A 72,089-nucleotide genomic window follows, 5' to 3' on the forward strand; every position below is an offset into this window, starting at 1 on the left:
GTAGGATAGCGTTAATGTGCGTGGGCTCGGTGGGCCAATGGGCCTGTTTCCTGTTTGCTGCATCTCTGAACTAAGATGTAATCACCCAAACCACAAAAAACATTTAGGAATTCCCACACGCAACAAGCCACAGGACTGGGATCCCCTGCCAAGCTTAAAAAGAGCCCCTTGACATATGATCTACTCTCTGAGCATTATTGTGTAGGAAAATAACTGCAGATGCTGGTACAAATCGAAGGTATCACAAAATGCTGGAGTAACTCAGCGGGTCAGGCAGCATCTCTGGAGAGAAGGAATGGGTGACGTTTTGGGTCGAGTCCCTTCTTCAGACTGATCATTATTAGAGCTTTTTTAAAAAGTAAAAAACAGGAAATACTCACCAACAACATACCTGGTGACAGTGTCTCCAACCGAAGGCCAGCGTTGAGATCCCACAGACGTTCTCGACAATGTCCTCTCACTCATCAAAGCATGCACGTGGAGATTGCTACACGCCAAGATTCAGTCATTAAACCATGCTGTAGCTTCTCCACTGCCTTTTTACACTCAACGCACCAGGTAGTCAACTGAAATTAATTGTCTGTATCTTGGCTCCGTCCAGACCTTCCAATTCATCCATTTAAATGAAAGAACATAGAACAGTACAGCACAGGAACGGGCCACAATGATGGCGCCAAATATGATGCCAAGTTTTTTAGTTCAGAAATACAGGCCCATCAGCCTACCCCAATCCCCCTACGCACGAGGGACAATTTACAATCTTTGCCGAAGCCAATTAACCCACAAACCTGCTCGTCTTTGGGGTGCGGTAGGAAACCGCAGCACCCGGGGAAAACCCATTGGGTCACGGGGAGAACGTACAAACTCCATGCAGAGAACTCCCATAGAACCCGGGTCTCTGATGCTGTAAGGCCGCAACTCAACCACTGCGCCTCCATGCAGCCCTGTTAAACTACCTCATCTCAAGTTAGACTAATCTCATCTGCCTGTACATGATCCAAATCTCTCTATTCCCTGCACTTCCACCTGCCTATCCAAAAGCCTCTTAAATTGTTTAATGATTCTTGCCTCCACAACTCTCTGGGGCAGTTAAGCTCAAAAATACACCACCCTCCAAAATCCTCATCTGTGTTTTAAATAAGCAATTTCTTATCCTGAAACTGTGCCCCAGCCAAATACCAGACTCCCTCCTCACCCAAACAGGGGGAAAACACCCTTCAATAATTCACCAGTCAAGATCAGTCAGAATCTTTTAGGTTTTAACAAAATCATTCTTTGAAAGGCCTTTGAATGTCCAATGTTTCTTCTGATAATAACCCCACATTCACCTCAAATATCAACCTAAGGAACATCTATTTGCAGTTGGAACACCAGTTAGTGATAGCAATGGACTGGGCTGCAATCCCCCAGCGCTATAACACTGCCCCCCTTCAGTGCAAGCGGTTTAGAGATACATGTAAAGAGGCCCTTCGGCCAACGGAGTTCATGTCGACCATTGACCACCCGTTCACACTTGTTCTGTTATCCCACTTTCTCATCCACTCCCTGCACATTAGGGGCAATTTTCAGAGGCCAATTAACCTACAAACCTGCACTTCTTTGGGCTGTAGGAGGAAACATACGGTCACAGGAAGAATGTGCAAACTCCACGCAGACAGCGCCTGGGGTGAGGATCGAACCCAGGTTTCTAGCGCTGAGAGGCAACGGCTCTACTAACTTGGCCACTGTGCTGCCCAGTGACTTCAGCTAGGCCTCAATTATCATATCATATCATATATATACAGCCGGAAACAGGCCTTTTCGGCCCATCAAGTCCGTGCGGCCCAGCGATCCCCGCACATTAACACTATCCTACACCCACTAGGGACAATTTTTACATTTACCCAGCCAATTAACCTACATACCTGTACGTCTTTGGAGTGTGGGAGGAAACCGAAGATCTCGGAGAAAACCCACGCAGGTCACGGGGAGAACGTACAAACTCCTTACAGTGCAGCACCCGTAGTCAGGATCGAACCTGAGTCTCCGGCGCTGCATTCGCTGTAAAGCAGCAACTCTACCGCTGAGCTACCGTGCAGTTTAAGGCAACAAGTAGAAATAAACAGCCCCCAAAAACTTTTAAAACCACACCCCACAAACACCAATCCCAGCTACTGATGGTCCTAACACTCAAAACCAGTCACAAAAATTGTATATAAAAAAGGATTTATTGAAACTGTTGAATGACAAAAAAAAAACAGACACAAAACTAAAAGTTTGGCTTCGCTGAGAAAAAAACAAAACTGCGGCAATCTTTTGTACAGATGAAATATTGACTAGGAATATAGTCACCCCGGATATGAAAGTAAAAGTCTGTACATTCACTGGCATTTCTTTTTCCCACCCCTAGTCAACTTCACTGACTTCACCAAGATAAGAAAATACAATTCTGCATTAATATTATGCCCTCAAATGTATGAAAACATGCCCATTCAACACTACATGCTATAATTATTCCTGCATAAGGATGCTTGTAAAAAAATTCATCAAAGGGTACAGCACAAGGGGGGAAAAATAAATTGCAGAGTTTCTTCTCTACGGAATTCAGATTATATATTACAGACCAAAAAGTAGCACAGGGTGCTGGAAAACCAGGGTTCAAACGTAGTTTTGTTTTATTACAACGTGTATTACACTACCAACCGATCAATTAGGACTACAAGTTAAATGGGTGCCATTTTCAGAAGTGCAGGCTGTAAACAGGGAAGGAAGTCGGGGTAATGAACGTGAGCTTTGGTCACTATTTACAGAAAACATCTCTCACAGCTACAAGAGCCAGGGGGAAATGACGGCTGGGGAAGGATGATTGGGATAGTTTTAAAAAAAAAGTTGAGCATCACTTTCCAAAATTGGCAACCATTTTCTGCACAATACAAACTTTTTTTTTTGTTTCTAATTATGCCATTTGGTATTTGTTGCTGTGGATATGATTTGTGATATAGTTTAAAACGGCTGCTTGGGCCGAACATAATAACAAAACAAAAAAAAAAAGAGACAATATTATTTAAGATTTGGGGCCTTACCCATATTTGCATGAGGGGCATATCGACCAAATTCACAACACCCAGTGGGGAACCAGAACAGGAGATTTTCAGAGCAGAAGGAATGGGAGCTTTCCTCCCACAATCATCATTCCCACAGCAACAATAGGACGAGGTTCGGAAAAGGGAGAAAACAGGTAAAACGGAGGTTAACGCTGGAAATTTAATCTTCTTCCTCGCCTTCATCTTCAGGTTCTCGTTTCCTCTTCTGGCCTTTGACTTCTTTGGGGGGGGGGGGGGGGGGGGGGGATTCAAAGGGAAAAGGAACGTTAGAGTAAAGAATGGCAAAAGTCACACATTAAAAACAGCCCAGAATTGCTATAACTTCTGAACCGTCTGAAGTACTGAGCAGCCTGCTGGTTCTTAAAAGCAATTCTCAGTCTATGTGTTTCCTCTCAGGAAATAAAAAGGTTTAATCTATGGAAGGTACAGCACGGGAAGCCACCATTCAAATGCTCACTGTCAAGCCAAGCCCCTGCTCCCCCACACAAACAACACTGCCAGGATTGATCCCATTCTGCATCAATTGATCCCACTCTGATCCCACCTGTGCTACCAGCTCTCAGCTAACATTTTCATTTGACACCCCCAAACTCTAAACATCTTCCATCTCCTGGTAGAGGAACACACCAAATTTCCACCAACCTCTGCATATTGTCTCCCACGATGGTTTTGACTCAAGCTTTATTATTTTTGCCTGTTTGGCTCCATGACAAATGCTGTTTCGTTCTTTTGTCAGGCTCTTAAAGGTGGGGCAATGTGTTTAAACTTGGGATCTTTACCTGGGTTTACTTTCCTCAAAAGTCAAAATCAAATCTAATATGTTTCCATATTCCTCCATGTTCTTGATGTCCTACCAAAGAACAGTTCTTTCTGACTGCAGTTATCAACTTCTCATCACATTAAAGGCTTCAGTTACACCAACCCAACAATCATCATCTTTCATAGAGTAGAAACGTTTTCCAACGTGCAGGACAATTTCTGGGCTATTGCATCCCCTTGGGATTCCTGTAAGCCCTTGCCAAATATACTTAACAGAATGCAACCCTTTTGCACATCCGTTTTAAGCAAAATTTTAATCAGCAAAAAGGTTGTTGTGATCAACTCATTGCATTCTGGCACAGTGAATTTTTACGGGCAGAGAGCGTGTACTATTCGTAAAGCAAACACCTGATTCTTAATCAAGAGCACATGGTGTTAGAACTAAATGTTTGAATATTTGAAAACTTGGAATGCTTGCAAAGAGAGGAATACTATGGATTCCTTCAGTTGTTAACTACCCTGTTCTGTATTTCCTATGTATATATCACCTGAAGTACCAAGTTCTCCTCAACCCCTTTGCCTCCTACTCTATTCTGCCAAGCTTTTGTCGAAACTGCAGTGGGGACAGCCATTTGGACGACTTAACCAAACGGGATTTTTGAGGATTGGTGTTAAACTTGGTGTGCTGAAGTGTCCGTTTCTTTGCTTTTTATGACTCTACGTCAATTCTTGGTCTAGAGATGCTGCCGTTGGGAAGCCCAGATAGAGGCCCTGTACGCACCTGTTTGTTCTTCCTCTTCCTCCTCTTCATCTAATTCACTTTCGTTGAAGTCCTCTTCGTCCTCGTCCTACAAATGTCAGAAGAAAGCTTACCTGTTAGCACTAAATAAATCTCAACCCGAATCAATGTCAAGTGAAATTCTCATCTTCAAGACACAGCTTTAAGACACTACATTTCTGGCCACTACCCAATAACTTAGCAAATATCCCAAGGTGATTCACACGAGTGTTGCCAAACAAAATTTACCATTGTATGGGATAGGCAAGGAAAAGGCTGATCAGAGGCAGGGTAATAAATGACCATCTTAAAGGGAGGAACACAGACTGGAAGGTCTATGTTCCTGAGAAAGTCCAATACCCAACAGCCAAGCACATATCCAACAATGCCGACCTTGGCAAAAGGAACTGGTCTCTATTAGGAATTCATCTGCCTGCTTCAACAGTTCAGGCAGACACCAGGATATCTAGTGCACCAGTTAAAGCAGCAAACACACCCACACACAAGGCAGGCCTAGATAGTGGATGTGGGGAGGATGTTTCCAGTATTGCCTCAGAATAAAAGGACATACCTTGAGAGCTGAGATGTCGAGGAATTTATTTAGCCTGAGGGGGGTGAATCATTGCCACTGACGGCTGTGGAGACCAAGTCCTTGGATATTTTTAAAGTGAAGATTGATGGGTTCTTCATTGGTAGAGGTGTCAAAGGTTATGGGGAGAAGGCAGGAGAACGGAGTTGAGGGGAAAATTAAATCAGCCACGATTGAATGTCAGAGCTGACTCGATCAGCCAAAAAGGCCTAACTTTGCGTCTATGTGTCTTGACACTCCTGCCTACATACAAAATTGCAATGACGATGGATTAGTTCATTGCACCCGAGCAATTTTGAGATGTTTGAAAGATATATTAAGAAAATATAAATACTAGTACTTTTCCATGGGACTCCCGAGAACCATTATAACTGTTCAAAGAAATAATTTGAAGGATTCCTTCAAATCACAGAAGACCCTACAGGGCATATTCCTAACCACAAAGGAGTTGCTTTGCAGTTGTACCTGATCTGGCCAGGACTTGTACACCCCCAGTGGAGACTACTCCTGCATTGGTGGCTGTACCTTCGGGTGCCCTGAACTTTGGCATTGCCTCCACTGAACGTCTCTCTTCAAACTTATCTCTCCTTGTACTATTAGCCCCAAAGTTTCCTTGCAGTTCAGCATTCAATTTATTTGATAATGTTCCTCTGAAGATCGTTGGTGTATCTTGTGATTAAAGTGCTTCATAAACAAAGCTCATAACATGGAGAATGTACACACTTAGCAGGCACAATCACATCAGCTGCGCTAGGTTTGAAAAGTCAATGTCTCATTCCACCACTTTCATTAAATTAAATGCCCACTTGTATAGAGAAAACAGAGAAAACAGAGAAAAGTCATTCATCTCTCCGCTGGCCCTGAAGTATAATCCGACAGCCTCAAGCATTGCTAGTCCAAGATTCACACTATCCAAAAAGAGATAATCTGATGCGTGGCATGCATTTAGAATAAACCATCAAACAAATATATTTGACACACTGTGGCGCAGTGGAGTTGCTGCTGTCTCAATGCTAGAGACCTGGGTTGTTTGATCCTGACTACGGATGGCGTCTGTGTGGAGTTTGTGCGTTCTCTGTGACCGAGTGGGTTTTCTCCAGGTGCTCCGGTTTCCACTCACACTCCAAAGATGTGCAGCTTTGTCGGTTAATTGGCTGATGTAAATTGTCCCTAGCGTGCAGGATAGAACTCGTGTATGGGGGATCGCTGGTTGGCGAGGACTTGGTGGGTCAATGGGCCTGTTTCCACGCTGTATCTCTAAACTAAACCAAAATGTCGCAACTTAGCGTGTGATATTTGATCTTTTTTGCAGCCTCTCCACATGGGGTTCAGCAACTGAGTGCACCTTTCACAGCGTGACAAAGCACAAGCTACTTCAAAAAGAGACCACGAGAGAAAAAAAAACAAAGGATGGGATGAAGCATGACAGCCTAGTTGAAAAGACTTGGTTTGGGTCAAAATCACAACTGAATTTGAATGGGACAGGTAACATAGTGAAAAATTGCAGCTTTAATGGAGTAATAACGTTTCAAGTAAAAAATGCTTTGCCTTCCTAACCTGCTCATAGTCCGTGCAGAGAAATGCACTGTCATTTTATGTGAATCGTTTCACAGGGTCAGGTCTTAAAAACCATTTAATCTGGGATCTTGCCTGCCAGCTTGATTGACTGGTCGAAATCCCTCAGCACCGAGGCTATTCAATGACATGGTGCTAAGGGATTGTCTCCAGTCAATCAAGGAGGCAGGCAAGATCCCAGTTTAAATGCCTTATCTACACAGGCAACATGCACTCAGTACTGCCCTGTACATAAAATTATAAGGGGATAGATAGGGTAGACAGTCAGAACCTTCTCCCAGGATGGAAATATCCAACACAAGGCATAGATAAAAGGTGAAAGGGAGAGTTTAATGGAGATGTGTGGGGCTTTCATTTTTACAGAGAGTGGTGGGTGCCCGGAACACACTGCTAAGGGTGGTGGTGGAGGCAGACAGGATAGTGGCATTTAAGAGGCTTTTAGATAGTCCATGAAAGTACAGGGAAGAGAAGGATATGAATCATATACAGAGTCTCATGCCCAGAGTAGGTGAATCGAGGACCAGAGGACATAGGTTCAAGGTGAAGGGGAAAAGATTTAATATGAATCTGAGGGGTAACTTTTTCCACACAAAGGGTGGTGGGTGTATGGAATAAGCTGCCAGAGGAGGTAGTTGAGGCTGGGACTATCCAAACATTTAAGAAACAGTTAGATAGGTATATGAATAGGGCAGGTTTGGAGGGATGTGGACCAAACGCAGGCAGGTGGGACTAGTGTAGTTGGAACATGTTGGGCCTAAGGGCCTGTTTCCTCACTGTATCACCATAATTCTATGACTATGAGATGAGACTTAACTTGGTATCATGTTGGGCACAAATATAGTTCCTGTGCTGCACTAACACTATATTTGTGCCCAACATAATCCAAGTTAAGTCTCATCTCATAGAGTCATAGAATTATGGTGATACAGTGTGGAAACAAGCCCTTAGGCCCAACTTGCCCACACCTTAGGCCCAACATGTCCCAGCTACACTGTTCTACAGAATGTACCAAGAACTTTGGAACGGTCTTTTCTCGTGAATTAGGCAGGTATTAGTGGCTCTGCTGTAAACCATACCTCATCCTCTACGCTGACAACTTCCTCCTCCTCTTCATCCTCTTCCTCCTCCTCATCCTCCTCCTCCTCCTCCTCCTCCTCCTCCCCTTCTTCATCTTCGTCCTCTTCACACTGAACTGCCTCAGCCTTCTCTTCCTCGTCAACATCTGCACAGCAAAAGTAAAAAACAAAACAAAATGGCAATTCAATTAATGCAATGCAAGAAAAGGAAACCCATGGCATCGAAATTATGACGTTGATGAAATGGTCACAATGGCATCCAAATGCCCTGAGAGCTTGGACAAGGGGGCAGTGTGGTGCGGCGGTAGAACTGCTGCCTATCTGCGCCAGAGACTGGGCTTATTCTTGACTGCGGGTGCTGTCAGTGTGGAATTTGTACGTTCTCCCTGTTACCTCATAGAGTCATAGAGATAGTGTGGAAACAGGCCCTTCGGCCCAACTTGCCCACACCGGCAAACATGTCCCAGATACACTAGTCCCACCTGCCTGCGTTTGTCCATATCCCTCCAAACCTGTCCTATCCATGTACCTGTCTAACTGTTTCTTAAATGTTGGGAGTGACCCAGCCTCAACTACCTCCTCTGGCAGCTTGTTTCATGCACCCACCACCATTTGTGTGAAAAAGTTACCCTTCAGATTCCTATTAAATCTGTTCCCCTTCATCTTAAACCTATGTTTTCTGGCCCTTGATTCACCAACTCTGGGCAAGAGACTGTGCATCTATCCCAAAATGCTGGAGTAACTCAGCAGGTCAGGCAGCATCTAGGAGAGAGGGAATGGCGTGGGTTTTCTCCGGTTTCCTCCCATATCAGGGCGGCACGGTAGCGCAGCGGTAGAGTTGCTGCTTTACAGCGAATGCAGCGCCGGAGACTCAGGTTCGATCCTGACTACGGGTGCTGCACTGTAATGAGTTTGTACGTTCTCCCCGTGACCTGCGTGGGTTTTCTCCGAGATCTTCGGTTTCCTCCCACACTCCAAAGACGTACAGGTATGTAGGTTAATTGGCTGGGTAAATGTAAAAATTGTCCCTAGTGGGTGTAGGATAGTGTTAATGTACGGGGATCGCTGGGCGGCACGGACTTGGAGGGCCGAAAAGGCCTGTTTCCGGCTGTATATATATGATGATATGATGATGATCCCAAAGACGCATAGGTTTGTAGGTTAATTGGACTCTGTAAATCACCCCTAGAGTGCATTTTGCGGGTGGGATATAACATGGAACTAGTGCGCAGGAGATGAATGGACAGCATGGACTCAGTGGGCCGAAGTGCCCGTTTCCACACGGCATCTCTGAATCAAACTAAATGTAAATCAGACAGATGAACCATTCAGTGATCGTAAGGCACTGGGGTGTACTACATTCTTAAATCTAGGTCAAACAGCTGCCTCTCCAGACTCTGTAATGTCACAATGAATTATGGATAAAGGCCCCAAAGAAAATGGCTGAAAAGAGGCAGGATAGAAGGCAGGCAAACTAAAACCACCTTATTATGTGACGGTTCTCTTTCCCATCTCCCCTCCCCCAAAATGTCACCATCGCTTAAACCACGTAGGCATCAGAATGCAACTGAAACACTTAGACAATGTGACAGTGCAGAAGGCAGAGCAAGCTCGTACACCCCCCCTCCCCCCTTTTCCACTAAGCAACATTTGAGGTAAATTACAAACCCTGCAAAAGACAAATGTTGTAGGAATATATTTGCAACAAATGTCCAGAGGCCCGCTTAATTCATCATGAAATTTTAATTGACGATCTGGAGCAGCACCTTCCCCAACCCAACCACAAACCCACCCGTTACATCAATGTACTGGTACGAACAATTGTTAAAGACTGCCGTTTGTGGGTTGTTTGCTTCCGTTGGTATTACTTGCTATAAGTCGCAATATGACTGAAGACCGAAGGATGAATTTGTGTATGAAACTGCATCCTGCAATCCAGTCTCTCCTGGCAGCTTCCACCAGGTACAGAGCTGCCAGAGGAGGTAGTTGAGGCAGGGACTATCAGTGTTTAAAAAACTATTTGGACAGCTAAATGTTCAGAAGGACAGGGGCCAAACACAGGGATCACGTGGGTGCATATTGGTCGGCATGGGTGAGTTGGGCCAAAGGGCCTGTTTCCATGCTGTACGAGATAGCCCTGGACTGGACTGCTGTTTCCACTTTAACTGAACTAAAATCTTGCTGGATCAATATCCTGGACATCTCCATCCCAATGGGCAACACAGCATAGTTCATAGAGCCGCTATCTCACAACACCCGTGACCTGGGTTCAATCCTGACCCCTGCTGCTACCCGTGTGGAGTTTGCATGGGACTCCTCCTCCTGTTTCTTATGGGTGCTCTGGCCTGGTTTCCCCCGACATCTCAAGGGATGTGCGGGTTTGTAGGTTCATTGGGAATTGCCTCTCATGTGTCTGGAAGGAGTTGAGGTGAATATAGGGAGAATAAAGTGGGGAAGAGTACAACATGAATGTGAATGATTCTCAGCAGGGACTCAGTTGACAGAAAAGCTGTCTTGATGATGCCTGACTCGATGGTGCACAAAAAGGCTTCACACCAGTTCAAGCCCTCCACAACATTGAAGGAAATAAATGCTGCTGCTGCCAATTGTGGCTTCTTCCCATGGATGAATGAATAAATAGAAGCAAAGAAAAAAATAGCAATAAAAATAAATAGCAATAAAAATAGCATGTATTAACAACGAATGCAGATTAATTGTAAAGTGCATTTGTACTCTCTGAAAAACTTGAGCAAGGCTTTGCCAATATTGTACAACGACTGGTCTTGCAGCTAAATATTTTAGGGACAATTTTTTTTTTTTAAACAATCAAAGCCAGAATTTTCTGACAGTCAAACTAATTAGTGCTTAGTTTGGGAAATATCTGTCCAGTTTTCACATAGCTACACTGATACTATCCCCCACAGCCATCGACCAATTCAAAAGATATCTTAAGAGCTTGCAGAGCAGAATATATAAACTGTAGATACCCACAGTCTTGCCACTGGTCCAGTGATCAATTCACAGGCTCAGGGAACTGTGTAAGAGCATGACAGACCACTGCATCTCAACAACTGTAAGAACCACTCCCAGTCTGACCTGTGCCTCCTCCAGTGCCATAGTGAGGCCCACCGGAAATTGGAGGAATAGCACCTCATATTTCGCCTGGGCAGCTTGCAGCCCAGCGGTATGAACATTGACTTCTCCAACTTTAGATAGTTCCTCTGTCCCCCTCCCCCTTCCCAGTTCTCACTCTATCTTCCCATCTCCATCTATATCCTTCCTTTGTCCCGCCCCCCCTGACATCAGTCTGAAGAAGGGTCTCGACCCGAAACGTCACCCATGCCTTCTATCCTGAGATGCTGCCTGACCTGCTGAGTTACGCCAGCATTTTGTGAATAAACACCTTCGATTTGTACCAGCATCTTTAGTTATTTTCCTACACTGTAAATTTAACGATCACCTAGTTTTGTGTATGTTTTTCTAGGTTACTAAGATCACAATAAAACAAGTATTGAAAACACATCTGATCTGGAAGTAATTAAAAAGTCATATGCTCATTCTTTCTTCAAAGTCTAGAAATAAACACTACAAACACCTAGAAAAAAAAACTTTTTCTAAAAGCGACACAGAGTACTTTGATCAAGTGGGTTCTGATGTGGTTACATGCCAGACCACACACATAATCCTCGATATTATAAACCCAGGACAATTACATTTTTATGAATAAGACGTACAGCGCTGGCAGCGCCTGAGACCCGGGTTTGACCCTGACTACGGGTGCTGTCTGTATGGAGTTTGTACGTTCACCCCGTGGGGTTTCTCAGAAATCGTTTTCCTCCCACACTTCAAAGATGTATGGTTATGTAGGTATATTCACAAAATGCTGGAGTAACTCAGCAGGTCAGGCAGCAACTCGGGAGAGAAGGAATGGGTGACGTTTCGGGTTGAGACCCTTCTTCAGACTGAAGACCTGCTGAGTTACTCCAGCATTTTGTGATTAAATCGATTTGTACCAGCATCTGCAGTTATTTTCGTATACTGGTTATGTAGGTAAATTGGCTTGGTAAATGTAAAAATTGTCCCCAGTGTGTGTAGGATAGTGTCAATGTGTGGGGATCGCTGGTCGGCGTAGACCCAGTGGGCAGTAGGGCCTGTTTCCACGCTGTATCTAAACTAGACAGCAATATTCTTGTTTTACAGAATTGCGATTACATGCACATAAAGTGAAGATGCAAACTTGTATATGGGGTGAACACTTTATAGAAGAGGCAGGCAAGCATCCTAAATACAAACTAAACCAGCTGGCCCAGGGGAGAATGCATACGAAAGTCAGTTCTACATAGCTACAAAGCAAAGTCTGAAGAAGGGTCTCGACCCGAAACGTCACCCATTCCTTCTCTCCTGAGATGCTGCCTGACCTGCTGAGTTACTCCAGCATTTTGTGAATAAATACATAGCTAACGTGCTCTGCTGCGCCAAAGAATAGGAGGGACGAGGTGTGGGACAGACAGGCTGCAGTAAACTGTCCTGCACAAGTACTGACTGGCCTCATGAAGGTCGGTGGGTTACGTGGCCGGTTACTCTGACTGTTTGTGCATCTTTAACACCAAAGCACAATTGTCCAGTATTTCCCTAAAAAGGATTCAAACGCAGAACAGAGCAACACGGGAACAGGCCCGACAGTCCAAAGTGTCTGTGCCGAATGTGACACATATCAAAGGTTTTTTTCCACCTGTCCCTGGAGGTGCAGCTGCCGTTGGTCAGGGAAGGGGCTGAGGTGCACGGAGCAGGTGTCCGTCTCACTAAAAGCGCTGCCCGTCTCACTAAAAGCGCCGCCAAGGACAAATCAAATAGCAAGTCTATACCGTCAGGAAGAAACCTGGGGCAAATTTGCAAAGTAACAGATCCGAAAAGGGATGTTGGGAAAATAAAAATCACAACAGTACCATCATCATCCTCTTCCTCGTCGTCTATCCCTTCCAAATAGGCCTCGGTGTCCGAGTCGGGAGCCTCCTTATCCTCACGGTCGTATCCATCGAGGTAAGTCAGCTGCGGGAGAAACCTGAAGACGTTTTCTCTGTAGTCGTTTAGATTTGTTACTTCGCAATTGAAAAGGTCTAGACTCCGGAGGCTATCCAACTTTTTCTGCAACAGAAGTGGGGTGAAAAAATACAAAGCCTGAGGGTTAAATGTGGATCAGACACAATACAAATGCTCCAAAACTCACTCCACAATCAGCATTGCCAAAATCGTTTTAGATGCACCTCATAAACCCCGCTATTTTCATGTCCCATTATCACAATCTATGCAAGGGAAATGGATATATTTTTTTAAACTGCTGGAGGAACTCAGCAAATCAGGCAGCACCTGAGGAAGGAAATGGCCAGATGATATTTTGGGTCACAACTCTGCTTCAGTCTTGTCCATCTCTCTTCATAGATGTTGCCTAACCCAATGAAGTACCTCCAGCAGTTTTTTCCCCTTTTCACACAGAGGGTGGTGGGTGTATGGAACGAGCTGCCGGAGGAGGTAGTTGAGGCAGGTACCATTGCAACTTTCAAGAAACATTTAGACAGGTACCTGGATTGGACCGGGTTAAAGAGTTATGGGCCAAACGCAGGCTGGTGGGACTAGTGTAAATGGGACATGTTGGCCGGTGTGAACAAGTTGAGCCTGTTTCCACTCTAAGATTCCAGCATCTGCAGTCTCTTGAAATGGAAAGATAGTTGGAAGCATTAGGAGATTTATTATAGGATCAATTTGTTAACCCTGTTGTGGAAGTTTCTCCAGTGCCTTGAGATTCCAAGCACTACCATTGCACAAGTTGGCCTGTCCACAAGTGAACCTCTGGGCTACACAAAGGTAACACATCTGCCTCTCAGTTGTGGCACAATAGATCAACAATACAGCGAAATAATAAGACAAAAAGATAGATGCCAAAATGTCCATATATAAAGAAAATTACTAATGACATTTTAGCAGGTTTATTTGATTTTCATGAAAAGGACTCACATTTTTTAAACATACAATACCTCTGGGAAATGTTCTTTAACCTTTCCAAAGCAAGCATTTATTAAGACTCTAATCAAAGGAGATTAAGTTTCCTCCTTTCCCTCTTTTGTGTTGGCAAAAACTTGTCATTATATACCATTTGATTAAAAACTTGCCCAATAATTTTAAATAAACCATTAAAAAGGTGGAACTTTACACACCATGTTCTCCTTAGAGAAGCAACAGTAAGGATGAGAGACTGGAAACAAAACAGTCTTTACCAGGTGAGGGTTTATTGTGAAGGAGCTTCCACACATACAACAGAACATGCAAAAAGCGAGCTTCAGATTTAGGGCTACTCACCAGAGGTTCTATTGTGCCGAGATCTTTTATTTTGTTTCCGCTGAGGTTGAGATGTGTGAGATTCGGACATTTTTCTGCCAACACTTCTAGACCTCCCGAGATTCTGTTATCGCTTAGTTCGAGCTAGGCACAGAACAGGAACAGCGAACCATTAATTCAAACCAGAATCTAATGAAGCAAAACTGAGTGCCTGGAGTAAAGGGAATGCAGCCCATGGATCTCACTTGAGGGACAATGGATTTCAAGAATTCAACGCAAACTCTCCATTGCATCGCTCCATGCATGGGAGACAGAACAGACCATTCATTGCCAAAACAATAGACAATAGGTGCAGGAGGAGGCCATTCGCCCCTTCAAGCCAGCACCACCATTCAATGTGATCATGGCTGACCATTCTCAATGATCCCGTACCCCGTTCCTGCCTTCTCCTCATATCCCGACTCCGCTATCCTTAAGAGCTCTATCTAGCTCTCTCTTGAATGCATTCAGAGAATTGGCCTCCACTGCCTTCTGAAGCAGAGAATTCCACAGATTCACAACTCTTTGACTGAAAAAGTTTTTCCTCATCTCCGTTCTAAATGGCCTACCTCTTATTCTTAAACTGTGGCCCCTTGTTCTGGACACCCCCAACATTGGGAACATGTTTCCTGCCTCTAACGTGTCCAACCCCTTAATAATCTTATACGTTTCGATAAGATCCCCTCTCATCCTTCTAAAACAAAGTCCAATTCAGCATTACAGAGACTAAATGGAGGTGGAGAGAAACAAGACTACAATTATGACACCTGCTGTATTTAAAGAAATACAATGCGTTCGAAGAAGGGTCTTGACCCAAAACGCCACCCATTCCTTCTATCCAGAGATGCAGTGTCCCGCCCGCTAAGTTACTGCAGGACCCAAGTGTTGGGGGAACTTGGGAGCTTTGAGATAAGTGAAAAATGAAACCAGTTTACACTGTAGGAAGTGGACAGATTCTACCTTATGGAAAACAATAGTTGAAATGCACCGCGGCTGATACATCTCTAAAGAGCCAGCAAGAACTTCAGGCCATATGCCTCCTACACCAATAAGACAATGCAGTGCTTTAATGGGCACAAATCAATATTGGTCACCATCATTTTTCGGCAAGTGACAATTTAAAGCTAAAGAATCACTTCTAAAGAATTCAAGTCTGCGTGTGAAGAGAGCTTCAAGGACAGTGATGAGACGACAAGGGGATATTTTACACAGGAAAATTGCAGAGAAGTTTATTTGTAAAGTGCAAAGTGCGATGTCAAGGTGGCTCTTACTTTAAATTTGGTTCCCCTAGCACCACCCGTGGAGTTGCATACTTTATTCAGACACCAGCCAATTGAAACGTGTAACCCAGGGGTCCCAGAAGCAGCCAGCAGCATTTTACCCACCTTCTTTAGTTTGTTTAACTTTGGTAGGTTTGCGACCGACAATAATCCTACGTTGATCGTGCTAAGGAATTCCAATTCTTCAAACTCATCCGAGAGGCCCTCGATTCTGCCTTCAATCGAACGACAGTTGTCGAGAACGAGCTCTTTCACCTGGGGAGGCAGATGCGAAACAAAGTTAGGCTGGGGAACGGGTCCTGCACGCAGGTGCCGGTACAGCGCAGCGCAAGAGGCAGGGCGTGGCTGTGAGCGTTCCCCTGAGTGGACATCTTCACACAGCACACAACTCAAGAGACCAGCAACCACACTTTTCCAGACCTCTTGTAAACCCCACGGGTCACAGAGACACCAGAAGATTTCAATAATGGGATACTTGTTTACTTGTGCCACAATAAACTTTGACTTAATTGAAAGATGATATAACCATGATCCAAGTCAGAGGAGACAGACCAATTAGGAGAGTAATGCACCTTGAAGCCTTATACACAAAACATCCAGGTTCAGGTAACACAGCAGAGGTAAGCAGTAGGAAGTACTACAGATTCAGCCACTCATTGTCCCCACTCTCAGCGATGCAAATAGTTTTAATCCAAGACCATCAGAAGGCAGGAGACTGAGACTAAAGACAAATTCAAAAAGTGAATTATAAATGTGGGCACAAGATGCTGGTTTACAAAACAAAGGCAAAGTGCTGGAGTAACCCGGCAGGTCATGCAGCATCTCTGGAGAACATGGGACAGGCAACGTTTCGGGACAAGACTCTTCTTCAGACTGATTATGGTGGATCCCAAACAGAAACATCACCTATCCACGTTCCTCCAGAGATGCTGCCTGACCCGCTGAGTTGCTCCAGCGACGTGTCCTTTTTTATTGTGGAGGATGAGATGGGCATAATTGACAATTCTTTGCTGAATCTGAAGATGCAATCGACAGCATCTAAACTGACAGCAGCATCTCAGCACCCTTTTCTCATTGCCAGTCAAAATCCCCAAATTCCACCAATTCTGCAAAGTCCCACGACCATCAGCTGATGAACCCCACCCAGTGCCACACACAGACCAGAGGCTCACTCACCCTGAACCAGACTGAACACAAAAACAAAGTGCTGGAAATGCACAGCAGGTCAGGCAGCACCTGGGGAGCTGGAACTGAGATTGAAGAAACCTGTATTTACCGCATTTTCTCTCTCTCCAGATTTCCAGGTTTTGATACAGAAGGCATTTATTATTTATTAAGCTCTTGTAAAGAAAATCATAACACAAAAACTCAGATTTACACCCACAGAAGCCCTTTGAACACCAACAACTACAAACCCAAGCAATTTCTAAACTTCAGTGCTACTTTTACATCAAAAGCAGCCACAACAATGGCACCTAAACCCACGGATGTTAAGCTCTCCAAAATCCAGTTCAACAATAAATAATCCATTCACTCAGTCCATGGATCAATAACTTAAGTTGCATTTGAAGGGACGCTGATGATTTGCTCAATATTTGTTTGTTAGTGACATGGAGGTTAACAGCACTGTCCAAGGGGTGGTGAAGGGAGGTACTCTCAATAATTAAAGCATCAGATAAGCACTGGAATTTCTAAGTCATTGAAGACTATGGAACAAGTGCCAAAATAAAATGGGATTAGTTAGTATACGTGGGTTCTGGATGGTTGGCATGGGATGGATGGATGCTGTGTTACTCCATTATCCAACATGGGAGACCAGTCTAGACGTGTACATGGGGGGGGGGGGGGGGGGGGGGGGAAGAGAAACGGGTGTGGAGAGATCTCAACACAGGGGCAAGGGGGAGTGGGGAAGAGAAGTAGCAGAAAGCACAGAACAGTGTGGTCATTGAAAGAATTGGCAAGAGCACAAGGACTGGTCAAAGAGAGTCCAGAGGGAGAGAAGAGGACTTTGCAATAAGCAAAGCTATGCGGAGAATGGGAAACCTAGTAATGTTGCGTGGGGGAGAAAGCAAAAAGCAGCATCAAAAATATTGTTTGTAAGGAGAACATCACAGGTATGCTGAGGTCAGGTGCCCATGTTTGCAACCAATCCATACAGTTTGGTGCCAAAACTGGGGTGGAAGCAGCCAGACTTGGAGGGCCGAAAAGGCCTGTTTCCGGCTGTATATATATGATATGATATGATATGATATTAGAAGAAGCGGTGTACAGAGAGGGGAGATCTCTTTGACAGGGGAGGGGGGGTAAAGAGAAGGGATAAGAGTGCACACAAGAACAGCCAGGCAAAAATTAGGAAAAGCACAAGGCTAGGCCCAAAGCGTGCCAATTCTCTTTTTTTTTGTGTTTCGTAGCTGAGTTTTGCACTGCCTTGCGTGATGTGGATTGATTGTACATCGAATAAACTGCAGCCACTGATGGCACACAACCATAAACAACTGCATTTTATTAGGTCACTTTCTATTGCAAACAGGGTTTGTGCATGGAAATCTTTACTCCACTTTACATAGTCTATAAAAGAGCTAATGACCCCAATCAGTGTGTCCATTCTCTCTGCTCCTTTGTATTTAAAAATGAGAAAACCCACAATACTTATGTTCACCTCGAAGGTATTAACTAGATTTCAAGCCAGAGACTTCAACAGTATGAATATGATCAGTCCGAAGAAGGGCCTCGACCTGAATCGTCACCCATTCCTTCTCTCCAGAGACGTTGCCGGTCCCACTAGGTTACTCCAGCATTTTGTGTCCATCTCCGGTATGAATATTGATGTCTAATTTCAGGTAACCCTTGGATTCCCTCTCTCTTCCCCCCCTCCCCCCCATCCTGCTAGTTTCACTGTTCATATCCCTTCGTTATCACCTCTTCCACAGCCAACAATGGACCATTGCGGGCTGCACCTTTCCTGGGTCATTTGTTCTGTACCTCTTCACCCCTCTGGTTTACCTCTCCCCGACTCTCAGTCTGTAGTTGGTCTTGACCCCAAAAGTTGCCGGTTCCTTTTCTCCCGAGATGCTGCATGACCTGCTGCGTTACTCCAGCATTCTGTATCTATCTTTGGCGTAAACCACCATCCACAGTTCTTTCCTACAAACGTTGGAAATTCATCACCTTGTAAAACTCACCAGTTCCCAAGACAAGTTCAGCTTCAGGTCAGACCAGGAGGAAGCCGAACTTCAGTGCCAGGGCACGCAAGAGAAACAGTCTTACTCATCAAGGTGGAATTTCTGGCCAAACTTGCAAAGTCTTCAAAAACACGGCCATAATTATTAAAGCAACAATTGCGCTTTGCTCTTTTTTAAATGTCACTTCAACCCGCATCCTTTTCTTTCGAAGTTTTGGAAGCCAGGGCTGCATTTCATGGTGCCCTTCACTTTGCTTTTAGGACACACCATGAGTACCACAAAACACCTTTGAAGCAGACACAGCAACCAGCTTATATAGAGCCGTGGCAGTATAAGATCATTGGAGCCACAGGCAGCTGTGGAGGCCCAAGTCAATAGATATCTTTAAGGCAGAGATTGATAGGTACTTGATTAGTATGGGTGTCAAAGGTTATGGGGAGAAGGCAGGAGAATGGGGTTGAGGGAAAGATAGATCAGCCATGATTGAACGGCAGAGTAGACTTGATGGGCCGAGTGGCCTAATTCTGCTCCTAGAGCTTATGAAGTGTGGGGGGGGGGGGGGGGTGAGAGAAGAGGCAGGTACATATGTAACGCTTACTACAGACGGTGCCAATAAATAGAATTAGTCTCACCGGATACTTGATGGTAAACATGGTGATAGTGGGCCGAATAGCCCGTTATTCCAATGTACAACTCCTAATCTGTTCTAGCGACGCGAGGTAAAAATTAAAAAGACCACTAGGAATTCGACTGGGCTTGGATATTTGTGAGCCATATCTCCAAGAGTATAAGAATTGGCAGGATATTCAACCATGAGGGCATCACAAGCTGAACCTTATCCAACATATGTCGTGAAGTGACTGGCCATGGCGTGTCTCCCATTCCCAACCATAATGTCAAATGCAGATTTGACCATCAGGAGATGTGGGACTTGGACCTCAAACTTGATGTCGGTCTGTGCCAAGCAGTGATCAACTGCACCTAATACATACATCCTCTTCTAATACAATTGGTGTAATTTCTATTGCAACAGTCTGTTCGAAACTTCTACTATCGGGCAGACGATACAAGGCCTTCTACGCCCGCACCTCCAGACTCAGGAACAGCTTCATCCCCAGGGCCATAGCTGCTATGAACCGGTCCTGCTGAGCCGGATGGTCACATCGCACAGTGAACCGGCACAGATCTACTTGCATTTTATTCTGTTTTAAAACTGTTCTAATTCGTTTCATTGTGTTGTTTCAATTAATACTGATTAGCTAATTGATTTATTGCATCGTATGGGAGGCGCGTTCCCAATCTCGTTGTACCCTGTACAATGACAACAAAGATATATTGTATTGTGTTGTATACACTATTTCAACTATTCCCAAAAGACATTACCGCCAGCACCCAAATCAACTAGCGAAAGATCAGCTGGGAGTCGGAATTACAGCCTCAATCACAAATGGCAATCGATCCAATGGCTCTGGAAAATACCTCAAAGTCATTGTCCATGTATTCAAACCCTAACAACCTTCAATAATAAGTGAAACACAAAGTGCAGGAGGAACTCAGCGGGTCAGGCAGCATCTGTGGAGGGAATGGACGGACAGGTGATATTTCGGGTCAAGACCCCTTTTCAGACTCAAGCACTGTGTTTTGCTCACGATCACAGTACGTGCAGTTCCTGGTGTCACCCTTCAATAACGCGTAAGTTGTTCTTGCAATTCCGCCACGTTTTCTTTCACTCATCCACCATTGAGCAGCTATGACTTCTGGGAATATCTTTCCAAAGGCTCTCTGTCGTGCTTATTCTTTGCAGACCACCCATATCTAAACTATTTGCCATCCGGCCTTTATGGAGGCCGAGCAATAATTTTATTTGACACATTCTAAAGGTGTGTCATAGTCAGAGCTTGGAAACAGGTCTATCAACCGAAACTGTCCATGCCATCCAAGATACCCCATCTAAGTATGTCCCACTTGGCTGACATCCAGACCCCTCTAAGCCTTTCCAATCCAACATGTACCTTTGAATAGTTTCAATAGGTTGGAAATGCACTTAAAACCTTTGCTATTCTGAAATTATTCATTAATCCTGTCACGTTTCGTCAGTTGAGAGCTCTGTAACTTGGTTAACCAGCGTTGAGATTTTAACCAGAGCAGTCTGGGTCAAGATGACATGCTCAAGCTTTTAGACGTAAAACAATGGTTAAAATACTTCTTCCTCCAGAGCAAATTATATGGCCCTAATTGAAGACTCACACCACAGGCAAACTTTGGGGCTGCAGGGAGAATGGCTCCCTGGAGATAGATTAAAGAACAGGGTTAACAGACCTCATACCCTTAACCCCGTTAGCAGCTGCAGCCAATGGAAATTCAGTCATCGACATCTACAAGTCAACTCTCCGCCAACGGTGCCCACTTGAATGGTCAAGAGGATTATCAAGTTACGCACAGCCATCTCCTGAAAATTCAATGCAGACATTTGCCTTTAACATTGCAGCAAAACAGGCCCTTCCTACCCCAACACAAATATTCACAATTCAAGCTTCTGCCTTCCTCTCCTGCAGTTTACAGGAAGCCTCCATCCAATGGCCGAGACAAGGAGCCCTACTATCTCACACACAATCAAGTGACTGAAGGTGGTTCAAACACAAGCAAGTCAATGGTGCCGGGAATCCGAGCATCCGTGTACACTGGACAGACCACATAGTCAAAATAGATGCCTGGCCCAGTTAACCTGTCTTCCTCCTTTACAGTCTAGTCCAAAATAAAGGTTGACAAAGACAAGACCCCATAATTGCTGGAGTAACTCAGCGGGCTAGGCGGCAGTACTATCTGTCAGTACTGATGAGAGGATGTTGCAGTCAAATGCTGCGGCTGCACTTTGCTGCAGCTCGGCTTCCCCCGTCTTCACCCATCAGCGCTTCTCAGGCTCTCTCCCGGCGCTCCGAGCGTCCCGTCACCTCTCCCCGTTCCTGCGCTCCTCGCTCCTCCAGGCTCGCCGCCCCTGCTCCGCGCCTCGCTTCCTGCAGTTCTTCGGCCCTTCGCCGCTCCTGCTGGCCCTCCAGCCCTTCTCCCCGCTCGCCACCTCCGTCAGCCGGGCTCCGTGTCCACTTGACACCTCGAGGCCTGGGCCGCCGAGCAGAGCCGTGGCCTGGTCCTCCGCCTCGGCTCCCAGCCCAGCTCTCGGTGCTGCTCGGCCTACGCTATTGATCGGCCTCTTCCTCCTCCTCTTCGGGCTCGACACTCCGCTGCTCCTCCTCCTCCACTTCCAAGGCCGTCGAGCCCTTCCTACCTGGGCCCTTCGACCTCACTGCTTCTGCCCCAGCAGACCTCCAGGCCCCTCGGCTTGGGTTCTTCGCCCCGCTCCTCTCCCAGCTCGCTCAACCCCGTCCTTTCCTCCTCCTCTTCTCCCCCAGCCGGCTGCCTCTCTGCCTCCCTTCCCGGCCAAGTTACCCCTTCTCCTGCCGGCTGGCCAGGCAACTTCCCAGCTGCTTCTTGTGCCCGTGGGAGTGGCAGCCCTTCTCCAGGTTCCTCTTCCCCTACAGCACAAAAGTGTGCCTTTTGTGGCGTAAGAACGTACGTGTTGCATGTGTTACTAGTGTATGCCGGAAGATGCCATGTCCTCCAGAAGGCATGAGCGACTCCGGGGGGCCATGCACTTTGACCTTGCATGCAATCCCCCTATAGGCAGATCGTTGGAGAAAGGTCAGAGATGAAGATAGGTGTAAGTCCAAAAGTATAAAGAGTTGCCAATTGTGAAGCCCGTAGATAGAAACGTTGCCAATTGTGAGACCAGAACAAATCCAGGTGGAAAACTGATGCAAGGTCAGACAGGGGTCAGGGGAGGGGGTCGAGGGGCTGTTTATGGGTTAGTTACTTATAATTGGAGAATTCAATGTTCAAACTGTTAGGTTGCAGGCCACCCAAGCAGAACGAGGTGCCGTTCCTCCAGTTTGCATGTGGCCTCACTCTGGCAGTGGAGGCGGCCCCAGGACACAAATATGTCAGCATGGGAATGAGAGCGCAAAATGCTGGAGTAACTCAGCGTAGCAGGCAGCTTCTCCACAAAATGCTGGAGTAATAAAGGCTGGCATGTTGCTCGTGTTCTGAGGCTGAGCACTCAAGGGTAAGTAGCAGCAGGATATCCCAATGGGACGTTGAAGGAGAAGACAATGGGCACAGTGGCGTAAAAACTAAAGTGCTGGAAATGCGCAGCAGGACTCCTGATCCAACCAGGTTTTTGGTCCACTCCCAAATACTCTGCAATGGGCTGAAGCAAGCCACCGACTGGGTGGATGTTGGCCTTAAGAATTGGGCTGAATGGCAATGTAGAAACAAAACATTCACACGTGACACTTCAGGGAACGTACTGCTTACATTCATCAACCAGAGAGTGATCTCAACCTATGACAACTGGCAAATTCCCTGCAGTTCTGCAGAAGGCACCACTCACTGGCCAATGCGTGGATGGAGGTGGTATTGAAACATACTGTCATGGCTTGACAGGGTAAATGCAAGGAGAATGTTTCCCCTCATGCAGATCAGGACCAGAGGTCAAAGTTCTTTTATTGTCACGTGTACCAATTAAGGTAGCGATATTCATATTACCACACAGCCACACTTTAAAAAAACACAACAAGACACACAACTCCATAAAAGTTAACATGAATATCCACCACAGCGGATTCCCCACGTTCCTCAGTGATGGAAGGCAATAAAGTCTAATCTTCTTTCATTTTTCTCTTGCAATTTGGTCATGACCCCAAAAAAGGGGGGGTGCTCTTTAAGAGCAAGATTAGGAAGAATTTCTTCACCCGGAGGGCCAAATGGCCTGTGGAATTCCTTACTCCACAAAGCTGTGATCAAATCCAGGAATACGTTCAAAGCTGAGCGATTTATCAATCAGCGGGGGAATTAGTGCAAGTGTAGAGCAGGGAAACAAATGAGAAAAGATGCATCAGCTATGATCTTGTTGAATGATAGAGCAGCTTGCAGGACCAGAGGACACTTTAGTTCTTTATTTCTTATAGATGAATCGTTAAAATCCCATACCAATCAATCTTTTATGCCCACATTAATTTAATGTTCAGAACGAGGCCACTCTCATATTCAGTACGACCAAGTTACTGCAAACCATTCAAAATTTCCACAGGACTATCGGGTCCCAATTCTGCAAAGTGCTGCCTCTCATGTGCCTAGAATGAGGGAAGCTGTTGATGTGAGTTTTCATTAGCATTTGTGCAACAGAAACTTTGAGCACAAGCATTTCTTCAACCATTTCCAGAACTCCCCGTTCCAAATTCTCCACAAAGTAACAATTGCTCGCGGAAAATATTTTGAAACGAGTTTTGTGAAATAAAGGCAAAATATTTTACAACTCGGGATGGCGAGAAACGATCTTTCAAGCAGAAAGTTGACTATCACGCAGAGAGAGCGCAAGGCGCGGAAAACAAAGGCTATGCGAAGTGTGGTGTAACTAAACCCAAAGTTACACTGCTGAAATTATTTTATTTCCACCTATTAGGGTAACACAGTGTGCAGCGTTAGAGTTGCTGCTTTACAGCACCAGAGACCTGGGTTCGATCCTGACTACGGGTGCTGTCTGTTTGGAGTTTGTGACCTTGTGGGTATTGTTCGGGTGCTCCGGTTTGCTCCCACATTCCAAAGACGTACAGGTTTGAGGGCTAATTAGCTTGGTAAAATTGTAAACTGTCCCTAGTGTATGCAAGACAGTGCTAGTACAACGGGGTGACCATCGGTCAGCACGGACTCGGTGGGCCGAAGGGGCTGTTTCCGCACAGTATCTCTAAAGTCTACATTCACGAATAAAAAATGTAAACCGAAGCAAAAGCTTTTCCTCCCACTTCCTGCAGCACTTGTCTGGGAGGCAGCTTCACACCAAACAGGAAATGGTTCAACGTTACCCAAACCGTTCACAAAGAACGCTCCACACCAGCCAAAAGTCTGGGTTGTCTCAATTCTCAGTCCAGCAGCACAAAAACATCACCTGCTCCACCAAACCCCAAGGTCACAACATTTTTTTTTTGTCAGCGACTCACCCATTAGCTGAGTTACCTCAACTCCTGGGAAACTAATATCACAAAAGGTTAGGTTACAAAAGCAAAGGCACTGTCTGATTGATAAACAATTACGTTTAAGGAGCAGGAGGACCCTTACCCTGAAGTTTAAAAAAAAACTTCACCTCCATACACCGAACTCACGCCACCGCTGCCATGTTTACTGACACCTGCTTCAGGCTGGCAGCAACCGCATTTTCAAATCTGAACTTTTATTTCTCCATCCAACTCTAACCTGCTCTAATACAACCTTCCCAAGGTCCATGCTCTTTCATCTCTGGTCGCCTGAATAATATTAAACCCCATTGTCTTTAGCTCCCTCCACCACACTCCACTCCGAGTCATCCCTCCCCTCTGAGTCACTGCTTCAAAACCCCCACCTCTTTGCCCAAATCTTTGGGGCACCTGTTTTAGTACTTCTATGTGGCTCAACATCAAGCTGTATCTGATAAATACAGAAATTACCTGACTTTGGAAAGTATATGCATAAAAGTTGCAATTTGTGCAAGAACAATTGAACAATTGCACCATCTACACTGTGTTCTTTAAACTGCAGTCATTAGTAAAACAGCCACTCATCTCCAATATTCTGAAGACATCGTTCACTTTATTCTTCCATCGTCACTACACCTACGCTCCCTTCTCACAGCACTTCCTTATATAATCGCACGCTTGTCTTTCACTTCCTCCCACATCCAGGCCCCCCAACACCCCTGGGTGAAGCAAGACTTGTACTTCTTTTTAAATGCAACGTATTGCATTCGAAGTCACCCACGATTGCGGATTGGGCAGTGTTGCAGCACCTCTGCGTTTGGTACGGAAAGATTAACAAGCTTTCGGCTGCATTCCTTTAACTTTTGTCTTCAGCCTCTTTACACACTTCTGTTGAGGCTCAAAGATGAGCAGCACATCTTCTGACTGGGTGCACCGCTGAAATCCGCACGGAATCCAATGATTTCCCATAACTCGACTTTGTGGCTTGTATCCAAATAGGTCAGAAGTAAGTAAGTAAGTAAGTAAGTAAGTAAGTAAGTAAGGCGGCACGGTAGCGCAGCGGTAGAGTTGCTGCTTTACAGCGAATGCAGCGCCGGAGACTCAGGTTCGATCCTGACTACGGGTGCTGCACTGTAAGGAGTTTGTACGTTCTCCCCGTGACCTGCGTGGGTTTTCTCCGAGATCTTCGGTTTCCTCCCACACTCCAAAGACGTACAGGTATGTAGGTTAATTGGCTGGGTAAATGTAAAAAAAATTGTCCCTAGTGGGTGTAGGATAGTGTTAATGTACGGGGATCGCTGGGCGGCACGGACTTGGAGGGCCGAAAAGGCCTGTTTCCGGCTGTATATATATGATATGGTTGGTAGGGAAGTAAGTAAGTAAGTAAGTAAGTAAGTAAGTAAGTAAGTAAGTAAGTAAGTAAGTAAGTAAGTAAGTAAGTAAGTAAGTAAGTAAGTAAGTAAGTAAGTAAGTAAGTAAGTAAGTAAGTAAGTAAGTAAGTAAGTAAGTAAGTAAGTAAGTAAGTAAGTAAGTAAGTAAGTAAGTAAGTAAGTAAGTAAGTAAGTAAGTAAGTAAGTAAGTAAGTAAGTAAGTAAGTAAGTAAGTAAGTAAGTAAGTAAGTAAGTAAGTAAGTAAGTAAGTAAGTAAGTAAGTAAGTAAGTAAGTAAGTAAGTAAGTAAGTAAGTAAGTAAGTAAGTAAGTAAGTAAGTAAGTAAGTAAGTAAGTAAGTAAGTAAGTAAGTAAGTAAGTAAGTAAGTAAGTAAGTAAGTAAGTAAGTAAGTAAGTAAGTAAGTAAGTAAGTAAGTAAGTAAGTAAGTAAGTAAGTAAGTAAGTAAGTAAGTAAGTAAGTAAGTAAGTAAGTAAGTAAGTAAGTAAGTAAGTAAGTAAGTAAGTAAGTAAGTAAGTAAGTAAGTAAGTAAGTAAGTAAGTAAGTAAGTAAGTAAGTAAGTAAGTAAGTAAGTAAGTAAGTAAGTAAGTAAGTAAGTAAGTAAGTAAGTAAGTAAGTAAGTAAGTAAGTAAGTAAGTAAGTAAGTAAGTAAGTAAGTAAGTAAGTAAGTAAGTAAGTAAGTAAGTAAGTAAGTAAGTAAGTAAGTAAGTAAGTAAGTAAGTAAGTAAGTAAGTAAGTAAGTAAGTAAGTCTCTCTCTTCTCTCTCTTCTCTCTCTTCTCTCTTCTCTCTTCCTCTCTCTCTCTCTCTGTACTTTATCCGTCTCAAGTTCTATTGCATCTCCTGGTGCAGGTTTCAACGAGAAATGTCGACTATGCCATTCGCTCCCACAGATACGGCCTAACCCACCAAGTTCCCCCAGCAGTTGTTTTGCTCCATAAACCAGGGGTAGTCTTGTGCCTCTATCGACATCTCCTTCAGTCAGCTGTGGTTCCACACTTCAGCCTCCTCTCTCAGCAGTCACCACCAATGCTTGACCCATTAGGTCTCTTGGTCTCCAGCCTAATCGGAGATATTGACTTTATTTTCACCATCTCTCCCACTGCAACTGAAAATATCTGATTTTGCGCTGCCCAGTGAAGAAAATCATGCAGACGGAGGATTAGTTCTGCCTCTCTCTGCACCGACACAGACTAATAGGCAAAGAATTCACAGCATTTCCCCGATGTCACTTTGCCTCTTGTTATTCTAAAAAGCAGTCAGTAGACTTAAAATGCTAAGTTGTAACAACCATAAATGTTCAACATTATCAGGAATGTTTTGTTTGATTCTAGCCTAAGATTTGGAAGATAAAATGTGTAAGAAGGAACTGTAGATGCTGGTTTACACCAAAGATCGACACAAAATGCTGGAGTAACTCACCAGGTCAGGCAGCAATGTTGCCTATTCCTTTTCTCCAGAGATGCTGCATGACCCTCTCAGTTACTCCGGCATTTTGAGTCTATCTATGATTTTAGAGACCTGGGTCTGAACAGACCATGTGTTCTTAAAGTCTGAAGAAGGGTTTCGACCCGAAACGTCACCCATTCTTTCTCTCCAGAGATGCTGCCTGTCCCGCTGAGTTACTCCAGCGTTTTGTTTTAAATCAGCATCTGCAGTTCCTTTGCCTGCACGTGTTCTTAAAACTTGTATATCAGGATAATCTTGGTGATCAACAGCTTAGCATTGAACACATGTCACATCTTTGTTGGTTAGCTTCAAGTAGCCATCAGCCTTCCAATAACCCCCCTTGACCACCGTACACAACCCAAAGATCTAGCAAATGGCGGGTCTACAAATTGGAAGTGAAACTGCTTACTTAAATTTTAGTCTGACAACTCCTTGGGAAAGGGCGGGAGACGGTGAAAAGAGGTCAACCAGCCAGTGAAAACGTGATCCCAATCTTGGTACCTCCAACTCTACTTTCTCAACTATTATTTCCACCTCATTATCCTGCTCTTTGTTACATTACAAAAGGTTTACATTTCCAATTACAAAAGAGACATCGAACAATTAAATTCTTCAAAAGGCTATATATGTATATATATATATATAGGAATTTCCTTATCAGAATGAAAACAAAATGCTGTAAATACTCAGCATGTCAGACAACACCTGTGGAATAAGAAAAATAATTAATATTTATGTCAAAGAGTCTTTCATTTAAAACAATGCTGCATAATCTGCTGAATGTTCAATATTTATTTCAATTTTTTAGCACCTGCAGCTATTTTGATTTTCAATAGCAGAACGAAATCTTAATATTTATGAATGAGCTCAGAATCATGCCGATTTTGGATTCCTTCTGCATTTTCCAAAATCAAAATCAAAGGACCGGAGAAAGTTTAAACATCTTTCACAATTTTATCTTGGAAAAATATACTTGGCTACACCAAAGAGGCAACTCACTTTGCACAGGCCACACACTACCTGGATTCTGGACCACAATTTCTTCCCAAGCAACGGATAATGAGGCAGAACAGCAGCATGTTCATTCCTTTCATGGTAACATTTCCACAACCAACAAGATTATTTGACCATGTTCCAAAAAATGTACCTAGATCAAAATTCCATCACAATGTGCACAAAGTTGTAACCAATTCTGCCTCCTTGTGCAAGATATAATGTCCAACAGTTTGGCTGCTTCCCAAACTGAAATTCCTGCAGTCACTGCCTATTCAGAATACAAATCATTTACTTGATTAAATATGATTCAACCACTGTGTACGAGAACACAGCTAGTTTCCTACATAGATGCTGCCAATTTTTTTTTAAATCCTCAAGTTAGAAATGGTCTAGTTCAGTCTACATACTGACTTTTTGGAGACAGGTCAGGTCTTCCGCCTTTCATTGCCCGAGCCTCAACTCGAAGATTGATAGATCATTATCAGTTGGTTTTATTTAAAAAAGTTGGGGAGTCAAAATAATTCGTAATGACCATCGAAGTCCAAGGGGAAAATGAAATCTCGTTCTAATTCGCCAAGGGCCAATTTCATCAAGTCCAGTCCATTCTTCACACTTCAATGGGGTATGGGACCAAACGCAGGCAGATGGGACTAGTGTAGCAGGGACATGTGGACATGTTGGGCCAAAGGGCCTGTTTCCACGCAGTACCACTCTATGACTGTACCCTCAACCATTCCCATCCTCATCCTACCCAAAATCTAGATTCAAGCATGGAACAGATAGCTCTCCTCCTCAATTTTCTGGTATCATCGAGTTGATGTCGAAACATATCGGCTTCTACTTGCATTCCAAAAGGTACGCAATGGAATTCCTCAATGGAAATCTGGCACTCACCCCATCATTCCCGTCTCAGCAGCAAACAAAAATGTGTACCTACCACCTCCTACTTTGTTAATGCCTGGAGCCAAAACACAGTTCCCAGGTGAAACAGCACTTTACTTCAATCGCATCCCGATTGCAGCCTTCACCTTAGTTTGGTGGTCACTTCACAAGCACTTCCATTGAGTGCATGACTGCACCACATGCACAACTGAGGCCTCTATCACTAATCAAAATAGAAGGAAACATGTTGGAATTGAGGGACAAAACTGCAGATGCTGGAAGTCTGAAATAAAAGCAACAGGTCAGGGAGTATCAGTAGAAAAAGGAAAATCAAAGTTTAAACTTATAGGTGATCGCCTTTTAACCAAACCAGCCAGTTTTGAAACAAACTGAAAAGGCTGCTTATCTGAAATCATTGAATTTAACGCCAAGTCCCAAGAACGGCAATATGCCGAGGTAATGCTCTTTGCAATCTCTTTGTCAAAGCATATAATTCTTCATCTCAGACCCACTGCCCTCACCTTCTTCACTAATGAAGGACAATGCAAACTTGAACATCGTTACTTTGTCCTTCACCAAGGCGCATGCAGCTTTCTAGGCTCCGTAACAACACAATGGTCCTGCCACTTTCACTTAAAATGCCTGCTGGCTTTCTTTCGCAAAGCAACAAAGCAAAAACAAGCAGGTCAGGCAGCATTTGTAGAGAGGAACGGACAGACCGTGTTTTGGGTCGTGACCTTTCAAGACTGGACCTCCTTTCCCCTTCCCCATCACTGAATCTCTCCGGCCATCCATGTAACACAGACCTCTCCTTTGTTCCATCTTCCCATTCCCAAATTTTCAGTTTGCAAGTTTGATAAACTTAACTCTTCACATCTAAAGAGAAAGTAAAACCTGCCGTTGATTAAAAGTTATTATATAACAATGAATGGAAATAACCAACATTCTTAAACAACATTAAAATCTACGCCACAAAAATCCTCAAAAGATTTAACAATCTGGGATGGGTTTGCAGCTGGGTTTTTTTTGTGCTAAGCAATAAAATAGCTTTTTCTTCACTCTTCACTACCCCCCCCCCCACCAAACAACTTGACTATGCAAATTCAGAATTAACAATGAAGTCCATGCTTACTAACAATAGCTTCCATTCAAGGCTGGTTGTAGTTTGCAATTATTCCTGGGGGAAATGAAAGAAACACACTTTGGTTTGTCACTATGACCATCTCATGGGAAGAAACTTCAAAATATTCGGTAAGAGGCGAATGTGTTTTGCTAGGAAAGGTCAGGGTGGAGACAAAAGATTTGTTATTTACCACCCCCAGACTGTATTTCCAATTCAGATTGATAGAAAGTGTAGTGATCCAGCTGAACTTGAAGAATTCACAAAGCCATTTGGGAGGTTGGTTAAATCAAAATGGGATGAGAAACACAAACCCAAAACATTGACCGTTTCTCTCTCCGAGTCACTGGTTGGCCGACTGAGTGTTTACAGCATTTTAATGTCACCTTTCTGCAAGACTTTTTGAAAGCACTTATTCCACGTTACCTTCTCTTTTGTAGAGGATACACCACTTTCTCAAACCACAGGGCGGAGTTGGATTTCAATTCCAACAGATTAAATCAAAGCCCCTTTCTTTTGATCGCAGTACATGGAACAATTACCCAGCAAGGATGGTCTCTGGGCTCTTGGGCATTGACAGGGAGCAGGCAAATTGGACTACCTACCGCCTGAAACAGTTCAGATCGTACAGTCCATACCAACCGTCAAGCACCAGTTTATATCGATCCCATTTTATTCTCCTTACATTCTCATCAACTACCCAGAGATTCCACACTAAAGCGATTATCCTACGAACCCCAACATGTTTGGCATGTGGGAGGAAACAAGAAACACCCAAAGGGAACACAAGCTTTATTATATTCACTGTACAATTATCATTGTCAGATACAGTGAAACATGTTTGTGTGATGTCCAGGCAGATCATTCTATACGCAAATACACCTGACAGCGCAAAATAAACATGTCCAAAGTGTAGATAAAAGAATGCAATGGCTGCAAAGAGGCAGGCTGGAAATTCATTGTTAGCATACGAGATATCTGTTCAAGAGTCTGATAAAAGCAAGGAAGAAGCTGCCCTTGAATCTGGTTTCCCTACTTTTAAACTTTTGTATCTTCTGCTCAAGAGACGAGGGGAGAAGAGGAAATGTCCGAGGTGACCGAGGGGCCCTTGAGTGGCCCGAGGGGAAACGTGCAACCTCTACAAAGACACCACCTGAGGTCAGGATGGAACCCACCTGACAGGAGCTGTAAGGCAGTAGATCTAGAAAGATATGCTCCGTGAAGTAGGTTGATTTAAGACGGAGCTACACACACACAAATAAAATGTTGAGTAGCGAAGACCAGTTAGATGGAGTGATCACAGTTACGCAATTCTGTCCAATTCTAAGAAGTGTTCTCTGACAAAATGCCTCCGGGTACAAGCATATGCAACCCTCTTACACTCTGATTGCAGATGTTGAGAGCAAATGTGACATAAATGGGCATCATAACTGGTACTTCACTGGAAAGGGGGCAAAGGGAGGCTGGCAGTGGCAGTGGAGTCAAATGTGAAGCTGATTACAATGTCACAAGCAATCTTGACAGAACTAGATGTTGCCACTCAGAGGCTGAAAGGGAAAGTGCTGTACTTCCCAATGTAGGGCAATCCATCCACATATGATGCCACGCTTTACATTAATAAACGCTCCGAGTTCAGGCCACTCTATTACTCAGAATAAACGGTGATTGGCCTTTACTTAGCGAAAAATAAATCCATATAGTGCCCAGCTGAATTTGAAACACATTGAAATATCCAGTCAACCCCAGGTCACCAATTTCACAACTCCAAAATGCAAAACAAAATGTTCCAAATTCTTTTGCTAGGGAATCAGTCAAAGTGTGCACATATCACATTCATACTCTGGGTTTAATGCAGTTAAACAGCCCAAGGCTTCCATTTGCCCACAACATTTGACAACAGCCTTGTCAAACATCAGAGAAGGTGGCAACAGCTTAATCATGGAGAAGAGTTTCAACAGCAGGATCAAAATGGAGATAAATAACAGAGGGGTTTAAGGGAGGAATTCCAAAGCGTACAACCTTGGCAACTGAAGTGAAAGCAATCATTAAGTGTAACCGAGTGCTGAAGAGGCCAGAACAGGAGGTAACAGAACTGTTGAGGCCATCTCTAAGTCTTGCCTTGCAGTAATATTACGTGCCTCATCACAATATTTTACAAGGATGTGAATGCTTGCCTCTTTGCAGCCATTGCATCCAGCCTGCCTCTTTGCAGCCATTGCATCCTAAAGTAGTCAAAGCAAAAACGTGCACCAATGAAATTTTACACACCACCAAAATAAAATTCAGACAACACTGTTCAAGGTGCAATAAGGCACAAGACTCAAGTGATGTTCTAAAAACATATGCTTCCTAAGCTAGTAAAATAATAGCTCTGTATTTCACTGCCAAGAATTTCATGGCACATTTGTTCATTATTAGATTGTATACCACAGAAGCAGTACAAATCCAACCTGGACATTTAAAAGTGTTGAAAGGAGTCACATATGGCAACAAGTAGCGACAAGACCCAATGCGGAGTTAGGGTTTTGACACACCCCCCTGGGTTCAGACAGCAACACTAACGAGAGATAAATTTCAGAGCGATCCATGACTTGGTACAGGTAGACAACAGGGGAGAGAGAGAAAATGGGTTGCGGGCAGCTAAATGGGTTTTGTTCAAGAGTTGACATTGACTCAACAGGCCGAATGGCCTCCTTGATAAAATGAGAAATACAAAGTGTACAGAATTAGGTGCATCGGCAAGACTTAAGTCAATAGGAATCAGGGTTGGCCAGGAAGAGGGGTATGGCGCGGGTTGGGCCATAAACTACAGAGTACGAAGCTGGTCGTGGTTGATGGGCAACTGATCACAGCCGTAGGACATTGCGACAGGATTTCACCAACACAGTCTTCAATTTCTTCATGCAAGACATTCGTGCCATAAAAGGCAAGAATGCGTAAATTCACTGACGATGGCAAGCCATGCAGATGAGAAGCATGCGGCATGCAAAGACACCTAATCCCACACCCAGCTCTCTCCCAAAAATGTTGTGTCAACATTGCAAAGCCCGCTACCATCCTGGATGACACGTTGTTATGCAACAGGCCACGAAGAATTATCCCGACCAATTCCAAAAACCAATATGAACAGATCAGAGGCTAGGCATTCAGTGACATCTCATCTCTCATTTCCCCTGGTCATCCATCATACCCGAGGACCATTCAGGAATGTGGTGGGATAGTCCCAATGCATGAATGGTAGTACCACACTCACCTTCTAGGCAAAGTCAACAGAGCCAATTTAGCAGCAAACCATCCAGACCACTGTTCCCAAGTGATAGGAGTGAAATTAGGCCATTCGGCCCATCAAGTCTACTCTGCCATTCAATCGTGGCTGATCTATCTCTCCCTCCTAACCCCAGTCTCCTGCTCCCCATAACCTTTGGCACCTGTACTAATCAAGAATCTATCCATCTTTATAGCACGATCTACACCCACAACAACCCCCACCTGCCCTAATCAAGTTAACAGGTGCATGAATCTGTTAACATCAACATCACACACCACCAGAGGTGGCAATATAACAGCACTCCGACATCAACACTGCTCAAAATCACAGAACCACCAAACTTTACTACAGGTGTGCCTGTACACCTGGATTCTAGGATTTCCAAGCAGTTCAGGCCGATAAACACTGATCACACCAGAAATGCCCCATGCTCAAACAAAGAAAGTGGAACAGCACATGGTTTATTTAAAATCCAATTTCATAAAAACAGTCATCTACCACATTAATTAAATCCTCCACCGTTAAACCAGTTGAGAAAACAAGTCCGGCTTGGGAGGTTACTGCAACAATCTTCCTCTCAAAATCTCCGAGCACAGTATAAAATGAAACAGTCACCCCTTCCGTCCAGGGAACTGGCTGACGGCACACAGCCCATTCCACTAACCACCATAGCTTTCCAATGTTCATCGGTTGAGGGATATTTTAGAGCTGGTCATAAAAAGCTGACCTCAGGAGTGGTCAATTCAAACTACGGTTTTCTGCAATAAACAATACTTCTTTCCATGGTTGTGGCTGCACGAGGCTTCATTTTTGCACTATTACGGTCACTCGTATATCAGAGTATTACATAACGTGTGTTATTGCATTTAAGGGCACGTTAAGCTGCAGCAAGCAAGAATTTCATTGTTCCGTTGTTGGTGTTACGACAATTAAAACTCTCGACAATCCAAACGGGTCATAATTTGACCAGTATGCCCCATCATCATCTGCTGGGACTCTTCAGTAACATGCTGCATTTCAATTATCGAAATTACTTCCTTGCAACACAGAGCCGTGATTAAGAATGTGCAGCACACATAGAAACTTGGCTTCTCTCTCTGCCAGCGTTGCCCGATGTGCTGAATTATTTGCGTTGTTTTTATAATCAGTATCGTCACTCCAACTTCACTGGAAACAAAGGTTCTAGACACTCGCACCCACGTTGCATGGACACCAAGGTGAAGTATTACAAGGACAAACCACACAAACAAATGAACACTATAAAAACAAAAGAACAAACAGGTGCACCAAGGCCAGACAAGCAGTGCTTGCAACATCTTAAACATACTTAGATGCTGAGACGGTCAAATTACAGGCTTCATTGCTCCTGCTTGATTTGCAGTGTTTATTAATGCATAAATGGATCACAATATAGCCTTTAAATCGCAGTACAATTATATAACCGCTTTGTTTTAAACACGTTTAAAACTTAAGAGCTCACGAGAAAAACGTTTGGGAGAAGTTATCTTAGGACTTTACCTCAATACTTCAAGTACAAGGCGTTTACCTCAAGACTAAGTAACGCAAGACGCATATTTCTTTTTTAAAAGTCTGAAGAAGGGTCTCGACCCGAAATGTCACCCATTCCTTCTCTCCTGAGATGCTGCCTGACCTGCTGAGTTACTCCAGCATTTTGTGAAATAAATACCTTCGATTTGTACCAGCATCTGCAGTTATTCTCTTACACTTTCTTTTTTTTTTTTTTTTAAAGATTATTAATTTGTATTATTCACAAAATGCTGGAGTAACTCAGCAGGTCAGGCAGCATCTCGGGAGAGAAGGAATGGGTGACGTTTCGCGAAACGTCACCCATTCCTTCTCTCCCGAGATGCTGCCTGACCTGCTGAGTTACTCCAGCATTTTGTGAATAAATCGATTTGTAGCAGCATCTGCAGTTATTTTCTTATATTATTAATTTGTATCTTCACTCAACATTTTTAAAAAATAACACGCCCAAAATATGACAGGGGCTGTTTAATGGAAGTAAACCAGCATTTCAAAATCGAGGAATACTGCAAATATATAACAATTAAAAAATCTAAAAAATCACACAATATGCATGAAAGGTGAAAATCTTCCGCCTGCTTATATAATGAGCGATTTGCAAGCCTCCAGCGGTGGTTGGAGGGGAGGCGAGGGGAGGGAAGGGAGGACCCTGGTGACCCCGCAAGAGCACGAATGTAGCCATTGCGAAGTTGCGAGTTGGATGGAATCCCTCGCGGTTCCAAATTCCAAACGGGAACGTTCGGCACAAACAAACAAACATCGCAGCCCTCCACGCAACAAAATGGCAGCCGGGGACCACCTTAGGCAGCAAACTTTAACAACCAAGCCTGCATTTGTTTTTTTTGTTGTTGATTCATCATCGCCGACATTCACACTGTCTCTCCTCTCTCTCTCTCCCCCCTCCCTCCCTCCTCTCCCCCTCCCTCTCCTCTCCTCTCCCCCTCCCTCTCCTCTCCTCTCCCCCTCTCTCTCCTCTCCTCCCCCCTCTCTCCTCGTTCCCCCTCCTCCCTCTCTCTCCTCTACCCCCTCCCTCTCTCTCTCCCTTCCACCCTCCCCACATCTTTCCTCCCCAGTCCCGCCTCTCTCTGTCCAAAAACAGCTTCCAAAATCGTACGTTTTCGCAGCAGACGTTCGCTCTCCCGAAGAGTTGATTCTAAATTCTCTGCCAATTGTAAGAATCTTCGAGATGGTGGTGGGGGAAAAAAAAGAGCTGATGGGCTTCATTTCCCCAATGACGTAACCTCACTGTATGTATTCCCTGCCTTGCAATCCCACCCCCCACCCACCCATTACCTCTCCCCGGCTGCACCGTGCAAAAGTGTTTACACGCATCCCTCCTCCATGCCATGGCCTCTTCGTTAAAGACAGACCCTCATGGTATTTATATTCTTCATTTCTGTTTCCCCAGCCCTCAGTAAAATGGCTGCCGTCCTACTTGTGTTGGACCCGACCCTGCCAACGCGGTACAAAGTTCTAAAGTTGCCCCCAATTTCTCAAATAATGTCCTTCCACATTGCAGACTCCCCCCTCCACCTCCCCCCAAAGATCACGCACTTGCATTTACCTCCTCAGCTCCCTTCCCGGGCGGCCCAACTTAATTTCTATATATTTATTTTAAAAAATAAGGGCAGCTTAAACTGCAAGCTCAACTAATAAAATCACCCTCCCCCTTTCTCGGTGGTGGCTACCAACGTTACAAACACATCAATCGAGGAAACGCAAATCTATTATGCTTCCTCCCTCCCCATTGTAAGCCTCAGACTCTGGATATCATCGGCACCTTAAAGTACTGAGGAATCGAAGTGTATGAAAAAAAAAAAATTCAGTCTTCCACCTCCCAGTTAAAATTCTCATGCAATTTCAGTACCATAAATTTAAATGCCCATTCATCTCCTTTAAAAAAAATTTTTTTTTAAAGTGCCAGAAATCTCGACATAAAAAGTATGGAAAAAATAAGTTTGGCCACACTCGAGGTTACTAGAGTTTATAACCTTACGAAATTTGCACGCTACAGCTTAAAAAAAAAATTGAGGTCGTGTAATTTAAACATATTTACAGTATAAGAAACGATCCACATTCATGCCCGCGTAATGCAGATTCATGTCAAACAGCTACTATTTTTGTCCCACCACAAGGTCTTTAGCTTAAATGTTTCCAAAGTTAAAAAGAATCAGAAACTCAAAAAAACTCCAAAGTCTATTCAGAGAGTAACATCAACCACATCTCTCTCTCGACCCTGGGCTGCTGTTCATTATTAGAGTATTTTATAATATAGAAAAATATACGGGAATGGGCGCGTTCATGACTATGAATTTGCAAATATGGCTCCCCATTCCCCCTTATTTGATCTCCGATAGGAATATCTCACTGTATCCCAAGTTTCTTTCACACGTTTCGCGAACTTCAAACATCCCACTGTCAAAAAAGGGGAGAAAAGTTTGCGAGGCGTCGGGAATATTAAGTAATCAGTTTCACATATACCCTTGCAAAACTCGGTGCATTTCATCCAATCCAGTCAGCCTCACCGGGATTTACAAACCTTGCTAGTTGAACTTAAAATTTAACAAAATCGCAAGAGGATACACATCCGTACTAAAAACAAAGATGAAATAGTATACATATTTGCACAAAGATGCTTAGGAAGGTGAGAGAAATGTTACAAACAGACACGAAACCACATCAACTGTTTTTCGCCCCACAAAAAAAACCCAATTAAGACATCTAGAAGTTATCTAAAGAGAAAGAATCTTACGTCTGAAGGCTTCCTATTCCGTAGTTCTAAAAAAATTCTATTCTTCACATCCATCTTTGCCACCAAGGCTGATTTACAATATGAAGACAAACGCTGGTGACCAAATGCTGTTTAACACAGGGAACGATCTGCTTGCAATACAAACTGACGCCACTACACCGACCAGCCAACCCAACTTGATAACTAACTCCAAGGGGTGGGTGGGATTAGGTCCCTTGATGGGCACAATAATCAGCCAATTCCATACAAAGCAGCCCGCCGACCCAGGCGTAGACAAATCGTGAAAGAGGTGAAGTCGTTGAGGGCGGGACCAGGGTACGATTAAGCTGGGTTGCAGACTGCCTTTCTAAGTGCATTAAATAAATAGCCCCATTCGCAACCGGAGAAGAGGCATGGTAGCAAATGGCGTCTTCGGTATGGGTGTAACGAGGGACAGGCACCTCACTCAGCCGTGTTTATTTCACAAAAGCTCCGCCATCCCAATGAAATTGGACTTTTAAACCGAGCTCGAGAAAACATCTGCCAAATGCTACAACACGAACATGTATCTGAAGTACAACGATGTTGTTCAAAGTAAAGCTATCAGGGAAAAATGACGTTTTTTAAGGTCATTATTACTGAAATTTCTGCTTTTGTCTTGCATGTACTTGAGGTACAACAACATTATTATACTAAATAATGTTGTGTGAGATTCAAACAACGTTATACTAAATAAATATCGAACCCCAATATTAACGTCTTACATTTTTATGGGTCATTTACAAAAGGGAGTGGAGGCGAACTACAACCATGTGGGTTGTTTTTTTTTCGATTGTCGAATTCCCCTCACAATATGGAACAAGAACACATCGCACACCAATGCAAGTAATTAAGATACACAATGCAAGCAACAGTCGCATATTCACAACAAAATGGAAGGGCATTGTCATGTCATGAGTACAAGTCAACGACCTTCTAACCTGGCATGCAAAAAAAATTACCTTATTGTCCAATCAGTGTGAAAATGCATACTTTTAAAAAGTGCAAATGGCCACTTGTACATTTTTTTGTTTTGTTGTTGTTGCAACTATTGTACATAAGCACCAGCAAAATGAAGTGCATTACATTTTTTAATGTGCGTCACGCGCAATTTTTTAAGCCTACACAGTGGGTGGGTGGGTGGAAATGAACACTAAAGGCTGATAGACATGCAAGGTGGTGAATGGTGGAGGAGCATTTTGTGATGGGCAGACCAGCCAGCCAGCCAGAACAGCGGGCACACGAGTAGCGTCCAATCCGCCCGCAACTAAATGTAACAAACACAATCGCTACATCGGGTCACGTGGCCGTTCCGCGCCATTTTACTCGCAACAATAATTAAATTACAAAAAAGCTTTTTAAAACACACAAAAAAAACACGAATTTCACAACGCAAACTTTTGCCGTCCTTGATGGCAAGTCGGGAAACAAACCGAAGCGCTTTTACCTCCTGTTCATGGGCGCTCTGGAGGCACAAGGATGGTGGAGAACGAGCAACTGCGCAAGTTTCTCAGTCTGCTGCAACGCGGCATGCCATGGCTGTCTTTGCAAACGCACATCGGCTGTTGTTGTTTTTTTGCCGAAGAACACAGGCAAAATACCCAATTCAATCATTTTCTCTAATGATTTGCAATGAGAGCGTCCTCTTGTCAAAGTTTGCCGACAGCTGGAGTTTGCAACGAACCTCTTTTAAGAGTTATATATATATATATAATTTTTTTTTCCCAACACACAATATTTTTTTAATTCCTTGCGCGAATCACCTCAATTTTTTTCGGCTGCTGGGGTGTGTCACCAGGCGGCCCTCGACCGAGTTTGCTGTTTTGCCAGCGACTGCGTGTATCGTGTGCGCAAATGATAGGGTTTAAGCTATTCTTTAAACTGTCTCTACAATGCACTGCATTCGCATTACACCAACCCCCCTCTCGCAGCCATTGACCGCTCCTATATTCGATTGTGCAACATTTATCTTTACATTCTGTATTTCCACCAGGCCTTTAAATATAACATTTAACATTACCTTAATAATAACAAGTGCGATTAATGCAATGTAGTTGCAAAATATATTAGCGTTATTTTTAACACGAGTAGGTTTAATTTCAAAATGCAATGAGATTATTCTTGTACGTTTGTTTATTTACTTACACACATATATGGAGCAAACCTGAACTTTAATTAAATACTGTTGAGGTTTGATAATTATTTTTATTGTATGGCGTGCCCGAGAAACCTTAATGTTTCGGTGTTGACTGACCCGCCCATCCTAATGCAAAAATAGTATAATATGTGTCCCAACGAAATGTGTAAACCTTCTTAATCTGCTGACGAAAACAAGCTTTCAAGCAGGAGTATAGTTCAATAAACATTTTGATGTTCTGGTTTGATACACATTTAAAGGGCATTCATTAGTTATGTAATTTGAAAAATAATAATCTACTTTTGAAGCAAATACAATTTAATTTTGGTAAATGGATTAGAAAAATACTAATTGGAAAACCCGCTCAGTGTAAACAATTAGAATGCAGCTAAGGGCTGGCATGAGAGAGATGGTGACCTCAATGCTCAGTGGCAGGCCCACTAACATTTCTCATTTACGTCAATGACTAAGACTCAAATCCAACAGTGCGCAGAAACGTCTTCTCTCAGAGGGCAACGGATCTCCGGCATTCTCTACTCCCGAGGGGGCTGGGGCCAGATCATTAGGTTCATTTAAGATGGAGAAAGAAAAATATCAAAAAGACAGGAACTTTGAGGTTTTGAGAAGCTGACTGAAGAGGAGTTGAGGCCAGAATCGATCAGCTGTGATCATATTGAATGGCAGGCCACTCTTGAGGGGATGAGTGGCCTCCTCCAATTTCATTGTGCTGGAGTAACTCAACGGGTCAGGTAGTATCTCTGTGGAATATAGATTAGAATGCACCTTAGAGAGAACCTAACTGCTCAATAGTAAGACCACTAACATTTCTCATTTATGTCAATGACTAACACCTGAAGGGTCCCGACCTGAAATGTCAAATATCCATGTTTTCCAGAGATGATACCCAACCTGTTGAGTTACTCAAGCAATTTGTGCCTTTTTCTGCAGTTCCTTGTATTTCCAAATTGGAAGCTCCTCCTACAGATGTGGTCACCAGAACCATGCAGCAAGCCACGGTAAATCAGTATTTGTAATTCCTTGGTTCTCCGATTTCCTTGTATACATTTAGGAGTTCCTTTAACTTAGAAAGCCTTGTACAAGAAATTTTACAGGAATGTTAGCAAACATAAGCAGGAAGGAAGAGGGTTGGTCAGAGCAAAGGGTTGGTCAGAGATAGGGGTTTTAAGGAGTATCCTTAAAGGAGAAAAGGAAGATGGAGTGACCATAGATATAAATGGCGTAGCAGTCAAATATTTGATTTGGTTGGTTCCAACTTGTTTTGGAATCCTCTCTGCATTCCTGATAGATTTTCAGAGGTAATACTTGGCCCTCTTGTACAATATGGGATTACCTTCTTGAAAGCCTTAGATCTGGATGTTAGCAAAGTGAATCTCCTGGTCTTAATGACTACAGGCCTGTCGCACTTACCTCTGTAGTCATGAAGACCTTTGAAAGACGTGCTGGCCCAGCTGAAAAACATCACAAACCCCCCGCTGGACCCCCTACAGTTTGCATAGAGGGCCAAATGATCGGTGGACGATGCAGTCAATCTAGGCCTGCACTTCATCCTCCAGCACGTAGACTGCAAGGGGACCTATGCCCGGATTCTGTTTGTGGACTTTAGCTCTGCTTTTAACACCATTGTGCCAGAGCTACTACACTACAAACTCTCCCAGCTGACTGTGCCTGAACCCCTCTGTCAGTGGATCATCAACTTCCTGATGGACAGGAAGCAGCATGTGAGGCTGGCAAAGCACATCTCGGACCCGCAGACCCTCAGCATAGGAGCTCCGCAAGGCTGCGTACTCTCCTCTCTCCTTTACTCTCTCTACACCAACGACTGCACCTCCACAGACTCCTCTGTCAAGCTCCTCAAGTTTGCGGATGACACTACCCTGATTGGACTGATCCAGGATGGGGATGAATCTGCCTACAGAGGGGAAGTGACACAGCTGGCGTCCTGGTGCCATCGCAACAACCTGGAGCTCAATGCTCTCAAGACAGTGGAACTAATTGTAGACTTTCGAAGAGATCCCTCCCCCCCCCCCCCTCCTCACCATCAACAACACCATAGTCACATCTGTGGAGTCATTTAAGTTCCTTGGAACCATCATTTCCAGGGACTTTAAATGGGGGGCCACCATCGACTCCACAGTCAAAAAGGCCCGACAGAGGATGTACTTCCTGCGGCAACTGAAGAAACACAATCTGCCACAGGCAATGATGGTCCAATTCTATACTGCTATCATTGAGTCCGTCCTCACCTTCTCCATCATGGTCTGGTTTGGCTCGGCCACCAAGCACGACATCCGGAGGCTGCAACGGATCGTTCAGACAGCTGAGAAGATTGTTGGCTGCAACCTTCCCCCCATTGACGAACTGTACACTGCAAGGGCCAGGAAGCGAGCGGGCAAGATCATCTCTGACTCCTCTCACCCTGGCCACAAACACTTCGAAGCAGTTCCCTCTGGAAGGCGACTCCGGACTGTCAAAGCAGCCACAGCCAGACATAAAAACAGCTTTTTTCCACGAGTAATAGTTCTACTCAATAACCAAAGTCTGTAGTCTCTTTTTTGCTCTGGTTTATTTTCACCCTCATGTTTAGACCGTAATGTTGTATCCTTATTGTTTTGATGTGCTTATGCTTTATTCTTAATTGTTAACTGTATGTTTGTGTTGTCATTTGTGAGCGGAGCACCAAGGCACATTCCATGTATATGCATACTTGGCCAATAAACGTATTCATTCATTCCTTGTTCATCCAAGGTTTCTGGTTAGGATACACGATTACTGTATTGTCTAACTGTCTTAACTCAGTTGTTAAGGTGTTTCTTGATGAAACTGGTGGTGACTCAGGTATACTCATTCAGGCTGGATGAAGTGGTCTTGAATATGCTTCAGTCCACCAACTTAAGGCAGTCCTGAAGTAGATGTTCAGCTTCCTCAGTCTATTGCTGATTTATTCCTTTACTCTGTGTGTCACGCTTCAATCCCTATCTGCAAGCTGGCAGGTGCAGCACTGATGTTCGGACTGGCCGAAGTGAGGGCAATCGATGGAGCAATAGGCATACTTAAGATGTTGTAGCAGTGGTCAAGAGTGCTAAGACCCCATGAGGGCAGTAGATATGCTGATGGCAATTGGTGAATACGTTCCTGAAGTTATATTGATTGAAGCCACCAGCGACGATGAACAGGCATCAGGGTTTGCTGTCTCAAGAGATGGCGACCTAGTATGATTCATGCATTGCTACCTTGGCATTGGCTTGGGGTAGCTTGAAGACTGCTGATAAGGTAGTAGAGGGGAATTCACTTGGTAACTAAAAGGGATAGTATTTTATAAATAGTATTCCAGGACAGATGAACAGAATTTAGCCTTGACTGTAACATCAGTGCATTGCGAATTATGAGCTGAATGACAACTTACAGCAGGTGATGGGGGATTCACATTTCTGTAGGTAATAACGACATAGGCAAGACAAAGGAGGAGTTCTACACAGTGAATTTGGGAAGCTAGGCACCAAATTAAGAAGCAAAACCTGGATTATTATGCAAATCATGTGCAAATTGATATAGGGAAAATCAGATTTGAGAAAGGAAAATCTGGCTGAAAGCCTGGTGTCAAATGTGGTAGGAGAGGGGTCCAGGTTGTGGTGAGCTGGCAAAAGTACTGGGCAAAGTGGAGCCTGTGCTGTTGGGAAAGCACGCACCCTACGCATGGCCTGCTAATTAAAAAGGTATTAATATGAGAAATGAGAAACAAATTGTGACAGTAACTATTCAAGATTACAAATCGTAGAGTGCATCAGCTGTTGTGGCTGAAGGCTACAACAAAAGAGCAATGCTAAAGATGCTTTAGAATGGGTGCAACAGAATGCACAGAATTTGAAACCAGACAGATGGACTGAGAATTGTAAGGGGTTTTCTGCGCCGAGCTTTCGCCCAACCTAAGGTCCCCGTGCCTTGCTCTGATCCCTTGACCAGGCCGCGCACACTGGTTCCCCGTGAGTGGTTCGACCCACTCACCCCCTACGGTTCTAGACACTGGACTTAGATGCAGGAGCGTTGATAGTGCAGAAAAACTCAACCAGACCAGGGTTTAAATGGAAAAGGCTTTTATTGAGCGCTTGGGACTATTGTACATGAATGCTCTTCACAGTTCTATAGGACATATCTATAAGACACATACCGAATTACATGAATACTTTTGACTATGAATCATAAAATGCACAGTTCTACAAGACATATACATGAATACTTTTGACTATGAACCATAAAACGTACAGTTCTACAAGACATATACATGAATACTTTTGACTCTGAATTCTAAAACGTACAGTTCTATAAGACATATACACGACTGTAAGATGGGGAACATACGACACATTGCAAAATTGGCCAACACATATTTACTTATACACCCATGTTAATTAAACCACCCTCCCCTCTACACTAAACTATGTCCAGGATCGGGGTACATGCTCACCATGGGGCTATTACTGGGGTTACTGGCTGTTCGTGCTGCTTCTCCGCTGTTCTCCGTGAGGGTCGTGCTTGTTCCGTGAGTTTCTTCCTTCCGTTCTTCTCGGTGAGTCTCCGTTCTCCGTGCCGTTTGTTGCCTCCTCTGACTTCTGTCTTGCATGAGTTGCGTTTGCATGAGTTTTTCGTGAGTTTAAAACCCCAAAATCGTGGCCAGTTATACTAATTCTGACCCGTCCTATCTCCCGCCAGATCTCGGGATCTCTTTGTTTCAAAGATGGGTATTTGAGATTTCTCTTTGATCTGCGTTATGTCCGGGGGTCCCGGTGATGGCCAGACGGTCTGTTAATCTGTTTCTCGTTGAGAGGTGATGGGTTTAACTGGTTTCCCATCTCCTGCCAGGTAGGTTTTTATGGGCTATTTGTGCCCCCTTAACGAGATTCACTGTGTAGGTCGCCTTGGGGCATTGTGAGTATGCTGATGTCAGCGCCCCAGTGTCTGGACTTCGACCTGGTTTCGCAGGTTTCTGCACGGCCAATATCCATCCATTGTTCTGGCCGTGGCTTTGCAGAAACCTAGAGACTGGGCTGTGGTTTTTGCTTTTGTGGCTGGTCACGAGGTCCTGCGGCCATCTTAGGACCCACGGATTGTGACATCCCTTGTTAAACTGACCGCAGCCTTTCTCCGCTATCAGCCCCAGTCTCCCGTGTAAAATGTCCAAAAATTGCAGGATGAGGGAAAACTTCTCAAATCTTACAGAATGCAAATAGAAATAAAGGTAATTTTCAGTTTCTTTCATCACCTAGTATTTTAACCTCTCTGAGGCACATCTTTAGTTATTCATTTGTTTTTTTTCTCTCTCTCCAACGTGGCGCGACCATCAAGAGTCATTCAATGTTTCCTTGTCTCTACCCTTGCAGAGCCTAATACTCTCACTCTGGATTAGTTTAGTTTAGAGATACAGCGCGGAAGCACGCCCTTCGGCCTACTGAGCTTGCACTGAACCAGCGACCCCCGTACACTAACACTATCCTACACACACAAGGGACAATTTACACTTGTAGCATGTATACAAACCCAAGCCAATTAACCAACAAACCCCCTCTCTTCCCCTCCCCCTTCCTAGATCTCCCTCTATCTTCCTGTCTCCACCTATATCCTTCCTTTGTCCCACCCCCCTGACATCAGTCGCCCATTCCTTCTCTCCCGAGATGCTGCCTGACCTGCTGAGTTTCTCCAGCATTTTGTGAATAAATACCTTCGATTTGTACCAGCATCTGCAGTTATTTTCTTATATTAACCTACAAACCTGTGCGTCTTTGGAGTGTGGGAGGAAACCGAAGATCTCGGAGAAAACCCACGTGGTCACGGGGAGAACGTACAAACTCCGTACAGGCAGCACTCATAGTCAGGATCGAACCAGGGTCTCCGGCGCTGCAAACGCTGTAAGGCAGCAACTCTACCGCTGCGCCACCGTGCCGCCCTTGCTCCCCACTTGAAACAATGTAATAGTTTATTTGTTTACAACTTTTCCTTGCCTTGATGGCTTACTTCCACAAATGCTGCCTGATCTGCCGAGTATATCTGGCACTTTTTGTTTTTATTTCATATATATTCATATATCTGCAGTATTTATTAGGCTGGAGGGGAGTGCAGTGATAGCGAAGGAATAAAAAAATATGGTTGAAGATCGGCCAGCAGAGATTGATGTGTAGGAACATGGAAGTTAGTTCAGGGACAGCAGAGTTTGGAAGATGATGCAAACCAATGCAAAACGGCCAGATTTTTCCAATGAATCGAAATTGAGCAAAGCTATAGAAATGCAGAGAATGAGTGAGTTAACCAGACAAAATAAGTATGAGGAGTAATCAATGGTGAATAACAATTTGTCCAGATGTATAAACCCAAGAAAGAAACTGGAAAACTTGTGGCTGAATGCCAAATTGTTGCAAAGCAATAATCAAACAAGTGAAAAGGCTGCCAACCAGAAACATTGCCTATTCATGTTCTCCAGAAATGCTGCCTGACCTGCTGAGCCACTCCAGCACTTTGCATAGCCAGGAGGAGAGTTCTGCCCAAGGAAGTCCTCTCTGTGCCTCCACCAATAAGGATGTGGGATCACAGTTTTAACTAATACACCGTAACATTATTTTACCAACACTTACAGTAGATTCCCCCAACTTTAATAGAAAAGCAAAAATGCTGTGAATCTGGAAAGGTGTTATAAAATGAAAAATAATTAAAACTCACATTGACCATTCTTTGTCCCATATCTCTGCTTTCATTCCTTATGCCCCATTCTCAGACTCGGATACATATCTCCTTGTCCTCGTTTTTCGCCTTAAGAGCCGTCAAGATTTTCCTGCAATTTCTAACACCTCCAGTGTGAAGCCCAGGCCACGCCATCCTTTCTCTTTCTGCTTTTCAGCATCCCAAGGCACACTCTCCTCCAGGATGTTCCAGCCCACTCCTCCATCTCCACTTCACTTCACTTCCACAACTGCAGGAGATTCCTTTCACCTGCTCTCCTCATCTACAAACATCTAACGATGAATCCTTCATTTAAGTACACACACTATGAAAAGCCACAGACCCTCTTTACTCCACAATTTGAGATTTGTAATAGAAAAAAAAATCACATGTGGTTAAAGTGCACATTGTCAGAGTTTAATAAAGGCCATTTTTATACATTTTGGTTTCACCATGTGGAAATTACAGCTGTGTTTATACATAGTCCCCCCATTTCAGGGCACCATAATGTTTAGGACACATGGCTTCACAGGTGTTTCTAATCGCTCAAATGTGGTTAATTGCTTCCTTAATGCAAGTATAAGAGAGCTCTCAGCATTTCCTCCAGTCTTTCCATCACTTTGGAAACTTTTATTGCTGCTTAGTTGTGCCAATGAAAGTCAAAGAAGCAATTATGAGTGAGAAACAAGAATAAAACTGTTAGGGACATCAGCCAAACCTTATGCTTACCAAAATCAACTGTTTGGAATGTCATTAAGAAGATCTTGCTGATTGCAAAGGGACTGGCAAGCCAAGGAAGACCTTCACAGCTGATGACAGAAGAATTCTCTTTATAATAAAGAAAAATCCCCAAACACCTGTCCGACAGATCAGAAACACTCTTCAGGAGTCAGGTGTGGGTTTGTCAATTACCATTGTGCACAGAAGTCTTCATGAACAGAAATACAGAGGCTACAGCAAGATGCAAACCACTGGTTAGCCGTAAAAATAGGATGGCCAGGTTACAGTTTGCCAAGAAGTACTTAAAAGAGTACTTCTCCACAGTTCTGGAAAAAGGTCTTGTGGACAGATGAGACGAAGATTAACATATATCAGAGTGATGGCAAGAGCAAAGTATGGAGGAGAGAAGGAACTGCCCAAGATCCAAAGCATACCACTTTTGAAACACGGTGGTGGGGGTGAGACTGGGCATGTATGGGTGATGAAGGTACTGGCTCACTTATCTTCATTGATGATACAATTGCTGATGGTAGTAGCATAATGAATTCTGAAGTGTATAGACACATCCTATCTGCTCAAGTTCAAACAAACGCCTCAAAACTCATTGGCCGGCGTTCATTCTACAGCAAGACAATGATCCCAAACATACTGCTAAAGCAACAAAGGAGTTTTTCAAAGCTAAAAAATGGTCAATTCTTGAGTGGCAAGTCAATCACCCGATCTGAATCCAATTGAGCATGAATCCAATAGCCCCCAAAACAAGCATAAGCTAAAGATGGCTGCAATACAGGCCTAGCAGAGCATCACCAGAGAAGACACCCAGCAACTGGTGATGTCCATGAATCGCAGACTTCAAGCAGTCATTGCATTCAAAGGCTATGCAACAAAATATTAAACATGACTACTTTCATTTACATGACATTGCTGTGTTCCAAACAGTATGGTGCCCTGAAATGGGGGGACTATGTATAAACACTGCTGTAATTTCTACATGAAACCAAAATGTATAAAAATGGCCTTTATTAAAATCTGACAATGTGCACTTTAACCACATGTGATTTTTTCTATTACAAATCTCAAATTGTGGAGTACAGAGGCAAATAAATAAATGAAGGGTCCATGTCCCAAACATTATGGAGGGCACTGTACATCAACCATCACTCTTTTCTTCCCACAAATCATTTGGTTTGATCCCATGAACTTTTACAAAAATGAAGTGGCTGCCAGATTAATCAAAAGCCTTTCTGAAATGCATATCAACCACATCAAACACTATCCTCATCTTTCGATTATTAGATTAGTATTTTCTTTTGCAATTCCAATCTGATGGTTTTTCAACAAATGGCATATTTCTAAATGATATATTGAACTTCAGAGTTTTTCTTCCATAATTACATCGAATGTATGTAAATGGTACAGGCTAGGGGAAAAGTCAAAACTACCTATATAAAGATAACATATAGAATCATAACTATCTGAGGAAGGGTCTCAACCCGAAACATCGCCCATTCCTTCTCTCCAGAGATGCTGCCTGTCCCGCTGAGTTACTCCAGCATTTTGTGTCTACCTTCACACAATAGTTCATTTATGACTTATTATTCTTTTATCTTACTCATTCATAAAGAACAAACAGTTAATAAGTTTTTTAAAAAGCACCAGTAAAGACATCTTGAGTAAACATTGTTTACTTAAAATCTCTTTTTGACTGTAAATGCTAATACTGGCGAATTCTGGCAACTTCTGCTTGCCCAAGATAACGTAGGTGGAGGATTGAGAAGGGAGGCAACTGGGAGTGGAGTCCTCCAGATTAGCTGATGAAATTGGAGACGGAGGTAGAGGCGAGGGTGTGGGTGAGCGAGCAATACTGACAGTACCTTCTTGTACTGTACAGTACCATGCCAGGCATTGCAGGTGACTCTGCTGCCAGGGTAAATTTGAGTGCGTTATTTCAAAAATGTTAGGCTTTGGTGTTAATTAAACAAGCGTCTCATTCTAAAAACGTATAAATCAGACACACGTAAAACGTGAGGTGGCTGTACATTTATTTACCTCTCCCCTTCCACATTGTTTTATTGCACTCTCTACTCATATGAAAATCCTGAACCTGGAACGTTGTTGCTTTTTAAAGCAATGTTAAAGTAAAAGCAATTATGTAACATTTTAATGCATCTTTCTATGGTTTGAATATTGACTCTCTAACTTCAAGTAACCCTTGTTCACTCTCTCTCTGTGTCCCTCCCCTTCCTAGTTCTCCGACCAGGCTGATTCATATCATATCATATATATACAGCCGGAAACAGGCCTTTTCGGCCCACCAAGTCCGTGCCGCCCAGCGATCCCCGCACATTAACACTATCCTACACCCACTAGGGACAATTTTTACATTTACCCAGCCAATTAACCTACATACCTGTACGTCTATTCTCCTGCCTTCTCCCCAGAATCAATACTTGACCCTGTGAGACAAGCGGTCAGGAATACTGTGATAAACAGAAGCAAAAACAAGACTCAGGCAGAAACATCCTCAAGAAATGCCCCAGACAAAAGCAATGGCTCTGTGCGTTTGATATAAACTGACACAACTCTTACTCACTGTTGTAGGAAGGAACTGCAGATGTTGGTTTAAACCAAGGCACGTCTTTGGAGTGTGGGAGGAAACCGAAGATCTCAGTGAAAACCCACGCAGGTCACGGGGAGAACGTACAAACTCCGCACAGACAGCACCCGTAGTCAGGATCAAACCTGGGTCTCTGGCGCTGTAAGGCAGCAACTCTACTGCAATTTGTTCTCACCAAGGTCGTACTTACACCCTCTCAGGGGGTAATGGGCAAGAGCTGGCAATGCTCCTCTCCCACCCCGCCCCAGTCCCAGATCAGGTGTCAACCTTTGCCCTGGGTTTAAGGTGGGGTTCACCCACTCTGATGCCCCACCCGAGGGGAGTGGCAGCTGACAGAGAAAGTCACTAACTGAGGGCATATGGATGGACACAAACAGAGAGAGACAAAGGTTTGAACAAATGAACATCACGTGAAACACACTCAAATCTTTGGCATCTTGAGTCTAACTGTCCTGGTTCAGTAGCACAGGTCCCAGGATGCATTATGTATTGTGACCACTGCCTCCTTAAAACCAAATTGTGAAAGGCCTGTCCCCATGATTAAATTTTATCTCTGTATGCTTCGGTGTCAACATTTCCTAGCCAACTGTGATCTATTCTACATTTTCCTTGAACAACATCCCCTTTGATGTCTCGTTTTCACACCTTACCCTTTGTAATGGCAGTTTCTTTACCATCTCAAAGTTCCACTTCAATAGCCATTACTACTCGGGGATGAAATGTAGGTATGGCTTACGCACACGTCGCACCCTGATATGACAAAAACGAATCTTCCAACCTTCTTTTCTTCATTAAATGGGTTTTATTATAGCAGCACAAATCATAGAGTAATTCATCAGTTTCCGTACTTTATCAACTGTTTCTTCTTCTAACAATATCTTAGAATTCTTGTAATTATTACCGTATGGTTCTTACAAATATAACCGGTGCGAGTTGAGGTAGTTAAGGTAGTTGAGGCCAGTTCATTGGCCAAATTTAAGAGGGAGTTAGATGTGGCCCTTGTGGCTAAAGGGATCAGGGGGTATGGAGAGATGGCAGGTACAGGTTACTGAGCTGGATGATCAGCCATGATCCTATTGAATGGCGGTGCAGGCTCGAAGGGCCGAGTGGCCTACTCCTGCACCTATTTTCTATGTTTCTATGTAAGGAACTGTATGCTCACCATGCTCTGAGTCTAAACTGACCCACAACCTCTGTCGACCCACTAGCCTCCTCCCATCTAGACACTCCCCATTACGCATTAAGTCACACCCACAAGCCGGCAAAAAAGACATAAACTAGAAATATTAAAACATAGCCATAACACAATGACAGTAATTCAATTAAGCACAAATGGCTCCTACACCCTTCCTTATCTCGGTGTCTCTTACTCTCAGCCTGAAGAAGGGTCTCGACCCGAAACATCACACATCCCTTCTATCCAGAGATTCTTTCTGATCCGCTGAGTTACTCCAGCATTTTATCTCTATATTCGGTGTAAACCTGCATCTGCAGTTCCTTCCTACACACTCATTTAGCTTATTCCTCAATTCCTTGCACAGAAAAATATAGCATAGTCCTAACAAATTCTATTTTTATATTTTGTTCCGACACCCACACAAACTATTAAAAGTTTCCAGGTTTCTACTTTTAACGATGCTTTTCTACATTTTCAATCGACCCTCAGGTTACCACCTAATTTAATCTAATTTAAAATTTCCCAACAATTCAAACAAGCCTCTCGGTAACAACATGGCGTTGGGTCTGATTAAGATGTATTTTGACTAGCTTAGACAGGTTCTTCTTCCTGCAAAACCTCAGCACATTAGGAATCTACAGTTCTCCCTCACCTCACCCTGTTTCCACCACATCTTCATCTGCAACATTAGGAGGCATGGTTTTAAGGTGAGAGGGGAAAGCTTTAAAAGGGACCCGAGAGGCAACCTTTACACACACATAGAACAAGTGGTGCACACATAGAACAAGTTGCCAGAGGAACTTGTTGGGCCACCGGGAGATCAGTGTAGTATCTGTTCTGGCACAATCTAATGTTCTTATAAGAACAGTATAAGAGCAGTATTTGCATTGGATCATCGACGAGGAGTGGAGGTCAGGAGCACGTGTCTGGTTTAGGGGTGGATCCATGCTGGTTGGGTAACCAACCTAACACCCTTATCCAGGTGGGATGGCAGCAGCAAGTGGAGCTGGAGGGCAGGGTATCCGGAATACCCTGCGAGTATCGGTGAAGGACCTCAAGGAGGGGAACCCTTTCTCAAGGGATCTCTTCATCAAGAAGGTGCTGCTGGAGGCCTGTGGATTCAAGGCCGGGGACATCTTCTGCCTCCAGGACTTCCCAGGTAACGGATATTTCGACGTTACCTTCCAGAACCCGGCGGGATGGCAGAAGTTGCTGCAGGACTTCCGGGAGAAGGGGGATGAAGCCCCGCTGTCGCTCCTGAAGGTGCAGCCATTCTTCACCCTCCCCACCCAGAGGGAACGAATGATCACGGTGCACATGTTTAACCCACATGTGCCCGTCGTGGATGTCCTCACCTTCCTTGCGCGCTACGTCGAAGGGGCCGGGAACTGCGTGGACATAAAGGACTTGTTCGGGATCTGGACGAGCAAGAGGCAGGTAAAGGTGAAGCTGAGGGTGGACGGGAAGGGATTCATTGTCCACCCTCCCTCGGTGTTCGCTATCGGAGGGAACCGGGGTTACATGACTTACGCGGGGCAGCCCAGGGTGTGCAGGAAATGCAACAAACCTGGGCACGTGGCGGCAGAATGCAGGACAGTCGTCTGCAGAAACTGCAAACTAGAAGGCCACGAGACAAGGGAATGTAAAGAGAGTAAGAGCTGCAACCTGTGTGGGGAGGCAGGCCACCTTTACAGGGCCTGCCCTAAAAGAGCAAGCACGTACGTTCAGGCGATAAGAGGGGCCGCTGCCAGCACCCCCAGGGTGGACGAGACGCCTCCTACCACGGAAAAAGCCCAAAAAGGAAAGGAGAGCAGGGGCGATGACAACGCGACCACCAGGAGCCCCCAACCGCAGGACAGAGCCCCCCAGGCCCCCGCCCACGAGGGTGAGTCGATGGAAGAGGGGGAACAGGAAGAGGAGGAATGGCAGTTGGTAAAATCGAGGAAAACATTGAAGGCTGTGCGCATGGAGAAAAAGGCGGAGGGGGCAAGCAAGTCCCAAAAAAGAGTCCTCTCCCAGGACGAGGCCAGCAGCCTCTCCGCATCGGAGGATGAGACAACCAGGAAGAGCCGACAACGGAGGCAGAGGCAGAGGAAGAAAACGGGGGAGGAGGAAGGTAAGAGAAAGAACGTGTCTGTTGCCCCCCAGCCCCAGGAGACTGGGAGCAGTGCCAATGGGCCCCAGCCCCAGGAGACTGGGAGCAGTGCCAATGGGCCCCAGCCCCAGGAGACTGGGAGCAGTGCCAATGGGCCCCAGCCCCAGGAGACCGTGAGCGGCACAACGGCCAATGGGCCCCTGCTCCGGGAGACCGTGAGCGGCACAACGGCCAATGGGCCCCAGCCCCAGGAGAATGGGAGCAGAGCAGCGGCCAATGGGCCCCTGCTCCGGGAGACCGTGAGCGGCACAACGGCCAATGGGCCCCAGCTCTGGGAGACCGGGAGCAGCACAACGGCCAATGAGCCCCAGCTCCGGGAGACCGGGAGCAGTGCAGTGGCCAATGGGCCCCAGCTCCAGGACACTGGGAGCAGCGCAGTGGCCTCGCCAGAAAATACACCCTGTGCTGAGGAAGCCACCAACCTGTACCACTACCTGTGCGACAAAAATGTGCAGGAACTCAGCCAGATGATTGGCATGCGGGAGGATCGCCTGGGACACTAAAGAACAATGGAGCTGAAACTGGCATCCTTAAACGTGCGCAGTGTGAAGAGCACTGCGCGATGTGTAACCGCCTTGCAGTACTTGGCCAAGGTAAAGGCGGATGTGACTTTTTTACAGGAGTGCGGGCTGCCACACCTTCGCTGCTATCGGAGGTGGTCGCGATGGTGGCCCCACGGACTGTCGGTATGGTCGGGGGGAAATGATTGTCGTGCGTCCGGTCTGGGGATCTTGCTGCGGGGAGGGGGCTTCACCATCACTGAGGTAAGGGAGGTGGTGGGGGGGCGTCTCTTGGTGGTGGATGTAATGTACCGTGGTTCTCCGCTCCGGCTGATTAATGTGTATGCCTCACCCAGGTGGAGCGAGCGGTTGGCCGTCCTCCAGCAGCTCCCACCGCTGCTGGCCACGTCTAGACCGCTCGTTCTGGCCGGTGACTTCAACTGCATCATCGATGCGGCTGGACGATCCGGCAGTGCCAACCACAGACTGGACGGCACCTCCAAACTCTTGGTGGAAACGGTCAAAGATGCAAAGCTGCGCGACGCCTTCAGCGACCCTGCAGGCGGAGTCCAGCCACGGTTCACCTGGTCAGGACCGAACGGTTCAGCCCAGTCCCGGATAGACTTCCTCTTCACATCGAGGGCCGTCACGGTCAGACACACCGACCTCGCGCCGGTGTTCTTCTCTGACCACTGCCTCCTTCAGGCCACCTGTCACCTACAGGAGGACCGGAAGGCGGGCAGAGGGACGTGGAAGCTAAACGTGGAGCTGTTGACCCCGGAGAACGTTAAGGAGCTAAAGAGGGACTACGCATGTTGGAGAACTGTGAGGCCCCTCTTTGACTCCCCGACACTCTGGTGGGAGGCAACAAAGGAGAACATCAAGAAGTTCTTCGTCTCCAAAGGTGTTCAGAGAGCAAGACAGGGTAAGAGGGAACTGTGTCAACTCCAGACAGATTTGCAGCAGCTACTCCTTCTGCAGAGGAGAGGGGTGGATGTGAGGGAGGAACTGAGAGAGTTGAAGGGCCGGCAAGCTCGGCTCTTTACCTCTGAATCCTCCAAGATCATCTTCCGGTCCAGGGTCCGCCATGTTGAGCAGGATGAGACGTGCTCACATTACTTCTTCCATAAGGTTCACAGGGGGAGCTCTGTAATCAAAAGCCTTAGGGAGGAGGACGGCTCGGTAACATCCTCGCAGTCAGACATGCTCAAGATCTGCAGATCCTTTTATAAGGATCTGTACGATGTAAAGACCACAGACAGCACCGCCTCCCAGAACTTCCTGTCCTCCATCACGGAAGTCTTGGATGACAGCAAGCGGGAGAGTCTGGACCAACCACTGACCCTGGAGGAGCTGACTGGCTCCATCCGTTCCTTTGACTCGAGTAAAACTCCCGGAGGCGATGGCTTACCGGCAGAGTTGTACTCGGCTCTGTGGGACTGGGTGGGCCCGGACCTGCTGGAAGTGTACAACGATATACTTCTAGCCGGCAGCATGTCAGACTCTATGAGGAAGGGCAACATCACTCTGATCTACAAGCAGAAGGGGGAGATGAATGACTTAAGGAATTGGAGACCCATCACATTGTTGAATGTAGACTACAAGATCCTGTCTAAGGCCATCGCCAACCGGGTCAAGTCTGCTCTGGGACAGGTGATCCACCCGGACCAAACCTGTGCTGTACCTGGCAGGAAAATCTCAGACAGCCTGGTGCTGCTGAGAGATACCATTGCCTACGTGCAGGACAGACGGGTGGATGCCTGCCTGGTCAGCTTGGACCAGGAGAAGGCCTTCGACAGGATATCACACACGTACATGAGGGACGTGCTCTCCAAAATGGGCTTTGGGGAGGGAATCAGGAAGTGGATACAACTGCTCTACTCCGATATCTGTAGTGCAGTCCAAATTAATGGGTGGGAATCAGACAGCTTCCCCGTCAGGTCTGGAGTCAGGCAGGGTTGCCCTCTCTCCCCTGTCTTGTTCGTCTGTTGCATTGAACCCTTTGCCGAATCCATCAGGAAGGATGCGAGCATAAGAGGAGTGACATTGCCAGGCAGTGGGGGCACTCAGGTCAAGGCCTCCCTGTACATGGACGATGTCGCCGTCTTCTGCTCGGATCCAGGGTCGGTCCGCAGACTGATCAGCGTCTGCGACCAGTTTGAGTTGGCCACGGGGGCCAGGGTAAACCGCAGGAAGAGCGAGGCCATGCTCTTTGGCAACTGGCCCGACCGATCTTCCATCCCCTTCACCATCAAGCCTGACTTCCTGAAGGTGCTGGGGATCTGGTTCGGGAAGGCTGAGGCATGTAACAAAAATTGGCTGGAGTGGATAGCCAAGGTGGGGAAGAAGCTGGAGCTGTGGAAGCAGCGCTCCCTCTCCATCACGGGGAAAAACCTGGTCATCAGGTGTGAGGTGCTCTCGGGGCTGCTGTACTTGGCGCAAGTGTGGCCCGTCCCTCCCTCCTACGCCACGGGGATCACCCGGGCCGTCTTCCGTTTCATCTGGGGGTCGGCGATGGACCGGGTGCGACGAGCCACAATGCACAAGTCGGCAGACAACGGGGGTAAAGACGTGCCCAACGTCGCCCTCATTCTGATGGCCACCTTCGTGTGTGGCTGCATCAGGCGGAGCATAGAGCCAAGGCACGTGGGCACCAAATGCCACTACCTGCTGAGGTTCTACCTGTCCCCGGTGTTGCGAAGGATGGGCCTGGCGCAGATGCCACGCAATGTGCCAGTCAGCTGGACATTGCCGAACCATCTGTCGTTTGTGGACAGGTTCTTCCGGACCAACACCTTTGACCACAAGTCCATCGGGCAGTGGTCAGCACGGAACGTCCTGCAGGCACTGCAGGGGAATGACTCCATGGATCCTGTGGCGTGGTTCCCAGAGCAGACTGCCCAGCTTGTCTGGCAAAATGCCTCATCGCCAGTACTCACCAACAAGCACCAAGACCTGGCTTGGCTGGCGGTGAGGGGAGCCCTCCCAGTCAGATCCTTCCTGCACCGCCGGAACCTCACTACCAGCGCACGCTGCCCTCGGGACGGCTGCTACGGAGAGGAAACGGTGGCCCACCTCTTCAAAGAGTGTGGATTTGCCAGGAGAGTCTGGAGAGGTCTGCAGGGGTCCCTGTCACGATTCATTCCGAGCAGCTCCGTCACAGAGGACTCTGTGCTCTACGGACTGTTCCCAGGGACGCATTCCGAGACTGACATCGAGTGCTGCTGGAAGGTCATCAACTCGGTGAAAGACGCTCTTTGGTCTGCCCGATCCTTGTTGACCTCCCAGCGGAGCGAGCTGTCCGTCAAGGAATGTTGCCGACTGGCCCACTGCAGACTGCAGGAGTACGTGCTGAGGGACGCTCTGAAGCTCGGTGCAGCCAACGCCAAGGCCCTGTGGGGGAGGACCACAGTCTAGGGTCCTTCCGCTGCTGGACATGGGGGGGGTGGCAGGGTGTGGTGGAGAGAGACGCCCCTCCAAATAAGGGATATGTATGTAAATGTATGTAAATGTCTAAGTAAATGCCTGTATTGAATATGTAACCTCCGGAAATGTCGGATGGGTTTGTTTAAAAAAGATGTTTTGTAAATGATATTTATTACTTGAATAAAGTATTTTTTGATATAACAATTTTTTTTTTTTAAAGTTGCCAGAGGAAGTGGTAGAGAAGGCTACAATTGCTACATTTAAAAGACACTTGGGGACCTGGATAGGAAAGGTTTTGAGAGATATGGGCCAATTGCAAGTTGGATTAAGCTCGTTCGATTAGGCAATTTAGCCGGCATGGACGTTGGGCCGAAGGGACTGCTTCTGTGCTATGCAGGTACTTCCCAGTTTATCAGGGATCCGTTCCTGAGAACTGTTTATAACCCCAATGGTTTGCAAGTCAGAAATGTAGTTGCCTAACAATTTATTTAAATAAAAACATAGGTCAACCAAGAGCAATGTGTAGTTAAACCAGGAGTTTTAACACAACCATTCAGATATTACAGTAAGCTGGGTTCCCACATGACAGAAGATGTCTGAAGCCTCGATGCAGCTGGCAAATCCACCGCACCAATCTTCATTTGTATGTAGGGTTGTACACAGTCAAGGGTTCATAACATGGGAGGACATGTATAGCTGTAAGAGTCTATGATTCCAACGACTTTTTCAACTTTTCTGTGTTTTGAGATGATATCATCTCCTGCCCGAAGTTTCCAACATTCTCTCAGCCCCATTGTAATGTTCATAAGTATTTTGATATTGGTGCATAATTAGGCAGATGATAGAAGTAATTTCAACCACGCAGGATAACAGCATTTGGTTTGATTTCTAGTTTGTGCTGGGTTCCTTGATCTCAGCCACTGAAGGACTTGGTTAGCTCCATGACTCTTGGGGCAGAGACGGGAGAATTCGGTCCACAAATCGATCATGTAAATATTACTACAACAAAATATGTAAGAATGACGGTTACGGTGAGCTGTTGGAAGAACTCTGTGGAGGGAAATGGACAGTTGACATATTCTTTGTATCCTGCTGTATTATTTTTGGACACCAGGGGATTGTCCAGAGATGAATGTTGGAGTCTTACATATATGGACTGGGAGGAGCCATGGGAGGGGCCAGATTATGAGTATAATTTGCCCAGCGCTGACGTAAGCTTCAGAGCAAAGATACTAGAGGAGCAAGATGAACCACTCCGTTGAAATCACCTATACTGAAGTGTAGTACGCAATGGAGCATAACGTCCGCCATTTTAGGAGGCAAAACCCATTGTTCGCTCTACCTCTCGCAGTGTAATCAGTGTTTTGGGGGAACAACATGTGTGATGATACCTTAAAAATGCAGAATATAATTCATCTATCAATTCACAGATTTTTGTTAATTTTCTTTTTAAATGTTTCTGCAAGTTTCTACCTACTAAAATGGCGCCATGACACTACGGTTTTTAGGGTCGAGTGGTCTATCTTGATCTGCTCTATTATCTTTGCTTCAGAGAGACACCATAGGAGTCTGCTGATCAAAGGGATTCAGCAGGCCATACAAGTAACAACGAGGAGCTTGCTAAGATAATAGGGTTTTAGCAAGCCAGTAACAGGATACGAAGGAGTGATGGTGAGATACTGAGTTCGTACCAAACAAGTCAAACAAACAAGTCAAACAAACAAGTTAATGACGGGAGATATACTAATCTGTTTTGTATTATTACTTCAATAAACGACTAATTAGATTGCAACATTGTGAAGATCTCTCGGTTGTTGTTATTTGCGTAAAGAACCATTGCTCCCCTCCTTCGTCAACGGTAAGCTTAAGGACTTTATTGGGAAGGACTAGGTTGCCGCTACACATTGCCCTCCACAGATGTTCCCTGACTCGCTGAGTTCCTCCAGCAGATCATTGTTTGCTCCAGATTCCAGCGTCTGCAGTCACTTGTGGTCTCCATAAGAATGATACTTTGTTGATTGACTGTGTATTAGGTATGTTCTTCCAAATGAAATCTGCCTGCATTATATGGTGAATGTTCATTTGCTGAACAATGAGGAGGAATCTCTTTAACCAGACGGTGGTGAATCTGTGGAATTCATTGTCACGGACAGGTGTGGAGGTCAGGTCATTGGGTATTTTTAAACCGGAGATTGGTTGGTTCTGATTCGTAATGTCATTAAAGGTTGTGGGGAGAAGGCAGGTGAATGGGTTTGAAAGGGAAAAATAGATCAGTTATGATCGAATGGCAGAGCAGACTCGATGAGCCAAATGGCCTAATTCAGCCCCTATGTCTAATGATCTTATACTCTGTCTCCAGGTTCTAATCTTGCAATCTCTCAACCAAATTAATAATTTTCATTGATATTTGAACAAACAAAGCAGGATTTATGGAGATATTTAATGACATGCAGAAGTAGTTTGACTGGTTGTGTCTCTTTTGTTGAAATGATCAGATAGAGAACTCAATGAATAATAAATAGTATACTGATCAGTGCATACCAGGGAGTGAACACTCAATAGCATTGTGAATTATCACAAGAAAGATTTGCCTTCCTAGTTACAGTTATGGCACTCCTTAGCACTGACAGAAGCTATTACCTTAGATGATAGACGTTGTCTTGTAGCCTCGTGATGTATTAATTGGCTGGGATAGATTGTCCACACTCTGCACACCCCACAAACAATCTAAAAGGAAGATCCCTGAGACAGTATTAACATTCAAATGAAGGGGGAAAGTAAAAAACGAAAATCCTGAAACTACTGACAACCATGCATTGATGAAAATTAGTATGATGGTATTTTTATGTTAATTCTAACTTTTTGTAGTCGTATCTTGCTCATTGCCAATCTAGCACACCACAAACTACAAATCCATTACCTCACTTGGTCGTGGGCAGACAACTTAAAACCTATCTATGGTTTAAAAAAAAATGCAATTATGACAATTGTATGTGTGGCAGAGAAAATGCAGAATTCAATTGCATCAAACTATTTCAATACTAAAAACATTTCTCCAAGTGCAGAAGTTCAATTTGCAAAGTTTGGAACTTAAAAACACCTTTAAAGTCAAAACAAAAATAAATACATTTAAATAAATTAAAAAATACAGTAGGTAGAATGCTAAACCATCAACTTCAAATACAAATCCAATGATATCGCATGTCAAAGTGGCATTTTGGTAGTACACCCAGGAATACAGACCCAGCACCCGAACATTCAAAACATGAAGTCCACCCTGAATATCTACACCACTGTGTCAGGGTGGTGCTGCTGGTAGAGTTGCTGCCTCACAGTACCAGAGACCCAGATCGATCCTGATCTCGGGTGCTGTCTATGTGGAGTTTGCACGTTCTCCTTGGACCTTCCCTGGGTTTATTCTGGGTGCCCCAGTTTCCTCTGGGTGCCCGTTTCCTCTGGGTGCCCCTGTTTCCTCTGGGTGCCCCAGTTTCCTCTGGGTGCCCGTTTCCTCTGGGTGCCCCAGTTTCCTCTGGGTGCCCCTGTTTCCTCTGGGTGCCCGTTTCCTCTGGGTGCCCCTGTTTCCTCTGGGTGCCCCTGTTTCCTCTGGGTGCCCCAGTTTCCTCTGGGTGCCCCAGTTTCCTCTGGGTGCCTGTTTCCTCTGGGTGCCCCTGTTTCCTCTGGGTGCCCGTTTCCTCTGGGTGCCCCTGTTTCCTCTGGGTGCCCCAGTTTCCTCTGGGTGCCCCAGTTTCCTCTGGGTGCCCCAGTTTCCTCTGGGTGCCCCAGTTTCCTCTGGGTGCCCGTTTCCTCTGGGTGCTCCAGTTTTCTCTGGGTGCCCCAGTTTCCTCTGGGTGCCCGTTTCCTCTGGGTACCCCAGTTTCCTCTGGGTGCCCGTTTCCTCTGGGTGCCCCTGTTTCCTCTGGGTGCCCCAGTTTCCTCTGGGTGCCTGTTTCCTCTGGGTGCCCCAGTTTCCTCTGGGTGCCCCAGTTTCCTCTGGGTACCCCAGTTTCCTCCCACATCCCAAAGACGTGCAGGTTTGTACGTTAATTGGCCTCAGTAAAAGATTGTCCCCAGTGTGTCAGGGGTGGATGAGAAGGTGGGAAAACATAGAACTAGTGTTAGCGGATGATCAATGGTCGGTGTGGACTCGGGGGGGGGGGGGTTGAGCGGATGATCAAGGGTCTTGTTTCCTTGCTGTATCTATAAACTAATATCCATAATTGTAACTGTCCCTAATTTTATATCTCCATCATTATAAATCACTAATTCTGGTTAAAATCAAGAACATTATTAATTTACAGTATAAATTATTATATTTCTGTGTCACATGTAGGAAGTACCTTTGAACTTTTAAATGTAATTATGGAAAACAATCTCCATACATCTGTAGAATTGGAACAGCACATTTAAATAAAGGCAGGACTTTATGAAGAAAAGGAATGGTGGTGATTGCTACCAAAGGGTATTTGAAACCAGGACACTGCTCACTTCAGACTCAGCTCCAATTTGTGTGGCTGGTATAATTTAGCAACAAGATCAAACGGATCAAAAATATATTTTCATCTGAAACTACATTTCCAAACGGAACAATTTACATATCTCCTGACAGCAACAGCACTGCTATAACTAGGTTAATTTACAAAAATATTCCTGTTCTCTCACAGTGAGTGACTTCAGCTGCTTTTTATGCCTCCCAGACTGATTTTTTTTGCCAACTTGCTTTCCTGCCTGTAGAGAAACACACATAAATCCAGAATTGGGGCAAGACTAGCCCTCTCCACATCAACTGCACACATCACTGAATCTCAGCTCAGTGTACCTTGGTCTTGCATTGCTGGGTCTATGATCCAAATAGCAACAGAGCCATCAGGGAAGACGAAGGAAGGTGCAGGGTTGAAAGATGGGGAGAGGTGTGGTGGAAATTGTGGGTGAACAGCGAAGAAACAGTGAATGAAGTAAAGCCCTCCCCCCACCACCCTTCAGTTTTCTAACCACCTATTAATTTTCGAATAGTACAGGTGTCAGGGGCTATTGGGGGGGGGGGGGGGGGGGGAGGCAGGAGAATGGGGCTGAGAGGGAAAGGTAGATCAGCCATGGTTGAATGGCAAAATAGACTTGATGGGCTGAATGGCCTAATTCTGCTCCGATAACATTAAAGTGTTGGATACAGCCTCTCTCCCCCCTCTGAGCACTGCACAAAAATATCTCTTAGACATACCAAATCCATCTCAACCTTTTTGCACTAGTCTCATCTGCCGGCATTAGGATTATATCCAACTATGCCTTGCCAATTTAAGTGCCTGTCTAAATGTCTCTTGAACATTGTAATTGTAACGAATCCCACCACTTCCTCTGGCTGCACGTTACAGAAATTAAACAGACAATAGACAATAGTTTAAGAATAAGGGCCACAGTTTAAGAATAAGGGGTAGGCCATTTAGAACGGAGATGAGGAAAAACATTTTCAGTCAGAGAGTTGTAAATCTGTGGAATTCTCTGCCTCTGAACGCAGTGGAGGCCAATTCTCTGAATGCATTCAAGAGAGAGCGAGGATAGAGCTCTTAAGGATAGCGGAGTCAGGGGGTATGGGGAGAAGGCAGGAACGGGGTACTGATTGAGAATGATCAGCAATGATCACATTGAATGGTGGTGCTGGCTCGAAGGGCCTACTCCTGCACCTATTGTCTATTGTCTATTGTCTATTGGATAAACATGCTGCACCTCGGAGTTCCAAGGGTTTGGATAAATATTGACATATTGAACAGGAAATTTTGCACTGGAACAGGTCTGAAATTCTTTCTTTATCATGACATGTTCTTCCCACAGACAAAATGCCTGTCCGTCATACTCATGGAATTGATTTGTGTGTTCAACGAGAGAATGCCAACTTTCCTTCTGTTGACTCCATAATGATTGCAAGCCAGAAATGTTAGTTCCTTTTCACAATCTTCGCTACAGATTACACCGGAAAAGCACCAGATACGCATGATCAGCACATCCATGATTCCCTGATAATCATGGAACCATGATGTTTTGGTGCAGAAATAGGTCATTTGGGCCATTGAACCAATGCTTCTTGAAAATAAGTATAAGAAAATAACTGCAGATGCTGGTACAAATCGATTTATTCACAAAATGCTGGAATAACTCAGCAGGTCAGGCAGCATCTCGGGAGAGAAGGAATGGGTGACGAAGGGTCTCGACCCGAAACGTCACCCATTCCTTCTCTCCCGAGATGCTGCCTGACCTGCTGAGTTACTCCAGCATTTTGTGAATAAATCTTCTTGAAAATAAGCTACCTAACCAAATTCGACTTAAACACTTGTTGACCTTCTCTGTATTTTTGGGTATTCTCAGAGATTCACTGGCTGCTCCCCTCCAATACATTACTTAATGTATTTTCCAGTGGACTTCCACTTACCACTTCTCTGCTGAGCCAACTGATTCAGTAATTCACTTCTGCAGTCTGAGGCTTTCTTCCTCACAGTCAATCATTAAACCATTTTCTGTAAAAACAAAGAACAGCAGATGCTGATTTACAAAAAAACAACACAAAGTGCTGGAGTAACTCAGCGGGTCATTGGACAATCTCTGGAGAACGTGGATAGGTGACGTTTCAGGTTGGGACCCTTCTTCAGATTCAGTGAACTATGTACATGCTTGAAGACGATTGCTGAATTTTTGTATTCTCTGCCATCTGGTTGATTTACTTCTCATCATTTAAGGCTAAACTATTCAACTTTCCTGCAAATGGTAAAGGGACAAATTCCAGTATCTGTAAAACCCTAGAAAGCCACTAAACGTTGGAGTAACTTCAGTCTGAAGAAGGGTCTCGACCTGAAATGTCACCCATTCCTTTTCTCCATAGATGCTGCCTGTCCCGCTGAGTTATACCAGCTTTTTTGTTTATCATCAGTTTAAACCAGCAATTCCTTCCGACACATCTGCAAAACCCTTTTGGAAGCAGTTTTCTAGAAAAACACCTGTCAACCATTACACTTGCTTCTTGACATTGGGCAATTTTGTATCCAACTTGCCACTCACCCTTGGATCCCATGGGTGTTTACTTTCTTAACTAGTTTTTCATTTGGAATTTTATCAAAAACCTTGCTAAAATCCATACATTACATCAAAAACAGTGACTTCATCAACACTCCTGGATCCATCCTAAAAAGCATCCTGAGCAATTTTTTTTCATCAGACACAACTTTCCCTTAAAATGCTAATCTCGGTTTTCTGGTTGAATTTAATGAAGGTTTATAATGCCCCTTGCAATTGTTTTCAATAACGCTCCCATCATTGAAGTTAATTAGCTTTTAATTTATTCGTGTCATCACACAGCTGTTTGCGAATAGCGAGCAAATTTTAGTGCCACGTCGTTGGCCTGTGCAAGATCCTTTACAGTGCGTGTGTCATGCAGCATGTCACAGCTCAGGAGATGTTCCATAGTCTGGAGGCCCCGTCCGCACTCGCAGTCTGCTGCATCTTCAGTGTACCCCCACTTCAGCATGTTCGGTTTGCTCCCCGCCATGCCTGTCCGCAGTCTGTTGAGACTGTGCCAGGTTATCCACGGTTGGGCGTAACCTGGTGGGAGTTTCTCAGAGGGATCGATAGTCTTTCTCAGATGGATCGAAGACTTGTGAGTGTCTTCCGGAGATTTCTCGTCTCTATTCCCAGAGTTTGAGCCTTCTGGACGATGCACTGCAGTCCAGAGGATGGACAGAAGAGAGGAAACTTCTGCGTGATTTCAAACGCTGAGGTAGCAAAGGGTGGTCATGTAGGGGGTGTCTTTCATCCTCTGATTGTCTGAGGCGTTCGTTTTGACTGGCTACAGCTCTTCTGATTCCAGGAGGTGCAATGCTAGAGAGTAGGTAGATGTTGTCAGTCTTGGTAGTTAATTAGCTGGTCTGTAATTACTTATTTTACCTCTTTTTCCCTTTTTAAACTGTACAAGAATAAAAATCCTCCAGTCCTCTGACTCTACTCATAGACTAGAGTCAATGAAATTCCCCAAGGGCAAAGCTCTGTGCTGGGAACTTCAATTCATGTCTCTTTGGCATTGTGATAAGTGACATATAGTGCTGTATTTATATACTTGAAGACTATTGCTTTTTACCTTGATGGTTTGTATTATTGCATTAAAAAATTTCCTTCAGTTCCACATTATCTGTAATTTAGTAATTTACTGATTTGTCTGCTTGCGATTTCTGGAGGATTATGATTTCATAGCACTGAAGCAATTGTAAAGTTGACCATGTGGAAACAAGGAACTGCAGATGCTGGTTTACAAAAAAAGATACAACGTGCTGGAGTAACAGAGCGAGTCAGGCAGTATGCCTGGAGAATATGTATATTGTGTTTCGGGGCAGGACCCTTCTTCAGATGACCATAATGTGTCACCTAATAAACCACTGATTAACGTAAAAGAAATTGCCCTGACACATCACATACCACGCATGGACTCTGATCTTGGAAAAGGAATCACATACATAAACAATGCTGAAATATCGAATCTATAAATATATATACTTAGCACATTGCCTTCTACATTATTGATGATTTATGCATAAATTTGTATTTAAAAATAGATAAGACAGAGGTAATCCAAATTATTCCCCCATGAGTAAGCTGAGTGAAACACACAGGCAAATGGACTCCTAGTTTTGGATCAAGTTCATTCACTGATATGTGTACCACTGGTAAATGTGGGCATTTATTGCTCATTCTTTACCCTTGAGGTGGTAGAGACAAACACTTGCGTTTGTTTTGTGAAATACTGCATGGAGTTCCACAACTTTGACCAGCCAATGCGCATAAATACCTACATGGCTGATTTGAATAGAAGCTTGGAGGTGTTGGTTTGCAATGCAAGATCTCAACTGGGTGATAACTGGATTTGCCCCAGGCACCCAATACTAAGGAGGATAGTGTAAGAAAATAACTGCAGATGCTGGTACAAATCGAAAGTATTTATTCACAAAATGCTGGAGTAACTCAGCAGGTCAGGCAGCATCTCTGGAGAGAAGGAATGGGTGTCGTTTCGGGTCGAGGCCCTTCTTCAGACTGAGGATAATATCAGCCATCATTCTTGCTTCTGATCAAGATTCTGTGAGCCCTCCCTTCGGATTGAAAATATATGCGTGGAACGACACCACGTTTTTCAGGTGGAGAACACATGATAACACGCATGGGATCGCTTGGAAAAATACTGGAAGGCATCTTCAAGACAGAAAGAATAAATACATTTGTATTTACAGGAGGAACCCTTCACAACCTCAAAAATGCCAGAGATCTTAAGAGCCAATGAACTATTTTTGATCAGTATTGTAAAGAAAGGTGGCAGCTATTGTAATTTGTCAGGAGCAAAGTCCAACAAACAGCAAAGAAACATTTGACAAAATAATCTGTTTTTGGAAGTGCTAATTGAGAGATCAATGTTGGTCAGGGCAACGAAATTAATCCTTTCAAATAATAGAATGGGATTTTACATTGCCTTGAGTTTAGGCCTCAAAGAGAAAGAGAGAGAAAATGAAAGAAAAATCATCAAAATTAATAAAATAAATACTCATTCCACTTCATAGAGTCATCAAGTCATACAGCATGGTAACAGGCCCTTTGGCCCAACTTGCCCATGCCGACCAACATGCCCCATCTACAATAGTCCCACCTGATTGCATTTGGCCCATATCCCTCTAAACCTATCCTATATATGTACCTGTCTAAATGTTTCTTAAACGCTGTGATAGTACCTCCCTCAACTACCTTCTCCAGCAACTCGTTCCATACACCCACGTTGCTTTGTCTAAAAAAGTTATCCCTCATGTTTCTATTAAAGCTTTCCCCCCTTACCTTAAACCTTCTTCCTCTGGTTCTCGATTCCCCTACTATGGGCAAAAGACTCTCTGCATTTACCTGATTTATTCCTCTCATGATTTTGTACACATTCATTTTAATTTAGTTTGAGATACAGCGTGAAAACAGCTCCTTCGGCCCACCAAGGCCACGCCAACCAACGATCACCGGTACACTAGTTATGTGTCCTACGCACAACAGACAATTTACAGAAGCCAATTTACCTACAGACCTGCACATCTTTGGAATGTGGGAGGAAACCGGAGCATCCGGAGGAAACGTACGTGGTCACAGTGAGAACGTCCAAATTCCGTACAGCCAGCACACATAGTCAGAATCAAACCCGGGTCTCTGGCGCTGTAAGACAGCAACTCTACTACTGCGCTACTGTGCGGCTGTAAGACATGCACCTCTATAAGTTCATCCCTCATCCTCCTGCGCTCCAAGTCCTAGCCTGTTCAATTTCACCCGATAACTCAGGCCCTTGGGTCCTGGCAACATCCTCGTAAATCTTCTTTGCACCTTTTCTAGCTTGACAACATCTTTGCTATAACAGGCTAGGACTTTATTCCTCGTGGTTTAGACAAGGGGATTGAAGGCTTTGTGGCAATGTTTGCAGATGAAAATAGGTGGAGGGGCAGGTAGTGTGGAGAAAGCAGTGACTCTGCAGAAGGACTTGGACAGGTTGGGAGAATAGGCAGAGAAGTGGCAGATGGAATATAGTGTAGCAAAGTGTGGATTCATGCATTTTGGTAGTAGGAATAAAGGAATAGACTATTTTCTAAATGGGGTGAAAATCCAGAAATCGGAGATGCAAAGGGACTTGGGAGTGCTGGTGCAGGATTCCCAAAAAGGTAATCTGCAAGTCGAACCAGTAGTAAAGAAAGCAAACTCAATGCTAGCATTTATTTCAAGAGGTGTTGTATACAAAAGCAGGGATGTGGGTCTCGATCCGAAACGTCACCCATTCCTTCTCTTCCGAGATGCTGCCTGACCTGCTGAGTTACTCCAGCATTTTGTGAATAAATACTTTTGATGTAATGTTGAGGCTCTACAGGCACTGGTAAGGCCGCATTTGGAATATTGTGAGCAATTTTGGACACCATATCTGAAAAAGGATGTGCTGGCTCTGGAGAGGATCCAAAGTAGGTTTACAAGAATGATCCCGGGAATGAGTAGGTTAACCTATGATGAGCATTTGTCAGCACTGGGCCTGTGCTCGCTGGAGTTTAGATGTATGAGGGGGGACCTCACTTGTAACATGCAGACTAGTGAAAGGCTTGGATAGAGCGGATGTGGAGAGGATGTTTCCAAGTGGGAGTCTAGGACTAGAAGTCATAGCCTCAGAATTAAAGGACGTTCATTTTGGGAGATGAGGAGAAATTTCTTTAGTAAGAGGGTGGTGAATCTGTGGAATTCTTTGCCACAGAAGGCTGTGGAGGCCAAGTCAGTGGATATTTTTAAGGCAGAGATATATTCTTGATTAGTACAGGTGTCAGATGTAATGGGGAGAAAGCAGGAGAATGGGGTTAGGAGCAGGAGATAGATCAGCCATGATTGAATGATGGAGTAGACTTGATGGGCCAAATGGCCTCATTCCACTCCTATGCCTTATGACCTTATGATAACATGGTGACCAAAATGGAACACAATACTGTAAACGTGGCCTCACCATTGTCTTGTATAACTGCAACAGACCTCCTAACTTCTATACTCAGTACTCTGACCGTTGAAGGCCAATGTGCTGAAAACCTTTTTGACCACACTATCTACCTTTGATGCCACTTTCAAGGAACTGTGTACCTGCTCTCCTATATCCCTCTGCTCTACAACACTCCACTGAGCCCTACCATTCACTGCGTAGGTCCTGCCCATGTTAGACTTTCCAAAGTGCAACACCTCACATTTCTCTGTATTAAATTCCATCAACCTTTCCTCAGCCCACCTGTCAAACCGATCAAGAGATCCTGCAGCAATTTTTGACAACCATCTTCACTGTTTACAATACCACCCACTTTGGTGTCAAAGCTTCTAGCAAAAAGTTCTGTTGCAGAGATACAGTTTATAGACTAGGTGATTACCTAAGTCAATAACACACACCAGGGAGTTTAAAATTACAGGGATGAATATGTACTGGTTGTGTTTTCACTGTGGGCTAAGAGCCCGTTCCAAGAACATGACACCTGACTGCTGTACCAAATGCTGGTCAACTGTAGAGGCCACAGCGACCTTAAGTCAGATTATGACTTTGCTGTAGTCTGACTTCAATGTACATGCTTTTAAGAATAAGAATAATTTGAAAAGCTCTGATATTTTGAAAACTTTAACTCCAAAGTTGCAGGTTGCTGGGAGCTTGTACGGGGCACAACATTATCAGTGGTTCACATGCTTTTGTGTGTGGTAACATTTTGTCAGCAGCTGAGCTGAATAATCTTAAATACTGTATTGGTGTTGTTTCGGGTTGAGACCCTTACCGAAACATCGTCTGTTCCTTTTCTCCAGAGATACTGCCTGACCAGCTGAGTTTCTCCAGTATTTTGTGTCTATCTTTGGTGTATACCAGCAGAAGTAGTTCTTTCCTATACAAATCTTAAATATATCCATTTTAAACTCCTAACGCAATTTTTTTTACATAAATTGGTGCTTTGTGCTATTGTGGACCAGTTTACTTGGGAAAACTGGCAATTGTATATTTATTGTTGCTGTATCGAATGCACCTGCAAAAAAAGAATTTCATTGTTTTTGTTCATAACCAGTGCGCATGACAAATTGACACCTGTATCTGTGCACTCAACAATGTCAATGGGTATCTGAGGCACCAGAGTAACGTATCAATTATCAACAATGCTATCATTCATTCACTTGCTGTTCTTCATTTTCTCAATATCAGATGGGGCATGATCAGATTCAAGGCAGTGTAAAATTCCATTTACCAAGACAAAATTTATAAAGTGTAGGCAGGAACTGCAGATGCTGGTTTAAACGAAAGATAGACACAAAATGCTGGAGTAACCCAGCGGGTCTTTTTCTGAAGAGGGGTCACGACCTGAAACGTGACCAAATTTATACAACCCGCTGCACACATTTTAACTCCACCAACTCCCATATTGCTATCATAGTGACTGACATAAACCTCATATCTGCCACTTTAATGGTAAACATTGCATAAATTCTTGAAAGTTCATTTTTCAAAGCCAGTATTTTCCAACTCGTCAGTTTTCTACTTTGCTCTCTGAGCCTTACCAGCCCACACATTTTCAATTGAGATGATGTCAATCAAATAGGCTTCAGGTATCACACAGTGTCACTAGGAAGAGCACAGGAGGAATGATAAAAATAACAGAATCACTAACCCGCCTCTCCCCTCCTCCCCCCTTCCACCTACTCCATCCCCCTCAACCCCCCTCAACCCCCCCAACCCCCCTTATCCTCCCTCCCTCGGAGATAGATTTAAACTTTAAAATGTGAATAACTTTTAAAATATAATACCAATTTCAATGAAACTTCTTCCATTAGCACCAAAGGACAACTGTAAGGTGGGCCTAAAATTGTCGCGTGTCGTGTACCATTTTGGCTGTAGTTCAGGAACAAACAAACGAGAGCTTTAGTATATAGATATTCCCGAAATACAGCCAAAACGGTACACGATAGCGCAACAATTTTCAGGGCATCTTACTCACCATTCACATGCAGTGTGCAGTATCAAGTTTCGTTCAAATTGTTGTGCTTATCGTGTACTGTTATGGCTGTGTATACAAGATGAGATACTCATTTTGATCTAATTCTTCCGTGTCACAGTACTTGGCTGGCGCCACAATGAGAACCCAACCTATTATTTGTCTCGTATCTATTATTTTCCAACATGCCTCCTTCACCTTTCTGTCACCGTGCTGGAGGAATGCATATTGATAAAATCTGCTCTCTTGTGTCTATTCCAAGTTATAAGACAAATATCAAATAATTACTTCCTGCTAATGGTGACATCTATTAATTGCTTTCATTATTTATTTTTTAAATACCCCTGCAATTAAAAAAAATCTATGAACAAATGTATAAAAAAGGATTCCCCCCCCCCCCCCCCATGAATAGGAGGTATTTTTAAAGATGTATCTTTTTAACAGAACAATATGGCCACAAGTGATTTCAAAATATCAGTGTGTAAAAAGATGTGTTATATTGTATTTCCAAGGCGTAATCATGCACAACGTAGATTCTATCCCAAATAAAAACAGAAAATGCTGAAAACATGTGTCCGTAGAAAGAGAAAGATTTAACATTTCAGGCTCAGGACTGTTGTTCAGAACATTCTGATGAAGGGTCCCAGACCCGAATTGTTAGCTGTTAAATTTAGCCTTGAGGTTAAAAAGAGGCCTCACACAATGTTTTATACACAGCAGGCTTGTAGTGGGTCAGCATGAAAATAACCCATCTCCTTGAAACTAGGCTTGTATACACTGGAATTTAGAAGGATGAGAGGAGATCTTATCGAAACATATAAGATTATTAAGGGGTTGGACACGTTAGAGGCAGGAAACATGTTCCCAATGTTGGGGGAGTCCAGAACAAGGGGCCACAGTTTAAGAATAAGGGGTAGGCCATTTAGAACTGAGA

The 72,089-nt window shown here is 44.6% G+C and overlaps 1 protein-coding gene across 3 annotated transcripts; it reads right to left on the reverse strand.

Moving 5' to 3' along the window:
• Positions 1-2,188: 2,188 nt before the first annotated feature.
• anp32a (acidic (leucine-rich) nuclear phosphoprotein 32 family, member A) lies at positions 2,189-38,314 on the reverse strand. Of its 3 annotated transcripts, none has more exons than XM_078427190.1 (7): positions 38,154-38,314; positions 15,618-15,767; positions 14,215-14,337; positions 12,807-13,005; positions 7,861-8,006; positions 4,624-4,690; positions 2,189-3,299 (listed from the first exon to the last, which is right to left on the reverse strand). In XM_078427190.1, the coding sequence occupies exons 1-7, from the start codon at positions 38,205-38,207 to the stop codon at positions 3,244-3,246; spliced, it is 795 nt and encodes a 264-aa protein (XP_078283316.1). In that variant the 5' UTR covers positions 38,208-38,314; the 3' UTR covers positions 2,189-3,243. The 3 variants fall into 3 exon arrangements, with proteins under 3 accessions (XP_078283316.1, XP_078283315.1, XP_078283317.1); XM_078427189.1 differs by having other exon boundaries at positions 2,189-3,302; XM_078427191.1 differs by lacking the exon at positions 38,154-38,314 and adding an exon at positions 36,695-36,792 and having other exon boundaries at positions 2,189-3,302.
• Between the last annotated feature and the right edge of the window lie 33,775 nt (positions 38,315-72,089).

The sequence above is a fragment of the Rhinoraja longicauda genome, chromosome 33 (genome assembly GCF_053455715.1).
Source record: "Rhinoraja longicauda isolate Sanriku21f chromosome 33, sRhiLon1.1, whole genome shotgun sequence".
Classification (NCBI taxonomy): Eukaryota; Metazoa; Chordata; class Chondrichthyes; order Rajiformes; family Arhynchobatidae; genus Rhinoraja; species Rhinoraja longicauda.

What these genes read in the sequence shown, in the direction of transcription:
- anp32a (XM_078427189.1), bottom strand. Translation starts at nt 38,207, where the DNA reads ATGGATGTGAAGAATAGAATTTTTTTAGAACTACGGAATAGGAAGCCT. An exon ending in TTGTCAGCGTAGAGGATGAG is followed by an intron (nt 4,691 to 7,860) that starts GTATGGTTTACA and finishes TGACATTTGTAG; the next exon opens with GACGAGGACGAAGAGGACTT. An exon ending in GGAAGAGGAAGAACAAACAG is followed by an intron (nt 3,303 to 4,623) that starts GTGCGTACAGGG and finishes CCCCCCCCAAAG; the next exon opens with AAGTCAAAGGCCAGAAGAGG.